This window comes from Balaenoptera borealis, assembly GCF_965194805.1.
Source record: "Balaenoptera borealis genome assembly, chromosome: 1".
Taxonomy (NCBI): Eukaryota; Metazoa; Chordata; class Mammalia; order Artiodactyla; family Balaenopteridae; genus Balaenoptera; species Balaenoptera borealis.
The window spans coordinates 70,755,609-70,827,697 of NC_138860.1; the positions used below are offsets into that span (position 1 = coordinate 70,755,609).

Here is a 72,089-nt window from a genome sequence, read left to right on the forward strand (position 1 = left end):
TTAAGAGATTTCATTCATTGAGCATCTGCTGAGAATCAATCACTGTGCTCAGGGCTTCGCATCCACTTCCTGCTGGATCCTCACTACGGCCTTATGAAGCAGGTACCATTTGTATCCCCACTTTTATAGCTAAGAATATGAAACAACGACCAGTGTGGGGTGTAGCCGACAGGCCTGCCAATTGCCCGCCACCCCAGCGAAGCCTCAGAGGCCAAGGAAATGAAAGATTTCTACATTTTTTGGTTTCACAAAGCAGTCTGACAAGTCGCCTGCAGCCCGCGTTGGAGGGCGATCCCCCAAACCATGCGCCAACCGCAGCACAGGGGATGCTGGAAGGTTCGGAAGGAGACAAAAGGCGGAGACAGGTAGAGGGTGAAAGAGAAACAGAGGGACCACAGAAAAGCAACAAGGTGGAAACACAGGGAGACAGTCACGGAAAGGGGCGGAGGGAAGAGATGGGGAGACAGTGGGGAAGAGGGATGTGCTTGAAGGGGGATGTCACAGACCTAGAGTCAGACAAAGCTACTGCAACCTTGGTCCACCTTCCACTCTGCCCCACCCCTCACACCAACCAGAAAACGGGAACGCCTCGGAGCAAAGGAGGGACCAGACACGTTCAGTATAGAGCTCTGTCCACGTGTAGTTACAGATCCGTGTCAGGCACGGTTACCTTGTCCTCTCTCCCCATCCCCCAGCCCCCATCCCGTGACCTTCTCCCCAGACAGCTCACCAGCTCCAAGCTCAGAGCCAGGAGGAAGGGAAGGAGGAGTTATTTATTTATCTAAACCATGTTTCAGTTTTTTAACGGCCTAACTGAGATAAAAGTCACAGACCCTCAGTGCCCAGCAAAGCTGTTCTCAGCGGGGAAAGTCTGTGAGGCTGAAGTTAATAGCACGAGGGCCACGTTAATGCCACTAGGGGGTTCAGATCAGAGGCTCCTGGAGGCGGCTTCAGGTGACGGTTTAATCACAACGGAAAAAACGGGTCTGGGGTTTGCAACGTGTGACTGGGGGGGTGGGGGGAGTGGGGATGGCAGAAAGGGGTTACAGGAGGGAGCGTGGGGAGCAGAAAACACAAAGGAAGACAGAATCCTCAAACAGAATCCTCAATGCCTTTCAGAGACTGGAACTAGACCTGCAGAGGAGGGCAGGCCTGTCACACCGACCCCCCACCCCGCCCCGGGCATGTTAATAACACGGAACCACTTGCTCAAATTACACGTTAAAAAACACCTTCTTGGCCTTCCCTGGTGGCACAGTGGTTACGAATCCGCCTGCCAACGCAGGGGACACGGGTTCGAGCCCTGGTCCCGGAAGATCCCACATGCCGCGGAGCAACTAAGCCTGTGCGCCACAACTACTGAGACTGCGCTCTAGAGCCCGCGAGCCACAACTACTGAGCCCGCGTGCCACAACTACTGAAGCCCGCGCACCCTAGAGCCCGTGCTCCACAATAAGAGAAGCCACCACAATGAGAGGCCTGCGCACTGTAACAAAGAGTAGCCCCTGCTCACCGCAACTAGAGGAAGCCAGTGCGCAGCAATGAAGACCCAACACAGCCAAAAATAAAATAAAATAAAAAATAAAATAAATTAAATTTAAAAAAAAAACTGTAAATGACGCCTGCCCTCAAAAAATGCCCTGGGGTAGGGCATAGGCAAGGAAATTCAACACATGACAAATTTTTCAAGAACTCAATATGAAGAGGGAAGGTGTAGTCACTCTTTAAAAAAAAAAGGAAAAGAAAAAAAAGGACATGCCTAAAGTTCACTATAAGGAATTCTTAGCCATATGCAAATCCAACGTCCAAAAAGGTTTCAGCTCACACCAGTCAAATGACCATCAGCAAAAAGTCTACAAACTATAAATGCTGAAGGGCTTGTAGAGAACTGTGTACCTTCTAGCTGCTGGTGGGATGTAAAGTGGTAACAGCACTAACACAAACTGAATGGAGCTGCTTTAAAAGGTAAAAATTCAGCTACCATATGATGCGGCAGGGCACCTTTTGGGCCTATAACCTAAGGCCACCAGAATCGGAAAGACAGAGGCAGGCAAATGTGCACTGCAGCAATATTGAAATAGCCAAGATATGGAAGCAAAAAAAAGGTCCATAAACAGATGAATGGACAAAGAAGAAGTGGTATATAGACAGAATGGAATATAAGTCACGAAAAAAAGTAAAAGAATGGCATATGCAGCACCACACATGAGCCTAGAGATAATCACACAACGTGAAGTAAATCAGAATGCGAAAGACAAATGCCTTTTGATATCACTTATGTTATCTGAAAATTCATAAAAATGAACATATTTCCACAGAGAAAGGCAATCTCAGATTGAGAAGACAAACTTATGGTTAAGCCAAAGAAAAGGTGTGAGGAATGGATAAATTAGGATATTGGGGTTAACACACATATACTAATACATATAAAATATATAATCCCCAAAGACCTATGGAATACCAAGAGTGGTCTACTCAACACTCTGTAATAACCTACATGGAAAAGAACCGAAAGATCAATAGATATATGTATATGTGTAAATGAACAAGATTCTGTACACCTAGAAAAAAAGACATTTTTCAATCAAGTTTGCTCTGATAAAAACTACAACTTAAAGACACAGACAAGAATTAAGGAGGCTAAAACTTATGGGGGTTTGTCCTGGCACATTCCACTCTAATCTGCAACCTAAAAGCACAACTTGCAGCAAGGTTCTGTTTCCCTAGCAAGCAGAGTTGGCAACGTAGAAGTCTTCCCACCCTAAGGCCGTTTCCTCAAACAGCAGCTCAAATCTACTGCTAATGGTCACTAATATTCACAAGGACTGCAGGGCTGTAAATGACTCATGCCCTCAAAAAATATCCTGGGGCAGGGAATGGCCAAAAAATCCAAACGCGGCAAATTTTTCAAGAAGGCAATTAGAAGTTGTAAGTTTAGCTCAATCTTAAAAAAAAATGAAAAGGACATTGATAAACGCAAAACATCAGGAATTGTCAGACGCATGGAAACCCAATCTACACAAAGGTATCACCTCACACCAGTCAGAATGACCATCAGCAAAAAGTCAACAAACAATAGATGTTGAAGAAGTTGTGGAGAACAGCATAACCTCTCGGTCTAAGTGGGATGTAAACTGGTAACAGCCAATAATAGGAACAGAATGGCAGTGTGTTTAAAGGTAAAAAGTGAGTCACCATATGATCTGGAAGGCCCACTATTGGGCCTGTCACCTGTGAAAGCCAGAATCCAAAAGACACGGGATGGAAAATCGTGTATTGCAGCAGTATTTACAATAGGCAAGACATGGAAGCAAACAAAATGCCCATCAACAGATAAATGGACAAAGAAGAAGTGGTATACGTACCGAATGGAATAGTAGCCTCGGGAAAAAAATGAACAATGCCGTTTACAGGACTACAGATGAGCCTAGAAATAATCATATTAGGTTAAGTCAGTCAAAAAGGAATGACAAATATCCTATGATATCATTTATACATGTTATCCTAAGATTGCTACCAATGAACATATTTCCACAGAAAAAGACACTCACAGACTTATAAAACAAACTAATGGTTAACCAAAATGAAAGGTGGGAGGATGGATAATTTAGGACTAAGGGGCTAACATACATAGATTAATGTATGTTAAATGTATATAAACATATAACATATAAACTATATGAATTATATAATCACTAATACATAGAAAATATATAATGACAAAACACCTACCAAATACCAAGGGAGGTCTACTCAACATTCTGTAATAACATACATGGTAACAGGATCCGAAGATGAACAGACATATGCATGAATCATTGAGCAGATTCTGTACAGCCAAACAATCACAACACTCTAATCAAATTTACTCCGATAAGAAATAGAAATTAAATTTAAAAAACAAACATAAGTAAGGAGACATAAACTTCTGGGGGCTTGTCCCAGCACATTCCACTCTAATTTACAACCTTGGAACGCTACCTCCAGGAAGACTCTGTTGCCCTAGTAACAAGAGTTGAGAACGAAATAATGCTGCCACCTTGTGGCTCTTTCCCACAACAGCAGCTTTAAACCCAGTGCTAATGGTAGCTTAATAGTCACAAGGACTGCTGGGCTGTAAATGACGCCTGCCCTCAAAAAATGCCCTGGGGTAGGGAATAGGCAAGGAAATTCAACACATGACAAATTTTTCAAGACGTCAATATGAAGAGGGAAGTTGTAGTCACTCTTTAAAAAAAAGGAAAAGAAAAAAAAGGACATGCCTGAAGCTCAGTATAAGGAATTATTAGCCACATGCAAATTCAACGTCAAAAAGGTTTCAGCTCACACCAGTCAAATGACCATCAGCAAACACTGCAGGATTCCACTCCCTGTGCTTTGTGGCTGCTTCCCAATAGCTATCTAGTTTACATTTGGTAGTGTATATATGTCCATGCCACTCTCTCACTTCATCCCAGATTACCCTTCCCCCTCCCTGTGTCCTCAAGTCCATTCTCTATGGCTGAGTCTTTATTCCTGTCCTGCCCCTAGGTTCTTCATAACCATTTTTTTCTTTTTTTTTAGATTCCATATATATGTGTTAGCATACGGTATTTGTTTTTCTCTTTCTGACTTACTTCACTCTGTATGACAGTCTCTAGGTCAATCCACCTCACTACAAATAACTCAATTTCATTTCTTTTTATGGCTGAGTAATAGTCCATTGTATATATGTGCCACAGCTTTATCCATTCATCTGTCGATCCTGCCAACACTTTTACTTTACTCAACTGAGACCAATGTCAGACTTGTAAGGTAATAAATTTACGATGTTTTGAGTCACTCAATTTGCGGTAATTCGTATGAAAGCAATAAAAAACAAATACAGACGTCCTACAAGAGCCAGGCTATATATTTATATTTAAGTATTTCTAAAATGAATTTAACCCTGTGATTCACAGCAGCAGCAGCTTCCAAGGGATCCCACCACACACCTGAGGCGAAAGCAGCCTAATAAAGAAGCAGTGACAGCAGCAGGTCACTGCCCCACACTTGGGGTAGAGGGGGATTTGATCTACTGTAGCAGCAGCATAGCCTGAATGGGAATGCATCCTCCTGTGGCACTAGTCCCATCAGCATTAGTCTAATCTGCTAGCATCTGCTGTGCCAACAGGCCCAACATATACAAACCCTCCAACTCAGTAGCATTAAGTGAGCCAGGCTCAGTGTTTCCTGAAACTCATATCCAATGGCACTGGAAAGCCCAGATATCACCTACTGTTATGAAAACATAAAAAACAATAACAGAAGACTGGCAACTTCAGAAAGAAAAGGCGAACAATGGAATGGGTGAAAACAAGTGGGATAAATATAAGAGACTATCATTAGTCTCATGAGTTTCTTAAATTCCCTATGATGGTCAAACAAAAATTATGACACCATCTGATGTGGTTCTCAATGTATATAAAGGAAATACTACAGAAAATCATACTTTAAAACTGGGGACTATTAAGAGACCTAAATGGAAGTAAAATTTTGAAACTTCACTTGAAGTAATAAAAGACAGATTCCAGTAGGCTATGATAAGTTACATATGTATAGTGTAAGGCCAAAAGCAACCACTAAGAAAACTATACAAACAGTATACACAAATGATTATAAATAAATTAGATTAAAATGGACTTACCAAAAAATGTTTAAGTAACCCACAAGAAGGCAAAATAAGAGAAACACAGGATTGAGAAACTAAGGTAAAAGACAAAACAAAAAATAAAATGGTAGACCTAATCTTTAACATAGCAATAATTACATTAACTGTAAATGATCTAAATAACCAAGTCAAAGACAGAGATTGGAAGAGTAGATGAAAAAATCACAAGCATGATCCAACTCTATACTGTCTATAAGAAGCTTACTTTAAACATCATGATATAGGTAGTTCAAAGTAAAAGGATGAAAAAGGTATATCATGTGAACATTCATCAGAAAAAGCAGGAATGGCTATATTAATATCAGATAAAGTAGATTTCAGAGCAAAGGAAATTATTAGGGGCAAAGAGGGTCATTACATAAAGATAACAGGAATAATCCACCTAGATGACCTAGTGATACTAAATGTGTGTGCACCAAACAACAGAACTTCAAAACACATGAAGCAAACACTGAAAAAGGTAAAAGGAGAGAATTTCAAATCCACAATTATTATTTGAGACTTCAACACAGCAATTTATAGAACTCCCAGAGAGAAAAATCAGCAAGGGTATGGAAGAACTGAAAACATCATCAATCAACAGGATATAACTGACATTTAAAGAACACACTCAATAAAAGCAGAATACATATTCAAGTGTCCATGGAACATTCACTCATATACCATACACTGGGTGATAAAAAAAAACATTAGCAGATTTAAAAGAATTAAAATCATAGAGAGTATATTCTCTAGCCATAATGGAACCAGACTAGAAATCAATAACAGAAAGACAACAGGAAAATCTTCAATCACATGAAAACTAAACATCACAATTCCAAATAACTCATGGGTAAAAAGTCAAGGAAAAATTTTTAAATGCATAGAATAAAAGAAAATGGAGATATAACAGATCAACATTTGTGGAATGAAGTGAAAGCAATGCTGAAAGGGAAGTCTATAGCACTAAATTGGGAAAGAAAATATTTCAAAGAAATAGTCTAATTTTCTATATTAAAATAGTAAAAACGGAAGAGGAAAAAACACTAAACAAGCAGAAAGAAGGAAATAATAAAGATGAAACAAAAATCCATGAAACTGAAAACAGGAAAATGGGGGGGGGGAGGAAATCAATGAAACAAAAGGCTGGTTCTTCAAAATAAACAATCTCATCAAGAAAGATGTAGCAAGACTGATCAAGATAAAAAGAGAGATGGCACAAATCACAGATATCAGAAATGCAACCAAGGATACCATGACATATCCTGCAGGTTAATAAGGGACAAGTTATTATGAACAAGTCTACACTATAAATTCAAAAATGTGGATGAAATGGACCAATGCGTCTACACCCAAAACTACCAAAACTCAGCCAAGATGAAAGAGACAATCTCAATTTTCCTGTAACTATGAGAAACACTGATTTTTCATTTAAAAACTCCCAAAAGAAATATTCAGGCTTAGATGTTTCACTTTTACCCAAGACTTAAAGAATTAACACCAATTTTACATGACTTGATAAGAAACAGAAGTAGAGGGAACAGTTCCTAATTAATTTTATGAAGCCAGTATTACCTTGATACCAAAACCAGACTGGGATAGTATAGAAAGAAGAAAACTACAGGCCAGTATTTTTTATGAAATTGGCTGTAAAAATCTTCAGCCAAATATTAGCAAATTAACTCCAGAAATATATAAAAAGAATAATATACCATGACCAAGTGGTATTTATTCCAGTTATGCAAAGTTGGTTAAATATTTGAAAATCAAACAATGTAATCTACCATATCCAATAGATTAAGGGGGAAAAGTCATGTGATCCTAATCATTAATGCAGAGAAAGCATTTGACAAAATCCAATCCCATTCATGATTTAAAAAAAAAAGAAGAAAAGAAACTCCAAGCAAACTAGGAATAGAAAAGGAACATACAGAAACTCATAAAGATGATCTACAAACAACCTATACCGACATTATATTTAACTGTGAAAGACTGAACGCTTTCTCTGTAAGATCAGAAACAAGGCACCGATATCTGCTCTCACCACTTTTATTAAATATATTACTGGGGGTTCTAGTAAGAAAATAAAGCAAAAATAAATAAATAGATAAATTTAAAAGTTAAATTTTTAAAAAGTTTATTTAAAAGATGAAAGAACTATTCCTACTATGTTGAATAGGAAGGAATATATCCTCCTGAATGTTGAATAGTAATATATCCTATTATATTGAATAAGGAAAACTAAAACTGTCTATATCTGAAGATGAGATGATAATCTAAATGGAGAAAATACCAAGGAATCCACATAAAGCTTGAGAAATAATATTAGTTTGTAAATGTTTTAGAGTACAAGATCCACACAATTTTATCAAATTATATATTAATAACAAATGTGTAGAAGCTTAAATAAAAATATGTGATGCCATTTACAACTGACCTAAATAAATACTTAAATAGAAGCCCAATAAGACATTTATAGGACCTCTATACTGAAAATTACAAAATGCTGATGAAGAAAATTTTAAAAGTCCCAAACAAAGAGGGAGACATACCTTGTTCACGGATTAGAAAACACAACATAATAAAGCTGTCAATTCTCCCCAAGTTAAGAGGCTTAACACAATTACTCTTAAAATGCCCTCAAGGTTTTTGTGGATATAGACAAGCTTATTCTAAGATTTATATGGTAGGAAGAGGCTGAAGAATAGCTAAAACAATTTGTAAAGGAAGATTAAAATGGGAGGAATTAATCTACCCAATTTCAAGATTTCGCAGTAGTGATGGAGGGTAGATACATAGATCAATGGAATGGAACAGAGAACCCAGCAATAGACTGACACAAATACATTTAACTTGGTTTTGACAGCAGTGCAAAAGCTATCAAGGAAGAATAGACTTTTCAAAAAATGGTACTGAAACAGTTGGACATCCCTCGACAAAAACAAACAAACAAACAATGAACCTTAACCTAAACCTTACACATCTTACACAAAAATTAAATCAAAGTGGATCATAATCTTAAATGTAAAAGCAGGACATTTTTAGAAAAAAAAAATAGGAGAAAATCTTTGGCATCTACAACTAGGTGAATAATTCTTAGACTTGACACCGAAAGTATGATCAATAAAAGCAAAAACTGATCAATTGGATCTCATCAAAATGAGTTAAAGATGCTTCATAGAAGATCCTTTTAAGTGGATGAAAACTCAAATTACACAGTGGGAAAACATATTTGAAAATCCCATAGGAGACAAATGACTTGTATCTATAATATACAAAGAACTCTCCAAACAACTTAAAAAAATCCAACTAGAGAATAGGCAGAAGACAGGAACAGACATTTCATGGAAGAGAATATACACATGGCAAAGAAGCACATGAAAAGATGTTCAACATCGTTAGCCATCAGGGAAATGCAAATTAAGACCATAATGAGATATCAGAGAATAACTAAAATTAAAGTATAGTGACAACATCAAATGCTAGCGAGTACGTAGAAAAATTATATCACATCACTGGTGGGAAAATAAAATGGTTTAGCCACTCTGAGAAACAGCTTGACAGTCTCTTTTAATCCTAAAAGTAGATTCACCCTACAATGCAGTAATTGTACTCTTGAGCATTTATCCAAAAGAAACAAAAACTTAATGAAGTTCCCACAGAAACTTACACATAAATGTTCATAGCAGTTTTATTTCTAATAGCCACAAACTGGCAACTCCCCAAATGTCTTTCAATGGGTGAATGTTGAAACAGATTGTGATAAAATCTTATGATAGAATACTACCGAGCAACAACAAGGAACAAATTATTAATATATGCAAAAATTGAAATGAACTTCAAGGGAATGATGCCGAGGGAAAAGTTTTTAAAAGCCAATCTCCGAAGATTAAGTAATTCATGATTATGTTTACATATTATTCTTAAAATAACAAAACTGTGGAGATGGAGAACAGATTAGAAGTTGCCAAGGGTTAGAGATGGGGGTAGAAGGTACAGCGGGGGAACTCTGTGAGGTTTTTGTGGTCCCAGTACAAATAATACAACAATCTTGGTTTTAATCCCTAAAGATTTTTAAAAGCAATTCCTAATAAGAGGTGTCCAGATATTTAGCAATGGCAGCAGATTAGAGGTATAGCTCCCCAACATGACAACTTCGAAAGAGATCTATACTATCAATACTAATTTAATGCATATGTTAATTTTTAAAAGGCCAGTCACAATACTTAAATGGTACATATCTTAACGATATTACTCCGGGTATCCAGCTATACCAAATGGACTAGCAGGATTTTCTGTCCATTCAATCTTATTTAAGACAGTAAATCTTATAATAAGACAGTTAAAAAAAGAAAAAGAAAAACAACAAACCTCAACTACAGTTGGATATTCTCACAGCAAGATGAGGTGAAAATACATAGCAGCGGTTCAAAAGCTTAAGCAGTGGCACCTAAATTTGGCTGCACATTAGAATCCTCTGAAGCACTTTTTAAAAACCCTCACACCGACGGTTGGTCATGCTAGACCAATACAATCATTTTAACTCTCCTCAGACGATGCCAATGTCTAGCCAGAACGGAGAACCAGCGGACTAAGCAGAAGGGGATGTTTCTACAAAGATCTCTTAACAATAAGTCCTCTCACCCAATCAAGATTTACCTCCCCGCAAAGGGGTAAAGAAGGCTAGATGTTGTCCATACTTGCTTAGCTTTAATTAGCACTTGTGACTTGCCCAAAACCTAGATCATGTTTCCCCTAAATTTCATGTTATTCCCTAAGTTTATCAAACCCAAGGCTAAGGGGTTTGCCAGGATGAGATTTTAAGTGCTCACACAGGGGAAGTCCCTGGCAAACCAGGACAGCGGTCACTCTACACTGCAATGTAAAGCATCCTAAATAACCCTGCCACTGCTCCCAGATACTAGTCTGTGCCAACCAGTGGAGAAAAGGCATTCTCCATTACTACCATGGCAAATGCTACTGTACTTACCTTGGCTAGTCCCTATCTTTTCCAGGCGCCACTCCCCTTCACCTGCTGGTGGACGCTTCGGCCAGCTGACAATGCAGATATTTTCAAACTTTAAGGTGAATAAAAATCATCTGGAGGGCCTGTTGTAACAGAGATCACTGAGCCCCACCAGAGTTGCTGATTCCATAGGGCTGGGACCGGGCCCTAAAACTTGAATATCTAACACATTATCAGGGGATGCTGGGAAAGCTGGTCAGGTAATGGTAAAGCTGGCCAGGAAAAAGAAACCCGACGTGTCAAGATCATAAAGTACGGAAGGGCAAGCCCGCCGGCAGTCCAGGCCGGGGTGGGGGGGACCTGGGTCCCCAGCCCTACAGGGCCAACGGCAGACCGGCTCGGGCGCCCCTCGGAAGCGCGGGGTCCCCGCTGCCGAGTCTGTGGCCCCGGCCGGCCCCGGCTCCCCTCTGCCCACCCTGCGCGCGGGGGCTGGAAACGGCCGTGGAGAACCAGGCAGGGCGGGAAGGGGGGCTCCAAAGAGGGTCTGGCGACTCGAGTCGCTCCGTTACTCGGTGGGCTCAGCGCGCGCCGTGGGGGAAGAGAGGTGGAGGTCCGGGAAGAGGGGACGGGCGGCACTCACGTAGACCAGCAGCAGCCATGGGTAGACGGCGGGCTCGGCCACCACGGGCGACTCCAGCCTCAGCTTCTCCCCCACGTTTTCGCGCGCGGCCCCCGCACCAGGCTAGTCTGGCGGTTGGGGGAGGGGCGGGGCGCCGCCGGCGGGGGCGGGACAGGCGGGCGGGCGGGCGGGAGGCTGAGGGGAGGGAGCCTGGCCTGGGCCTCAGCCGGCGCCGCCGCCGCCGCCGCCGCCGCCGGCCTGCTCCCGTCCGGCCCCCGGCTCCCTCTTTGTGGTCACAGGCCCGGGGCCTCCAGCGCTGCTGCCAACTGGGGCCGGCGTGAGCAAGCACAATGAGCCGGGGCCCGGCTGAACCACTCACTCGCGGCGAGCACCTCCCGCCCCGTGGACCCGCCCCCACGCACGCACGTACGCACGTACGAACGCACGCACGTACGCACGCAAGCACGCACGCACGTCTTCAGCTGCCCCCGGCCACACCCACCGGCCCGAAGTGGAGACCCGGGGAGACCCCTCGGGGCCTGGGGTGGCGGGTTCGACTCCCGCCCTTGACGTACCGTGACACCTCCCCCCCAATATGTTTCTAGGTATTATATGTATATATGAATATACTATTATATACACACTTGCGTATGAATTTATATGTGTATGTACATGCGCATATTTACATATAGGTGTGTGTGTGTACACATTGTATATATGTATGTGTATATATCTTATATATATGATATATGTATGTATATATACGATGAATTTCTATATACAGTACATATATATTTTTATGCTATATGCTTTTATATGTAGGTGTATATGTGTGTCTATATGTATGTACGTGTATGTATTGCATATATTATATGTGTATGTATGTATACTGTCTATATGCACACCTAAATATCTTTGTATGTGTGTATATACGTATGCTATATATGTACCTAGGTGTGTATATTGCATATGTTATACGTATGTGTACATACTGTATACAAACTATGCATTTTATATGTGTGTATGTATAGTGTATATGTATGTGTGTATTGTCTATATTGTGTGTATATGTGTGTATACATACTGTATATATACAAACTGCATTTTATATGTGTGTATATATGTATGTGTGTATTGTATATACTATGTGTGTATATGTGTGTACGCATACTGCATATGTACACAGCTGTATATTTTTGTATGCTTGTACATATGTACGTGTGTGTGTATATACACACACACCCCATATGGATTCTGTTTGTCTGGAGAACCCTCACTGATACGGACACTTATGACAATTGAGTACCTGCTCTTTGCCAGCCAGGGAGCCAAAGGCTTGTCTTTCGGTGTCTCCCTTAAGTATCACGAGTCCCAGGAGGGAAGGTGATGCTGCTCCTACCAGTTGAGGTGCCTCAGGGTCAGTTAGGTGGACAGGGCGGGGGGCTGGAGCCTGGTGGAGCCCAGGTGGAGTTCTAGCAGCAGTACAGCCTAGCAGTCCCACTTCCCCGGGTGCTTCTCACAAAGACGCCGAGGGAGAGTCGGGACCTGAAGGAGGGAATGAGGAAGCTTCCGTGGGTCCGCAAGCCCAGACCAAGGCTGACTCGTCAAGAGTGTTAGAGGTCAGGACTGTGGTTACCCTGGGGGTGGGCTTACACAGAGCCATTCATATCCTGAAAAAGTATCCATTCTGCTCTTGTTTGTATGGTTACCCCCCTCCCCCAAATCTTTTAAAAACAGATTCTCTTGGTTGCTGGGAACACACACGGGGAAGTTGTGTGTGAGGGGGTATGATCCAGGGGACAGGGAGGATAAGCCCCCCACTCGTAGGGCAAGGAGTGGCTCAGCTTTGTGAGCTGAGGATGGCCCACGAGGTTCCAGAGAGAAGGGTCCCTGCTCCGTTCCTGCTCTGTGCACCCCATTCCCAGCCTGAGAAGCCCAGAGCCACCCACCCCCCCGCAACACACACACACCAGGGAGGAGAGCCAGTCACCCTGGCTCCCAGCCTCCGGCTCCAAGGCTCCCGGCACTAGGAGCTATTTTCAGCTTTCATGCCCTAGGACACGGCCAGAGCTATTGTCTCCGGAAACTCTCTGTCTGTCTCTCGCCCGGCCTCCCTCCCTTCCTCCCTCCCTCCTCCGCTTCTTCCCCTCCAGCTCCATCTGTCCTCCCCTCCACCCTGCATTTCTACCCAGGATGGCTCACAGACAGCTGCTCCCCGTGCCCACCTGCCACCATTCCATGGATGTCAAAGCAAGCCCTGGGGACTTCCCTGGAGGTCCAGTGATTAAGACTCCGAGCTTCCACTGCAGGGGACGCGGGTTCGATCCCTGGTCAGGGACATAAGATCCCACATGCCACACAGCACGGCCAAAACAAAATGAATAAATAAAGTTATAGTGATGAAACAGCCCTAGTGGTGCAAGGATGGGACGTATAGCTCTATGGTATAGAAAAAAGGTCCAGAAACAGATATATGAGAACTTGATATGATAGAAAGTGGGGAAATTAAGGAGTTTTCAATAAATGGCATTAGGACAATTGCATATCCATGTGGGGAAAAGTAAATTAGAAAAAAAAAAAAGCAAGCCCTGGTCAGGTGTGACCTTGGGCCCAGGGCCATTGGCACAGGTTGTCATGTGGGATGTTCTTCCTTAGACTCCTCCCTCCCTCCTGTGTCACTGTCACTTCCTCCAGAACCTTCCTGGACTCCCCTCCACAAGCCCAGGGTGTGCCCTCACCCGCCCTGGATCACCAGAATTCCAATCCCGGCCCACCCTTCCCCGCCAGGTAGAGAACTGTGCATGGTCAATAAGACCGTAGAGGTCATTGGCCATTGCTATTGCAGCTGGAATTGTTACTGTGTTTAGATAGGGTGACCAACACCCGCCCCCAGTTTGCCCAGGACCGCTCAGGTTTGAGCGCTGGAACTCTGGGGAAACTCTCAGTCCCGGGGAACCCCAGAAGGCTGGTCAGCCTATTTAGGACAGATCTTTCACTTGATCTCCCAACCCCCGAGAGCCAGAAAGGGAATCTCCCCCCTCCTTCCATTGTAACCTTCATTCATTCATCCACTCATCCCTTTATTCAACTCCTTTATTCAGCAAGTATTTATGAAGCATCTACTACACAGCAGACACTCTTCTAGGTGCTGGGGACATAACAGCATCCCTGTCCTCAAAGAGCTCACGTTCTAGTGAGGGCAGCAAACAGTAAACTGAGAAGGTGTGATTTATTACATGGGGATGATGTCTCGGAGACCACTGCAGGGCAGGGGAGGTGGGAGAGGAAAGGGGCAGTTCTAAATGCAGGCGCTGACGGGATTGGGGCAGACCTTGCCCTGGGCCAGGCTGGTTGCTTCAACACAGCTGTCCTCGCCCAGAGCCATCCTGCCCCCGCCTCACCCAGTTCTTCCGTGATGTGTGGGGAAAATCTGTGGTTGTCACAACTGGGAGGGAGGGCCCCTGGAATCAAATGGGTGAGGCCAGGGATGCTGCTAAACCCCACACAGTGCCCAGGAGGGGCCCTCAGCAGAGGATGACCCGCCCCGAATAACCCCAGTGCCACGGGGGAGACCCTGCACTAATATTATTCAGACCGGCTGGTGCCCCGATTCCTGCACAGGCAGGGACTCTAACCGGCTCACCTCTGTATCCCGAGGTGACCTAGAGTGGGGCAGCCACGAGGGCTGAGATGAGTATCGGGGGTGAAATGACAAACCTCTGCACCCACTCTCCCCTCCGCACCCCAGGGGCGATGGTCTCTATCTCCTCCCCGTGCAGGTAGCTTTTCCCTGAGCCATTTCTTCTTGTCAAGGTCCCTGTCGCAGGTTGGGTTCCCCGAAGATGACGTTGAGAGCAAGGATTGGAGTGCAGGTGGTTGATGTGAGGCGTGCAGGAACAGATACAGCTGCCATAGGGTCCCACAATTCCACTCCCGGGCATAGATCCGGAGAAAACTCTAATTCAAAACTATACATACACCCCTGGCATTTCCCTGGTGGTCCAGTGGTTAAGAATCCATGCTTCCAGTGCAGGGGGCGTGGGTTCCATCTCTGGTCAGGGAACTAAGATCTCACATGCCGTGTGACAATAAAAGAAGAAAGAAAAAAGAAAGAAAGAAAGAGAGAAAGAGAGAAAGAGAGAGAAAGAAAGAAAGAAAGAGAAAGAGAGAGAGAGAAAGAAAGAAAGGAAGAAAGGAAGAAGGAAAGAAGAAAGAAAGAAAGATACATGCACCCCAACGTTCATTGCAGCACTATTTACAGTAGCCAAGACATGGAAGCTACCTAAATGTCCACTGATGGATGAATGGATAAAGAAGATGTGGTACATATATACAATGGAATATTATTCAGCCATAAAAAGAATGAAATAATGCTATTTGCAGCAACGTGGATGGACCTAGAGATTATCATACTAAGTGAAGTAAGTCAGAAGAGAAAGACAAATATCATATGATCTCACTTATATGTGAAATCTAAAATACGACACAAATGAACTCGTCTACAAAACAAAAACAGACTCACAGACATAGAGAACAGACTTGTGGTTGCCAAGGGGGAGAAACAGTGAGGGAGGGTTGGATTGGGAGTTTGGGGTTAGCAGATGCAAACTATTAAATATAGGATGGATAAACTACAACGTCCTACTGTCTAGCACAGGGAACTATATTCAGTATCCTGTGATAAGCCATAACGGAAAAGAAAAAAGTTTTATTTATAGGTTCCATCCCTAACTGAGCTGGCCCATCCCCTCCCATGTTTCTAAGTGCAGCCCGAGGCTGCAGACTTCCCACCCCACCGTGGTCTTCAGCTCCAGAGCAAGCCACCTGCGAACCACCCACATCTTCCCAGGGGCTGGCAACTCTCCTTTGCTACTGATTCCAAGACACATCCAAATAGCAAAAATGTGACCATGAAAAGAAACTCAGGCATGTTCAAATCAGGGAAATAACATTCTTAGCTCTGTTCAGTACTCGCTTAATTTTACAAGAGCTTAGAGTTACAAAAAAGTTGCAAAGATCTGTACAGAGTGTACAGAGTGCCGTGGACCCTGACCCAGTACCCCTATTTCCAACTCATTAGTACCTTAGTGTGACATGTTTATCCAACTAAGGAACCAAGATGGATACATTGTTATTAACTAAAGTCCACACTTTATTAGAATTTCCCTAGTGTTCCCCTAACATCCTTTTTCTGTCCCAGTCTCCTCTGGGCTGTGACATTTCTCAGACGTCGCTGGGTTTTGATACCTTGAAAGTTTTGAGGAGGACTGGTCAGGTGTTTTGTCCCTCAATTTGTTAGTCTGTTTGTTTTCTGATGTTTTCTTATGGTTGGTCTGGAGTTATGGGGTTTGGGGCGGAAGACCCAGACAGAGATAAAAATGCCATTCTCCTCAGGTCACATCAAGGATACACACCATCAACGGGACTTATGACAAACGATTTTACCCTTGATCACCTGGCCAGTATTGTCTTTTTTTTCTTGCTGCGTTGGGTCTTCGTTGCGTGTGGGCTTCTGTAGTTGTGGCACGGGGGCTCAGTAGTTCTGGCTCCCAGGATCTAGAGTGCAGGCTCAGTAGTTGTGGCCCACGGGCTTAGTTGATCTGCGGCACCTGGGATCTTCCCGGACCAGGGCTTGAACCTGTGTCCCCTGCATTGGCAGGCGGATTCTTTTCTTTTCTTTTTTTCTTTTGCAACCAAAACGTTAATCCCAAGGATTCTCACAAAACATATTACAAATGACAGCATGAAAAAAAAAATTGCACAGTAACTCAAAGTTCAGCTCTACAATATACTCTTAATCTGGCAGGACATTGGTATCTTGATAATCTCAAATTTCCAAAAAATATTACAAAGAGCTATGTATTCATGTACAGCAATCACAGAGGGGACGTATGACCTAACTCAAAGGTGAACTAACTTCCTTGAAACTTCTTAGATTTTAAACTCCCTGGACAATCTCTTGTCCGGTGTGAAGACTAGTGGAATTTTTAAACCTCTAATCTAGGGTAAGGGTGCGGCTTTCATTTTTACCTGCTGGCTTGGGTTCACAGCACCTTTTAAAGACTGCTTGCTTAACTACAGCTGCATACCACATCCCAGCTACAGAAAGTCTTTTCAATGTTTGCCAGTGTTGTTTCCATAATAGTAAACATCACACTTTAGGTGGGCAGGAGTTAGAGTTTTATTATCAGTCTAGGCAAGACCAAAAATTCAAAGCAAGTTCAATTTTGCTTAAGGGAACATTGTAAGGTAACAATTCTTCATATTACATGCCTCACAGGACCCATTTCAAACCATAGAGAATGACACCTTTATGTGTCACTGTCCCAAGAGACAAACAAATGTGAACAACTAAAACATTTAAAAAGTGCACCAAGCTTCGGAAGTCTCAAACAAAACTTGAATTTTCTGTACATACTCCTGCCAAATGAAGTTATTGCCTGTACACCACTCCTCTTGCAAAGTGGTCTTCTATTTCCTTTCATCTGACCTAGATCGGCTAGGAGACCTAGAGAAAGATCGGGACGGCTTGTGATTTCTCTCTTGGGACAGGGATCTCTCTCTTCTCCTATATCTAGAAAGGGACCTGCTCTGGCTGACGGAGAAGGCTCTCCATCTTGGAGATGTGCGGGAGGTGGAGGACTCCTCCTCCCATAATCATCTCGAGGGCGACGACCCCAAGAAGGAGGCGGTCACGATTTCGACTTCTCTTTTCCCCATTCGACAGGTCCACTCTTACTCGGCAGCCACATAGTGTTCTCCCATCTAGTTCTCGGACAGCATCGGCTGCATCTTGGGGATCTTCACATTCAACGAGAGCGAAGCCGGGAGGGTTTTTAGCACCCCACACACTTCAGAGTGGTCCATAATAGCCTAAAGCTCGTTCCAATTCAGCCTTGTTACCACTGTTTCCAAGATTCCCTACATAAACTTTACAGTCCAACGGACAGGAATCACGTTGCAAGACCCTCGTGGCTCCTGGGTTTCACGGGCCACAGGGTGGTCCCGGGCCTCTAGAATCTGGTAGCTGAATCTGCTCGCACAAGCTGTCCTGTGGGGATGCGTTTTCCCCTATGTGTCCAGCCCGGGGCCCTGCTCTCTTGGCCTGGCCTCCCGGGTGAGAGGGTGAACCCCAGCTCCCTGGAGCAGACACTCAGAGCCCTGGTGACCGGACTCACGGCTGACGGGGCTGGAGCGGCGGCTGGACACGTGTGGCCAGCCTGGTGGTGTTTGGCCCCGTCTGCAGTTCCAGTTCCAGCTGAGAAAGAGCCTCCCTGTGTTACTTTCTCCTGGTTGTGTAAGGATCCCCGGTGTCATTTGACAGAAATGTAGACGGTGTGTTCTTTCTCTCTTTTCTCCCTGCTTCCTCTCCTCCCTCTCTGCCTCCCTCTCTCCCTGTACCTCTTTCCCTGTTCCGCTCTCCCTCTACCTCTTTCCCACTCCCTCTCTCGCTCTCCCTCTGTCTCTTCTTCTCTCCCTCCCTCTCTCCCTCTCCCTCCCTCTCCCTCTCTCTTTCCTCTCCCTATCTCCCTCTCTCCTCTCTCCCTCTTCCCTCTTCCTCTCCCTCTTCCCTCTGCCTCTTTCCTCTGCCTCTTTCCTCTCCCTCTTCCCTCTCCTCTTTCCCTCTCCTTCTCTCCCTCCCCCTCTCTCCCTCTCCCTCTCTCCCCCCTCTCTCTCCCTCTTCCTCTCTCCCTCTCCCCTGTCTCTGCCTCTCCCTCCGTCTCTCCCTCTGGGAGGGAGTGAGGGAGATGGAGAGATGGAGGGAGCGGGAGAGTTGGAGGGAGAGGGAGAGGGAGAGGGAGAAGAGGGAGGAGAGGGAGGGAGAAGACGTCTCTCCCTCCCTCCCTCCCTCTGCCTCCCTCCCTCTCCTCCCTTTCCCTCTCCCTCCGTCTCTCCGTCTCCCTCACTCCCTCTCAGAGAGGGAGAGACGGAGGGAGAGGCAAAGACAAGGGAGAGGGGGAGAGGGGGAGAGGGAGAGAGGGAGGGGGAGAGAGAGGGGGGAGAGAGGGAGAGCTCTCTTCCTCCCTCCTTCTCCCTCTCTCCTCCTTCTCTCCCTCTCTCCCTCACCCTCTCTCCCTCTCCCTCCCTCCATCACTTTCCCTCCTTCTCCCTCTCTCCCTCCCAGAGAGGGAGAGACAGAGGGAGAGGGAGAGGGGGGAGACAGGGACACGGAGAGGGAGGGAGGGAGGGAGGGAGACAGAGAGGGAAGCAGGCACCCTCTCGCCTTCTCCCTCTCCCTACCTCCTTCTCCGACTCCCCCTCTCCTCTCCCTCTGTCTCTCCCTCTCCCTCCCTCCCTCCCTCTAGGAGAGGGAGAGGGAGAGGAAGGGAGGGAGAGAGAGAGAGGGAGGGGAAGGGAGACGGAGAGGGAGAGACGTCTCGCCCTCCTTCCCTCTCCCTCCCTCGCCCTTTCCCTTCCTCTCTCCCTCTCCCTCCCTCTGTCTCACCCTCTCCCTCCCTCTGTCTCTCCCTCTCCCTCCCTCTGTCTCTCCCTCTCCCTCACTCCCTCCCAGAGAGGGAGAGATGGAGGGAGAGGGAGAGACGAGGGAGAGGGGGAGAGGGAGAGAGGGAGGGGGGAGAGAGGGAGAGGGAAGAGGGAGAGTGGGAGAGAGGGAGAGAAGGAGGAGAGAGGGAAAGGGAGGAAGAGACCTCTCTCTTTCTCCCTCTCTCCGTCTCTCCCTCTCTCCCCCTCTCTCTCCCTCTCCCTCTCTCCCTCTTCCCTCTCTGCCTCTTCCCTCTGCTTCTTTCCTCTGCCTCTTTCCTCTCCCTCTTCCCTCTCCTTCTCTCCCTCCCCTCTCCCTCTGGGAGGGAGTGAGGGAGATGGAGAGATGGAGGGAGCGGGAGAGTTAGACGGAGAGGGAGAAGGAGAGGGAGAAGAGGGAGGAAAGGGAGGGAGGAAACGTCTCTCCCTCCCTCCCTCCCTCTCCTCCCTTTCCCTCTCCCTCCGTCTCTCCGTCTCCCTCACTCCCTCTCAGAGAGGGAGAGACGGAGGGAGAGGCAAAGACAAGGGAGAGGGGGAGAGGGAGAGAGGGAGGGGGAGAGAGAGGGGGGAGAGAGGGAGAGCTCTCTTCCTCCCTCCCTCTCCCTCTCCCCTCCTTCTCTCCCTCTCCCTCCCTCCATCACTTTCCCTCCTTCTCCCTCTCCCTCTCTCCCTCCCAGAGAGGGAGAGACAGAGGGAGAGGGAGAGGGGGGAGACAGGGACACGGAGAGGGAGGGAGGGAGGGAGGGAGACAGAGAGGGAAGCAGGCACCCTCTCGCCTTCTCCCTCTCCCTACCTCCTTCTCTGACTCCCCCTCTCCTCTCCCTCTGTCTCTCCCTCTCCCTCCCTCCCTCTAGGAGAGGGAGAGGGAGAGGAAGGGAGGGAGAGGGAGAGAGGGAGGGGGAGGGAGACGGAGAGGGAGAGACGGAGAGACGTCTCGTCCTCCTTCCCTCTCCCTCCCTCGCCCTTTCCCTTCCTCTCTCCCTCTCCCTCCCTCTGTCTCACCCTCTCCCTCCCTCTGTCTCTCCCTCTCCCTCACTCCCTCCCAGAGAGGGAGAGATGGAGGGAGAGGGAGAGACGAGGGAGAGGGGGAGAGGGAGAGAGGGAGGGGGGAGGGAGGGAGAGGGAAGAGGGAGAGTGGGAGAGAGGGAGAGAAGGAGGAGAGAGGGAAAGGGAGGAAGAGACCTCTCTCTCTCTCCCTCTCTCCGTCTCTCCCTCTCTCCCCCTCTCTCTCCCTCTCCCTCTCTCCCTCTCCCTTGTCTCTGCCTCTTCGTCTCTCTGTCTCTGGGAGGGAGTGAGGGAGATGGAGAGACGGAGGGAGAGGGAGGAGAGGGAGCGAGGAAGAGGGAGAGAGGGAGGGAGAGAGGGAGAGAGGGATAGAGGGAGGGAGGGAGAGATGTCTTTGTCTTTCCCTCCCTCCATCACTCTCTCCCTCTTCCCCCTCCCTCTCCTGCTCCCTGTCCCTCTCCCTCCCTCTATCCCTCTCTCCCTCTCCCCCCTCCCTCTCCTGCTCCCTGTCCCTCTCCCTCCACCTCCTTCCCTCTCTGGAGAGGGAAGGAGGTGGAGGGAGAGGGTGAGGGAGAGGGAGCACGAGAGGGAGAGAGGGAGAGGGAAAGAGGTATAGGAAGAGCGGAACAGGGAAACAGGGACAGGGAAAGGGGGACAGGGAGAGAGGGAGAGGGAAAGAGGGAGAGGGAGAGGGAGAGCAGAGCAGGGAAACAGGGACAGGGAAAGAGGGAGGCAGAGAGGGAGATGGAAACGGGGAAAGGGAGGGGGGACGGATAGAGGGAGAGGGAGAGAGGGACAGGGAAAGAGAGACAGGGATGGAGGGAGGGAGAGAGGGACAGGACAGGGCAAGAGGGACAGGGAGAGAGGGAGGGAGAGAGGGAGGGAGAGAGGCAGAGGGAGAGATGGAGGGAGAGTGAGAGGCAGGGAGGTAGAGGGAGGGAGGGAGGGAGGGAGACAGAGAGGGAGACAGGGAGAAGGGCTGATGGGGGCTCCCTCCCCCTCCCATCCTCTGCCCACTGCTTTCTCTTTTTTCTGCTTCAACAAACACCAGGCGCCTTTCAGATCAGCCCTGAAGTCAACGTTGATGCTTGGGACGGCCTGACCTCCCCGCTGCCTTCCAGCCCAGGACCACAGCTGGGAGATGAAGTCTGCGGGGCCCTGGGGGGGGGCAGCGGCGGCGGAGGTGGTGGAGGCAGGCACCTCCTCTGACGCCCAATCTCTCCTCCTTTACGAGGCAGCCGCCAGCTCCCCTCCCTGACTCCCCAAGATTTGGGGCCATTTTAATATGTGTCGATAATGCCATGAGCTACTATTTAACTTTTCCACGAGGACCCATCTCCCGAAATGCAGTGGTTTTCAGGCTTGGCTGCACTAGAGAACCCCCAGGGAAAGGAGAGACGTCTGTACCTCCCTCTCTCTCCCTCTCCCTCCGTATCTCCTTCTGGCTCTCTCCCTCTCCTTCTGGGGTGATGCCCGATGAGCTCAGATTCGCAGATGTTCCCCCCATCCCCTCTCTGTGCCTTGCGTGGGGCCTGGGCCTTCTCACTGTGGCCCGGGAACAGCCTCGACATTCAGACATCGGTTCCTGCAAGGACACTTGCGTTTGGTCCATACCGCATGTGGCTGCAGTCTGTGCTTCTCCCGTTTAGCATCTTCAGTAGATGGGGGCTGTGCATGAGCCCTTCATCTTCCCCGCAGACACCACTGGTGCTTGCTCGGCCTCGCGGGTGATGTCCACGGGGGACAGACCTGTGTCCCCACCTTCTTGGGCTGCAGACAGGCCACGTTGGTCCTGTGGTGACTGGGGGCTCCCAGGAGAACCCCACCGCAGACCCAGAGAGGTGGCCCCAGAGAAGGTGGCGTACGCCTGGGGCCAGGCCTCACCAGCCAACCACGGGCCACCTGCAGCAACAGGTCTCTCGCCGTCCAGGGGCTGGGTGTTCGGGCGCCGTGGGGATGAGCTGCTGTCTGCACGGCAGCCAAGTTTGTATTGTTGAGCCCGGGGAGGCCCCTGGGTGGCTCCTGGAGAGCCTGGTCACATTTCTTCCTGCCCTTGGCCTTAGAGCTCATCATGGTTCACGCCGTTTCTGGTTCCAAAAGGACCTGTGTTCATAAAGACCACATGTTAGGACAGCACCAAAGTGTCTAGAAATCCAGGCCAGGAGGAGGAGGGAGGGGGTTTGGCTGTGCCTGCCAGTGGCCTGAGAGCCCTCCCACCCACAGAGACCTGGCCCGGGGCCTGTGGGGAGGGCGTGGCCCACGGTCCCCAGCGCTGGCTGTCTCTGGGTTCCAGGAGAACTGCGCGATCCTCGGGGAGCTGGTAAGGCTGCAGGCTCAGAAGTCCCGCCTGCTGGGATTCAGCACGCGTGCCGACTCTGTGCTGGAGATGAACATGGCCAAGACCAGCCAGGTGGTGGCCACTTTCCTAGGTAACCCCGCCTCCCCGAGTCCCAGTGGGGACGGGGGTCAGGTGGACCTTGACTGGACGTGGTGCTGCCTGAGACCCCACTGTGTCAGCCCTTGGGGGTCGCCTTCCCCAACCCTTCATTCTGCCTCGAGGGGCGTGGGGTGGGGGGCGGCTGGGCGGCTGCCACAGGGACATAGCTGAGCCTCTCCCCTCCGCCCGCAGATGAGCTGGCCCAGAAGCTGAAGCCCCTCGGGGAGCAGGAGCGGCCCTGATCCTGGAGCTAAAGAAGGCTGAGTGCCAGAGGCGGGGCCTGCACTTTGACGGGCCCATCAACGTCTAGGACCTGCGCTACTACATGAACCAGGGGGAGGAGACGCGCTACCACGTGGACCAGTACCTGCTCAATGAGTCCTTCCCCATGCAGGTGGTCACGCGCGGGTGGCTGGGCATCTCCCAGGAGCTGCTGGGGCTGACCTTCGACCTGGAGGAAGGCGCCAACATGCGTCACGAAGATGAAGATGTGAGGCTCTACACGGTCCGGGACGCGGCCTCGGGCAAGGTCATCCATCAGCAAGTTCTACCTGGACCTCTACCCTCGGTGCATGCGTGGGGGAACCTGTCGGCCGTGGGCCGGGGCTCCTCTGTGGTAGCGGGGCCTCACCCGCGTCCCTCCCCAGGGAAGGGAAGTCCGGGCACATGGCCTGCTTTGGCCTGCAGCCGGGCTGCCTGCAGCAGGACGGGAGGCGCCAGATTGCCATCGCGGCCATGGTGGCCAACTTCACCAAGCCTACGCCCAACCCGCCCTCCCTGTTGCAGCATGATGAGCTGGAGACCTACTTCCATGAGTTCTGGCAAGCGATGCACCAGCTCCGCTCCCAGGAGGGTGCGGGCGAGGGGCTGAAGGCAGGGGGCGGGGAGGGCCCGGGCTCTCCCGTGGTCCTCAGGCAGGCCCTCGCCACGGGATTCTTCCGCTGATGTCACCCCGCACGAGGAGACGCCCTCGGTGTCAGTTTCCATCATCAAACCCCACGCACTGGGCGCGTAAACAACGGAAGTGGATGTCCTCGAGACTCTGGAGGCTGGAAGTCCCAGACCAAGGAGTCAGGACTGGTTCCCTGCATGTTAAATACAGGTATTCAAGAGTTGCCTTTAAAAAAGACAAAATAGAAGAAAGGAACGTTGCATGCAAGGCTGGTGAGTGATGAGTGATGAGAACCAGAGGTTAGGCTCTGGGGCCGGGAGCACCACGCCCTGTGAGGCCCTGGGGCTGCTGCCAGTCTCGGTGGAGGCTCAGCAAGTCCCAGTGACTTCCCAATGTGGGGGGGGTCCCCAGATGAGCGTCTGGGCCCAGGACCCAGTGCTCGTTCAGTCTTCCTGCAGTCAGCCCTTCGTCCTGAGAGCGATGCTCTCACAGACTGCAACCGGAGCGCGTGGGGACACTTTACTGAGCTGTGCAGCCGTCACTACTGCCCTGTTCTGGAACATTTCCCTCACCCCAAAAAGGTCCCTCACGCCCTTAGTTATCATTCCCTCCCCTCCCCTGTCCCTGACAACCAGGAACCCACTCTGACTCTGTGGATCTACCTGTTCTGGACGTTTCCCCTCAGTGGGGTCACACCCTGTGTGTCCTTCTGTGTCTGACTTCTCTCGCTGAGCACCGTGTTCTCACGGTGCATCCACGTGGCAGCGAGTGGCAGGGCTTCACACCTTTGCGTGGTCGAGGGCCGGAAAAAAGACAAACGAAAAGAAGGGCACGTTGCCTGTGACTCTGGTGACAGCCGGGGATGAGAACCAGAGGGTAGGCTCTGGGGCCGGGAGCGCCGCGCCCTGTGAAGCCCTGGCGCTGCTGCCAGTCTCGGCGGGGCACGAGCAGCGCCGTCCCCCAGGAGCTGCTGGACAAGCTCATCAAGTCCCGGCTGGCCAACCCCCGTGCGGCCGGGCCGAGGGAAAGGAAAGGGGCTCCCGGACCGCCCGGCTGGAAAGCGCGGCCTGGACACAGTGCCAGCGCCCCCGTCTCCTTCCTCCCGCCCTCCAGGCCTCTTCAACCTGCGCCAGATCGTCCTGGCCAAGGTGGACCAGGCCCTGCACACGCAGACGCCCTCGGACCCGGCCTAGGACAATGCCCGCCTCTGCCAGGAGATCCTCGGGGTCCCAGCCACGCCAGGTAGCCAAGCGCACGCCGGGCCCACCTTAGCGGTCGGTTGGCGGCTACTGCCCAGGTCAAGAGGATCCTCTGGTGGTGTGTGAAGGGGGACCGACTGACGGGCTCTGGTCGAGGCTCGCTGACCTCTGGCCTCTTCCTGCCTGGGTTCCTGGGCTGGTCCCTCCAGCTGTGGCCCGCGGAGTCCGAGGGTGGGCTGGGCGTATCTGCACGTGCTTTCTGGAGAGCCTGGAAGAGGCAGGAGAGGGCTTCATACCCCGGACGGAACGCGTCGACGAGGTTTGCCCGTGCGTGTCGGTGCGGAGACGCAGTTCACTCCCTCGTGAGCGCTTTAACCCGCGCTCTCCCCGTGCTGGAGGGCGAGCCCTGACTCATCCCTCGGAGCCTCGGGCAGCTGTCCCTGTAAGAGGCTTAGGGGTGAACCCTCGTGAGCTTCAGCAGAAAGTCGGCAAAGATTGATTTGTGTCCCTCCACTGAGTTGCCCGCAAGGTCCCCGTTTTCTAGAAGTGTTGGGCCAATACTCCCTCTAGTGGCAGGGGACTCAGACAGGGCTGCTTTGAGGCCCCAAGCTCTGGGCTCTGGGGAAGGGGCACGGAGCGGCCAGGGGGCCGGGCAGGAGCCTCTCCGCGTGTGTCCCAGGGACCCACCTGCCTGCGACCTTCGGCCACCTGGCAGGAAGCTACGACGCCCAGTCCTATGGCTACCTGTGCAGCGAGGTGTACTCCGCGGACACGGTCCACACACTCGTTTCAAGCAGGAGGGCGTCCTGAGTGGCAAGGTGAGAGGCCGGCCTGCCGTGCAGACCAACACGGAGGTCCTTGGCCTGGGCCTAGATGCTTGTGCCGCCCGCCTGGGCCTGCCAGGCTCTGAGGGCCCTGCCCAGAACCCCCTGCTCCCCTGCCCTTTGTTGAGTCACAGCAGAGGTGGCCACACCCACACCCTCCGTGAAGGGGGTGCTCCACCCTCCTGCAGCCCCGCCCCCTCTCCTCAGGTTGCCATGGACTACAGAAGCTGCATTCTGAGGCCAGGGGGCTCCGAGGATGCCAAGGGCATGGTGAAGCTCTTCCTGGGTTGTGACCCCATGCAGGACGCCTTCCTCCTGAGCAAAGGGCTGCAGGTTGAGGGCTGCAAGCCGCCGGCCTGCTGATGGCACGGGGTTTTGCCCCCCCGGGCGGGCCGGGTGCCTTAGCGCCCCGTCGGGGCGGGGGAGGGGCCGTGTGTCCTCCCAGCCCCCGAGTCCCCGGCGGCCGGCCTAGGCCAAAAGTCTCCACCTGGAAGTGTCTGGAAAGCCTGGCATCAAGGCTCCCCCTTGTTGCACTAATGCAATCCCTTCCTGGGGAGCTTTCCTGGTAACAAAACGGTTCTTTGAAAACGCAGCCATTAATAAAAAAGACTCTACTCCTGGTCTCTGCCTGCCGTCCCTTCCACCACAGGAGTGGCATGGGGGCCGTCACACTGGGGGGAGTTCTGACCTTGGTCGGGGATCAGCCCTGGGGCCGTGGTGACGCGTCTGGGTCACTGGGAGACGGCTGAGCTGTGGGGTGAGTTCAGACGGGGATGGTGCCCCGCACCCCGACCGGGCAGGCTCTCCAGTGAGGGGGTGTCAGTTTCCTGCCGGCCTCTCGCCCGTCACTGTTTGGCATCTCGGGGGCTGTGACTGGCTGGAGCTGGTTCTGGCGGTGGGCACAGCTGCGGGAAGCCCGGCTGTGGCTGTCCCTGTCCCCGTGTCCTGTCCTCCTGCTCACGGCCGGCCGGCTGGCTCCCTCTGGTCATCGGCAGCTGCTGAAGTCTGGACCACAGCAAGGGGCCGCCTTCCTGGGTCCTAGCAATTCTTCCCAAAGGCCTTAGGGATGTGTTTTGGTGGCAGTAGGAATTCAGAGAGGGTGCTGCACCACTGGAGCGGTAGGGTGGCTCTGGACCGTCCCGTGTGTCCTTCCCTGGCCTTTGAGCTCCTTGGGAGCCCTGCCCCCACAAAGGACGCCAGGCAGCGGAACGAGGGCGCGGGCGGCGCCCCGACCTTCTCCCCGTGGCCCAGGCGGGCAGGCCGTGCCACGCTCTGTCCTCCCCTCAGCCTGCCCGCCCGTTCTGTTGTTATTTTACCGAAGAGGACACAGACATTCAGAGAGGCTAGGGTCCATGCCTGAGGTCTCATATCCAGTAAGTGTCAGAGCCGGGGTTTGAACCCAGACAGCCTGTCCCGGAGACCGCGCCCTTACCTCTACACAAACCACCTCCTGGTTCCCTTTATTAGCACAAGACTCATTTCCCTGACAAGCCCAGGCCCCATAAAGGCAACCCTGCCTCCCCCACGTGACCAGCCCTTGCCAACTACTTACCCCAGTGGCAGAGGGACGAGCCACACAGGGGACCCGCCCATCTTGGCCATGGGGACACAGACACCCACTCACACCCAGAAGGACCTCCTCTTTACCTTAGGCCACACGCCCATGCCGAAGGAGCTGCTGTCTGCCAGCTGGTGCAGGTACAGTTCTGTCCTGGAAACAGAGAAGGGACCAGAAGTAAGGGAGGACCCACCCACACCAGTGGCCTGGCAGGGCAGGTGGGCATCATGGCACGGGGCTCCACAGAGTGCCCCAGGTGGCCCCGGGGTCTGCCTCAGGCCCTGGCCCTGCCTCCCGAATATTCCTCACTTGCTGCCCTCAATGGGCCCTTCTTAAGTGAAGGCCTTCCAGAAGCTTCCTTACTCCTCAGTTACCCTGCTCTGAAAACTGGGAGTTTCCTCCCTAATCTGCCCTCTCTCCAAAGGGTAAGGTGCCCCTCTGGCCTTAGCCAAGAGGCTCAGGACAGGTTGGGCCTGCCCTTCAGACGGGGGTGGAAGGCAGGAGACAAATGATGGGGGACGCAGAGGCAAATTGAAAATTATCACCCCTCGCCTGGGGTGAGCACTCCCTGGAGCTTCACTAGATAGAACCTTACTCATTCGTTCAACAGATGAGGAAACCAAGGCTCAGAGACAGGGAGCCACATGTCCAAGAATTCCCAGGAGTCAGCGAGGGGCAGAGATGACTCCCTGGGCCACCTCCCCCAGAAGGCCCTCCCAGATGAGTCTTGTGGCTTCTCTGCTGTTCCACCTGGTGCCTCCTCGCCCTGAGCTACCTCAGGTGCACCCAAGGCTCTCACAGAGTTTAGGAGCTTCTGGAAGATTTGGGGTCTGCTGTTCCTTGCCCACCTCCCACGCTGCTGTCAGAACCTGTACCAAAATGTCACCGTCACAGCAGACACCCACCACCACCCCCCAGCGTGTATAAAGAGCCATATGTGAATTATCTCACTTAATCCTGTAAGGTCAGCAGTCAAGGTACTATTTCCACTTTACAGAGGAAGAAACGGAGGTTCAGAGCAGGTGACACCTGGCCAGGTTCACCCAGCCCAGGAGCAGTACCAGGCAGCAAGAATCAGAGGCCAGATTCCTAACCACTGGGCTCCACTGCCTCTCACCTCTGGGCAGAGGCAGGGCTGGGGCCCTGGAGAGCGGAGGCCCTTTGTCTCACTGCCCTCGGCTGTCCCTGCTCAGCCCAGTCGCTCACCTGAGAGCCAGGTCCAATCCGGATAGCATCTGGGAGAAAACCTCGAAATTGCCTTCCCCTTCCAGCTGCCGGGCCACGTGGCTCTTCTCCAACAGCATCGTCTGCCAGGGGAGAGGACAGGCGCCGGTCAGCACGAGGCCCCGCTAGGCTGCCCGCACACCCCCACCAACCCCCAGGCCCACTCTTCGAGGCAGCACCTCAGGCCCCAACTTGGCTGGACGCCTCCAAATCAAAACGTGCCAGGCCTTTGTCTCACTGATTCAGAGTCCACGCAGGCAATCAACGAATGCAACGGGCTCATTCCGATGAAGGAATCCAAGGGTACTAACAATTAACCCAGAGCCGCCCTCCAACACACTCTTATGCAACCGAAGCCCTTAATAACTTGACCCACATGGTGATGCACGGTAGACTTTCAGGGCCGGGACAGAAAGGGATTTATCGTGCACCAGCGAGTCTGGGTATTCTCCTAGCTCCACATACAAACAACCCTTCTAATAACCTAATCCTGTTTTCTGTTCAAACAGAATGTTGGTGGGGGCGGGGGGGGGGGGAAGGGGAGGAGCCAGGTGATTTCAGAGAGAGGAACAAACAGGCCATGTGCCTGTCACACACGGGCTGCCGCAGAAGGCCAGCGAGCGCCTGTTTAATTTCAGCTTACGCTTTTAAGACCCAGCTAATGAGCGGCTGAATTATGTATCTACTCATGAATATTTCATCCCTGTGATACTCCGAGGCACAGACGAGCTGGCCTGCTCCAGGAGGAGATGTCTGGGCACTGAGTGAGGTGGGGAGGAGCTGGCCTTGGCCTGGGGAGCGATGACCATTTAGACACATTCCAGGGTCCCAGCTGGAGGCGTGGGCCCTGCTGAGTGGGGCTGAGGCTACTGCAGCCCTAAAGAGCCCCCTCTCCCTCCCACCCAGAGGCCTCACCTGGAGCTGGGCGGCCGTGACTCGGCCTGTGGCGTTCAAGTCCAGTGACATCACCATGGAGCACCGGGTGGCATGGCGGCTGTGGCCGGTGAACACGGAGCCAAAGGCCCGGAGGACAGTGAAGGTGGCTCGAATCTTCTCCACTGGTGGGGCACAGACAGGGCATCACCCGTGGCCCAGGTGCTGCCACCCCCACCTCTCACAGGACCCCATTCTGGCCCCAGGCCCCAGCAGGGGCCCCTCCACTCCCCCAACTCAGCTCTAAGCCACACCTCTTCCGCTGCTGGGCTGGCCCTGTGCTGCAAGCAGGGGTGCGGGGTGAGCAAGAGTGAGCCCAGAAGGGGAGATACACACACCTAGGATTGGTACGATCTGAGTGACAAGGGCTGCCCTAGGGCCTCCTGGGCCTGGTGGAGTCTAGGAGGAGGGCAGAGCATTAACATTCTTGGACCTGCTCTCGGGGAACGCCCATCACAGCCAGCTCAAAAAGCCCAGCAGTCCCAAGCTTTTTAACATAACTATTTAACAAGCACCCACTATGTGCTAGGCACCTGGATACAGCCTAGCCTGACTCCCACTCCCCCAACACACACTTTCAGCAGATCTACATTCTGGGAGGGCCTCTCCTTGCTGTATCCCCAGCTCCTCACAGGGCTCTAACCTGGGCCAGGTGCAGAACAGGTGATCAATAAAGCATTGGAATAAGCCCAGTGGAGAAGCAGGATAGTACAATGGTTAAACAAGCTTGAATATGGCCTCTCCCCGTTGTTAGTCACCTGATTTGGAGCGAATAAATTAACCCCCCTGTGCCTCAGATACCCCATCTATAAGATGGGGGTAATAATAGTACTTACTTACCTCATGTGGTTGCCACAAAGACTAAAAGCTTTAATAATGTAAAGTGCTCAGAACATGCTCCAAATGTGGTGGTGTTAGTATTGTTTGTTATTATTAGAAAAGCAATACTGCCTGGGCCATATATTCTCAGCAGGGGGAATACTGCCCCCAAGAGGGCAGAAACTGATTCTTGAGGATGGGGGCAGTTTTCCTTTCTTATGTATAGAATAGAGCACAGATACACACACACACACACACGTCTGTGTGTGTCTGTATATATATACACACATACACACACACTGCATAAACAAATATATGGTGAATCAATGGCATTAACTTTTCATGGTGGGAGACGATTAGGAGAAAGAACAACTAAAAAGGCTCCTCAGAGGGGCAACAATACATTGAGAACACTGGCCCAGGGGTAACAGCTCTGGAGCCAAACTGTCTGTGTTTGAATCTCGGTGCTAGGATGTATGAGCTGTGTGGCCTTGGGCAAGCTGGTTAACCTCCCTGCGTTTTAATGGCCTCATCTATAAAATTCAAATAATAATAATGTCTACCTTATAGGGATGTTTTAAATAATAAATAAGTTAACCTGCTTGGAATAGAGCCTGGCGCGTAAGTCCTCAGCAAGCATTTACCACGATCCCCATCAATATTGTAATTATTATCACCAACTGACACTATTTTTTATTGAAGTATAGTTGATTTACAATGTTGAAACTCTTTCTTTAATGCCCAGCTCAAACATCATTTCCTCAAGGAAGCCCCCCGGCCCCTTCTCTGTGCTCCCTCCGCCTCTCCCCTCCCCAGCTCGGCCAGCAAGCGGTGCAGAGCACTGGAGTCTGGCACAGATGTGCAGCTGAGTCTCCCTTCCGGCTGTCAGTGCCTCCTTGTCTTTGTTTTTACTTATCGGGTCCTCTGCACAGTCCAGTGGGCTGTGCGCTGCACAAGGACACCACACCTAAGGGCACAGCATTTATATCAGATAGCCATAGGCCTGTATACTTATTAGGATGATGGCCCAGAACGTGGTGGTCAAGTGTTTGGTTCTAACAATGTCAATGCGTGACGACGGTTCCACATGTGGCAGTGAGTGTCTTAGGCAAGGAGTACCTGTTTCTAATTCACACAAAAGTACCCAACAGACTAGGGGTGGCCCTGCCCAGAAGCCAGCACAGGGTCTGCACACAGGTGCTCAGTGAACGCTAGCTGAGCAGATATAAGAAAGAGCCGCCCAGCACCCCCTCTGACTCTCCCTTCCCTTCCCCCACGCCACCGCCCCCACCACGTCCCAGCTGCACGTCACCTGGAGACCACTGTACCTGAGACCCTGCCATCCACACTGCCTGCCATCCCCACCAGGTGCTCCAGGACCTGCTTGCAGCAGGTGGTCTTGCCAGCACCGCTCTGGCCCAGGGCCACGATGCTCTGGTCCCTCTGCTGGCTCAGCAGAGCCCAGTACGCCCGCTGGGCCAGGGAGCCAACGTGGGCGGGTAGGCCATCCCAGCAGCTCCTGGGCACCTGCAGGAAGAGCGCCGGCATCAGCCTTCCCACCCAGCCGGGGCCCAGGGAGCACTCCACAATGCTCCAACCCGGCCTCAGGCCCAGATCCACGTCCATGCCTCCCATCCTACTCCAGCCTTGTCAGAGACGTCGTGCATTTTTCTGGGGAGAGCCCAGCCTGGAGATCTAGTCCTGCCACTGGCTTGCTGTGAGTCCTTGGGCAGCCTTGGACCCTGCTCTGAGCCTGGCCTCTTCTTCAGCCAATGAGAGGCTTGAACTAAAGCTGCATTAGCTCATGGGGCTCATCTCACTTGCTACACAAAGGACTGGATCGTACCTGTCTGAAATGAAGCAGGTGGATAAAATGGCTCAATTGATGAGTGACGTCTGCCATGGAAACAGAATGGGGCATGGGGGAATTGGCGGTACGTGTGCTATGTATTTGCTATAACAGATTTAGATACCGGAAGCCCCTTTGACTTCATTCATTCATCCATCCATACATCCATTCACTCAGTAAAAAAAAAAAAAATTCATTGAGTGTCTACTACATAGCAGGCACTAACCCAGGCACTGGGGGCACAACACTACTCAAGGCGAATAAAGGAAATCTCTGCCAACCGTGAGGAGATATCATTATACACCTATTAAGATGGCTAAAAAACCGGTTTTTAATTTTTTTTGACACACTACCAAGTTCTGGTTAAGATGCAGAGCAAGTGGAATTCTCCCACAATGCTACACAATACAGCCACTCTGGAGAACAGCTTGGCAGCCTCTTTTACAGTGATACGTACACTCGTCATCCAACTGAGCAACCCCACTCCTAGGTATTTACCCAAGAGAAATGGACATTTGTGTTCACCAAAAAACCCTCTGTCACTGGTTATATTGAGTAGGTATTCAAAATCATCAACAACCTAGAAACAACCCAAATGTCCCTCAACTAAAGAACTAAGATAACCAACCACCCTGGTTTTAGCACTGAAAGTCCCATGTCCCAGAAAAACCATTCCCTCCCACGGAAACCAGGACAACTGGTCCCCCTCCGAACAGATAAACAAAGCTGTGCAATAAAATACAATAGAATAAAAGAACTAACGGCTCACAGCTGCAACAATATGGGTGAATCTCAAATGCGCTGTGCATTGTGATAAGTGGAAGAAGCCGATTCCAAAGGTTACACGCAGTACAATCCCATTTATATGACTTTTCAGAAAAGGCACAACTAGGGAAAAGGGACAAAAGAACAGATTAGTGGCTGCCCAGGGCGGGACATGGGGGAGGGGATGACCACAAGGGTATGGAGAACTTTTGGGGGTGATGGGAACTGTCCTGTAATTGACGGCAGAGACAGTTTCACAACTATACGTGTTTGTCAAAAACTTACAGAAGTGAACACTAAAAAGGGTGACATTAACTGTATGTAAATTATACCTTAATAAACCTGACTTAAGACAAAAAAAGCCCTGCCTGTAGAGCTTGCTTTCCTTTGGGAGAAGACAGATGATAAAAAACCAACTAATTAAATTATACTGAACGGGAGTCATTTGAAAGCCATGAGCTTGGATGAGATCACCAAGGAAGTGGGCGTTTAAAGAGGGAGACAGAAGAGGTGTAGGGATGGGGCACCCAGACTTGGAGAGATCAGGGACCAGCAAAGGAGGCTGAGAGGGAGGGCCAGCGGGACAGAAGGAAAACCAGGAGAGCGGAATTCCTGAGCTGCGGAAGGGAGTGATGGCAGGAGGAGGGAAGGACCAGCCCCTGAAGTGCTGCTGAGGGTCAAGTCAGAGGAGGCCGGAGAATTGTCCACTGGGCTTGGCAGCATGGAGGTCACTGTGACCTTGACAAATGTCTGCTTAGCGTGGTTTTCAGGGAGAACGGAAGAGGGCGGTGGAGGTAGTGAGGGCAGTAGAAAGGCACCAAAGGGAGCAGGGAAACGGGCCTGGCTGGAGGAGGACCTTGGAAGCCCAGGATGCTAAGCGGGTGACAAGTGGGCTAGCATCCACCCTCCCAGTGGCTTGGCAGGACCAGGGGCACAAACTCCGGTGTGGCGGCCCTCCCCCTCCCCGAACCCCCAGCCTGGGGCTAAGGAGCACCCCCAGTGCACTGTTGGCCTTTCCTACCCCGAGGCCCCCAGGAACAGCAATGAGTCCCCATCCTGACACAAATCAAAAGGCTCACAGACCTACTAGAGAATGGACCTGAGGATATGGGGAGGGGGAAGGGTAAGATGTGACAAAGTGAGAGAGTGGCATGGACATATATACACTATCAAACGTCAAATAGAGAGCTAGTGGGAAGCAGCCGCAGAGCACAGGGAGATCAGCTTGGTGCTTTGTGACCACCTAGAGGGGTGGGATAGGGAGGGTGGGAGGGAGGGAGATGCAAGAGGGAAGAGATATGGGAACATACGTATATGTATAACTGATTCACTTTGTTACACAGCAGAAACTAACACACCATTGTAAAGCAAGTATACTCCAATAAAGATGTTAAAATAAATAAATAAATAAAAAAGGCTCAGCAGGACCCCAAACCTGGCAAAGTAGGACAAGCCGCCACACTGGCTGGACACAGCCTAAGGGAACGCAGCGGGCAGGGGGTCCTGAGGTCCGAGCCTCGGAGCCACCTGCCGCTTTGGAAACATAAAGTTCAAGGGCCAGGCTATCCCAATCGTCAGCCTTCTCAGGCCTGCAGGGGAACAGGGAGGATTCTGCAGACCCAGGCCCCACAGTCACACACAGGTACCCCCTGCATGCTTGCACACGGGCATGCTCAAGGGCACACGCACCCAACAGCTGCAGAGGCCTCTGCACACAGGTGTGCCCATCTACACCCCACGCAGTCACAGCACACTCACCCCAAAAGAGGCCTGCACCCCCAGGCACGCACCCAGCTCCCAGCCACCCGGCAAGCCCAGACCCCCAGTGAGAGAGGCCCCCAGCCCTGCCTGGAGCCCTCCTAGCCCATCTTCAAGGAGGCCTCAGTCCCAGCCTCACCGCAGGTCTCTGCTCCCACCTGGTGGCCATTTGAGGAACCAGAGGGGACTCAGCCAAAGACAGAAGGAAGCTGTGGGTGTGGGAGGCAGCGTGACTTGAGGGGGACCCACGCCCACCGCAGGGTTACAGGGGCTTAGGGGGATCACGGGACTCAAGTTCCTCCTACCAGGTTGGGTCCCAATCCCCGCACTTTTAGGCTCTTTGACCCAGGCCGTGTAGCAGACGCCGCAATCGAGGACAGTCACGGTCGAGAGAACTGGGCTTGCGGAGAGACCTGTGACAAACACCCCTCCCAGGGGCCCCTAAGGAACCAGAGCAGGCTCTCGGGGCCTTGGGCTGCAGTAACAGAAGCACAGCCTGCCTGGCAACGGAGGGGAGAGTGCAGCGTCGCCCTTCCAGGCTAATGAGAACCTACTGTATAGCACAGGGAACTCTACTCAATGCTCTGTGGTGACCTAAATGGGAAGGAAATCCAAAAAAGAGGGGATATATGTATATGTATAGCTGATTCACTTTGCTGTACAGCAGAACTACGCTCAAATAAAATTAATTTTTTAAAAAAGGTGCCTTTTGTTATGTTAATGAGGTGACTTTTGGAAAGCCAAATATATATGAGATGACCAAATATATATATATATATATAATATTTTTTTTTCCTTTCTAGATTACCAGTTTATTATAAAAAGATCTAACTCAGGAACAGCCATATGGAAGAGACGCACAGGGCAAGGTATGGGGAAAGGGGTGCAAAGCTTCCATGCTGTCCCACCTGGCACCTCCCTGGGTACACCAATCCAGAAGCTCTCCAAACTCCATTCTTTTTTTTTTTTTTTTTAATAATTTTGAAGAACTTTTTTTAAAAATTATTTATTTATTTATTTATTTTAGTTGTGTTGGGTCTTCGTTTCTGTGCAAGGGCTTTCTCTAGTTGTGGCAAGCAGGGGCCACTCTTCATCGCGATGCGCGGGTCTCTCACCATCGCGGCCTCTCTTGTTGCGGAGCACAGGCTCCAGACGCGCAGGCTCAGCAGTTGTGGCTCACGGGCCCACTTGCTCCGTGTCATGTGGCATCTTCCCAGACCAGGGCTCGAGCCCGCGTCCCCTGCATTGGCAGGCAGACTCTCAACCACTGCGCCACCAGGGAAGCCCCAAACTCCATTCTTTTAATTTCACTGAAGCTTCGTTATGTAGACAGGATTAACTGATTCAACCTCAAGCCCCTCTCCCCTTCAAGGGGGTGGGGGGGAGGGTGGAAGAGACTGAAAGTTCCAATCCTCTAATTCTGGTTGGTTCCCCTGGCAACCAGCCCCTTCCTTAGGGGCTTTCCAAAAGTCACCTCATTAACACAAACTCAGGTGTGGTTGAAAGGGTTTTGTTATGAATATCAAAAGACACTCCTATCTGGAAATTCCACGGGGTTTAGAAGTTTTGTGCCAGGAATGAGGGACAAAGACCAAATATATATTTTATTATACCTACTGCCTAATACTAAATCTTACTGCTAATAAGGTAAGTACAATTAAAACGATAGTGAAATACCATTTTCACCTATCCAATTGGCCACATGGAAAAGTTTGATATTACTCTGTGTTGGTGAGGATACTGGGGAACAGGCAATCTCATACACTGCTAGCTAGTGCAAGTATGAAGGGCAGCATCTGCTGAAATTTTCAATGCATATTTCCTTTAATCCAGCAAGTCCACTTTTGTGGGCAATTCAGAACCCTCTCTAGAATAAGGGTCAGCAAATTTTTTTTTTCCAAAAAGGGCGAAAATATAAATATTTTAAGGTTTGGGCCACGTGGGAGATGGCCAAATATATATTTTTGGTCTGAATGACCAAATATGTATTTTTCTTCATAAATCACAATATTGCACCCAGCTCAATAAAAATCTCCAAATGCTTTGCACATCAGCTGGCTTTGACAAGTCTTCACCTCTCCCCCCACCCCCTTCCTCTCTCCCTAAATCATGCTCTGAGTGTTTCTTGAAGAAATAGAAAAATCTTGGCTCCTCCAGCACATTGCCTCTCCACTCTCCATATTTGTGGTTGCCTCACTGACCCAGGTTGGCCACACGTCCCTTGCCAGCCACCTTACAGCCTGGTGAGATCCTGGACCTCCCAGATGGGCCTCCTGGCCTAGGGATGACCAGTAATATTTCTCTCAAATGCTAGCATCTACTGATCTGTAGTTGGGGACTGCCTGGAGTGTTGTATTGAAAAGGATCCTGAGCTATGGCTGAACTAGCAAGAAAGTGTGTGGTGATTGACTAGCAATGTCTGCCATGGGCGCAGGAATGGTTCGGAGTGGTGCCTGTGCCAAGTATTTGCCATTTCCAGCCTGGGGCTTCCCCTGCCACAGTGAGGCAAGAGGCTGGTCAGTCTTTTGCTGGGAGGCTCCCCTGACTGCTCCATCACAGGGCTGTCTTTCTACCCCTGCTCCCTTGCTACCTGGAGTTTTGCTGTCTAATATGGCAGCCACTAGCCACATGGGGCTATTTCAATTTAAATGAATTAAAATTAAATTAAAACCTCAGGGGCTTCCCTGGTGGCACAGTGGTTAAGAATCCGCCTGTCAATGCAGGGGACACGGGTTTAAGCCCTGGTCCGGGAAGATCCCACATGCCTCGGAGCAACTAAGCCCGTGCACTACAACTACTGAGCCTGCGCTCTAGAGCCGGTGAGCCACAACTACTGAAGCCCACGCACCACAACTACTGAAGCCCGCGTGCTACAGCCCGTGCTCTGCAACAAGAGAAGCTACCACAGTGAGAAGCCCTCACACCACAACGAAGAGCAGCCCCCGCTCGCCGCAACTAGAGAAAACCCGTGCACAGCAACGAAGACTCAACGCAGCCAAAAATAAATAAATAAATAAATAAATAATTTAAAAAACACACACGTAAGATGATTTTTTTAAAAAAGATCTGTATGTAGAACACTGAGCACCTAAGGGCTCGATTATGGGCTGTTATCATTCAAACGGGACTGATACAGAACTTTTCAAAGCTTCTGCTTCTGAGGTTTACACGTGCTGCTATGCGTAAGCCGGAAACTGATCATCACCATCTTTACATCACTTTGTGAAGTCATAACAATGGTGTTATGCATCTAGGGTTTTACAGGCAGTCCCAATTTCACATATTTAACACATTCTCCTGCCAAGAACCAAATACTTTATTTCAAAAATAAAATTACACTTCAGAACATAATATGGTAACCAGAGCCGAACCTAAGCTCCCACAATAACAACCAGAAAACTGGACAAAATATATGAAGTAACTGTTTTCAGACACAGAAGGGGCTAGAGTCCCTGAAAGAAGGGAAGCAAACTAGGAGGACCCCAGGCTGCGTCAGCTCTTCGCCTGGAGGCACTTTCTGAAATGTGGTGCTGGGAGGGGGACCCAAGCAGACCATGGTGGTCCTGCCGAGGCAAAGGCACCAGGAGTTCACGGAAGACGAGGTGCCTGGAAACACCAGAAAAATAAATGAAATGAAGAGCTATATAGCTATTATAAGCCAGTGGTGATGACAACTTACTAGGATATACTCAATCCAAAAGAAGACTGGAGAAGAAAAAAGCAACAAGGAAACAAATAATACATACGAGATTTAAATCCAACTAAATTGGTAATTATTCAAGTGTAAATGGTCTAAATAGTCTAATTACAAGGCAGAGGTCAGAGAATAGACATACCATGCAAACACTAATATCAAGAAAGCTCGAGTGATTATAACAATATTAGACAAAGTAGACGTCAGAACAAATATATTATTACCAGGACAGACTTCTCATCATGATAAAAGTGGTAGATTCATCAAGATGACATAACAATCATAATGTGTGTGTACTGGGAATTCCCTGGCGGTAAGTGGTTAGGGGTCCATGCTTCCACTGCAGGGGGCACAGGTTCAATCTCTGGTCGGGGGACTAAGATCCCGCAAGCTGCATGGTACGACCAAAAAACAAAAAAATACCGTGTGTACCTATCACAGGAGATGCAACAATGCCTCTCCTAGGCACTTACCAAAGAGAAATGACAGCATTTGTTCACAACAAGACTTGATGAAAAATATCCATAGCAGCTTTACTCATAATTTCCCTGAACTGGAAACAACCCGATGTCCATGAAAAGTGAAGTGTGTTAATAAGTCCATACATTGGAATACTATTCAGCAATAAAAGAAACAAAAATCCCAACACAAGCAACATGATAATGAACCTCAAGGAAGAACATGGTGCTGAGGCAAAGGGGCCAGACCCAAAAGAGTGCATAGGATTTGATTCTATTGATAGGATGTTCTAGAAAAGGCAAATATAATCTATTGTGACTGGAAGCAGAAGCAGATCAGTGTTTGCCTGGGGCTGGGTGGGATGAGCTATTTAGAAACGGGCCCAGAGTGTACTTTTTAAAGTGATGGAAATGGTCCATATATGGATCGTGGTAACAGGTACGCGGGTGCACACTTTTGTCAAAACTCAAACTCTATACTTAAATTGGATGTATTTAATTGTGAGTGTTTTATACCTCAATAAAATTGCTTTTTAAAAGAACAAAAGCATACAGCATATTTATCAGTAAACAAAGAAAAATTAAGTAACAACTGGATCCTTAGACATGTGGTATCTCACGAGAAGGAAATCAGGCATATTCTGAAAGAGATAAGCTAAAAAGTTAACACTAGAAGAAAAGGGCCCAAATCAATGTTCCCAATAAGCTATCCTATTTCAAGTTCTCTTCCATCACCAATTCTGAACCCACTTCTTGGTTTAAAAGTAGAAGCCACAAAACAAACCTAATTTCAATCTTCTGAAATAGTCATAGATTATATGGTAAGCAAATGAATTCTGAAAGAGCAAACTTTGAAGACAATGAATTAAAAAATAAAATCAAAGCAGTGAAATATTTCCAGTAAGGAAAAAAAAAAAAGATTTCTTTGGAGAGTAAGTGCCTCTTACAAGGGAAGAAAGAATATGTGTGCTTCTTGAAGAAGCTGTCCTAGTTGCTCTCACTGTGTTCTACTGTTATAAACAGTCTCTTTGAGGGACTAAAGCAATTCTCTCTGCCCCCACCTCCATCCACACTTTGCTGGGATTTCTCTTGGAAACCACCAAATCACAAGAATCTTCTCTGTTCATCAGCGAGCAGAGTTGGGACAAAGCTCTGAACTCTAAGGCTGACCTAAAAGCATCACGCAGAACACAGAGCGGGTGTGACAATACTCTTCAGCAGACGGCCCACTGTGCAAAGCAAGCAAGTCACCTTAATTCCGAGATGCATGAACACAGTCATTGCCCTACACCCTCAGGCTCTTGCCTGAGCCTTTCTTTTACCTTCTGACCCCAGCTGAACCCAAGCACATGGTACCCTGCAAGCCCCTGTGCCTCCCACCCGCTTTTGTACCACAGCACAATTCACTGCAAATCTATCCTCCCATCTTCAGATGACTTCTCACCACCTCCACTGCTGGCCGCTGGTCCCAAAGCCGGGATCATCTCTTGCTGAGCGCTGCAGCATCTCCTGCTTCTTGCTTCCACAGCACCGAGACAATGCTGCATGAGCACTTGAGTCAGGGTGTGCCGCCCCAGTGCTCAAACTTTCCTGTGCCCCATCCCAGGACCAGTAAAAGTGGAGATCCTCGTGATTGCCTAAAAAGCCTCGCCAACCACCCCCCACCTGTCTCGCGGTCCCTCGCACTCAGCCCCTTGGCTGCAGCCACCTTGCTCTTCCTCCACCACGTGGTTCCAGTCTTAGGGTCTCTGCCCTGCTGAGCCCTCTGCCTGGACCCACTTCCCCCCAGTACACAGGGGCTCAGCCCTCACACCTCCCCAGGACGCTGTTCAACCGTCCCTTTATAAGTGGTGCCTTCTCCAAACACCCTTTTGAAACTGCCGCACATACCGGCAAGCCCTGCCCCCCTCTGGCCTCTACAATTCTCCACAACATTTACTACTGTGCGGACAGTGTGTATTCGTTGGTCTGTCTCCCGCCCCCCCCCCCAACCCCCCGGTAGAATGTTAGCTCCAGGGACTTCCCTGGTGGTCCAGTGGCTAAGTGCAGGGGGGCCCGGGTTCGATCCCTGGTCAGGGCACTAGATCCCACATGCCACAACTAAGAGTTCGCATGCTGCAACTAAAAGATCCCACGTGCCACAACTAAGACCCAGCGCAGCCAAATAAATAATTAAATAAATATATTAAACAAAGAATGTCAGCTCCATAGGGGCACCCATAGCAGTACTACTCACGGATGCATGGTACACAGTGAAAGTCACTGAACGAATGACGGAATTTTTAGTAGATTTCAAACAAAGCCCGAGAACCACCTCATAGCATATCTCTACATTTCCTGGTCTTGACTTTGACTAGAAGTAGGAATACTAAAATAAATCAAAAATAATGTATAAAACCCTCAGAAAAGGTATCTCCCAAAGAGCTAAAACCAGGGGATATTAATGACAGTGCACTGCCACCTGGAATTTCAGGCGTTTGGGGCTCCTAAAGTCCTAAACCCGCCCAATCATCCCTCTACTGTCAGTTCAAAAAGCTGACGGTCAACTTTTCCAGTAGAGGTGATGTTTCCTGGGTCCTTAGAACTCTCTAGGAATATATATTAAGACCCCAGCTTTGCTAATATTGCTAGAGCATGTAGCATTTTCCCTTAATTATGTGGACCCAGGCAACGAGACAGCTACAAAGTTGAGTCAGTTGCAGATGTTGGCTGATTGGCTAGACTTTCCTTTTGGCTAAGAGTGGTTTCCCCACACTTGCCGTGGGATCTAAACTCATGGCTCTGAAACATCACCAGTAGCCCCTTCCAAGAATTTCGGAGACTTCTGGGCAGTAGTAAACACTCCTTACAGCTGTCTGATACTGGCATGCCAGAGGTCTGTGGGTTTCACATCCATCCTTTTGCAGAGTGAGCTGGTGGCAGGTGGAAAGTCCTCTGTGGCCTGACGCTGTTCTAGTCTCCCCTATGTGCTGTTTTGTTTAATAAGACATTTCCAGTGGAGCACTTAATATATATTAGATTCTCAATGTCTCATTCAACAAAGCACATAAAGCAGAGACCTGTGCACTGCCCCCAAATTCTGGATTTTAGTATCATGATATATTAACTAGGAATTGTATAGTTTATATGCTTTTTTAAAAAACAAACTCCAGCACTACTTACAATAGCCAAGACATGGAAGCAGCCTAAATGTCCGTCCACAGATGAATGGATAAAGATGATGTGGTATATATCAATATATACACAATGGTATATTATGCAGCCATAAAAAAGAATGAAATAATGCCATTTGCAGCAACATGGACGGACCTAGAGATGATCATACTAAGTGAAGTGAGTCAGACAGAGAAAGACAAATATTACATGGTATCACTTATACATGGAATCTAAAAAAATGATACAAATGAACTGATTTACAAAACAGAAATAGACTCACAGACATAGAAAACAAACTTATGGCTACCGAAGGAGAAACGTGGGGAGGGATAAATTAGGAGTTTGGGATTAACAGATACACACCATTATATATAAAATAGATAAACACAAGGACCTACTGTATGGCACAGGGAACTACATTCAGTATCTTGTAATAACCTATAATGGAAAAGAATCTGAAAAACAATACATATATGTATAGCTGAATCACTTTGCTGTACACCTGAAACTAACACAACATTCTATCAACTATACTTCAATTAAAAAAAAACCCAGGGCTTCCCTGGTGGCGCAGTGGTTGAGAATCTGCCTGCCAATGCAGGGGACACGGGTTCGAGCCCTGGTCTGGGAAGATCCCACATGCCGCGGAGCAACTAGGCCCGTGAGCCACAACTACTGAGCCTGCGCGTCTGGAGCCTGTGCTCCGCAACAAGAGAGGCCGCGAGAGTGAGAGGCCGGCGCACCGCGATGAAGAGTGGCCCCCGCTTGCCGCAACTGGAGAAAAGCCCTCGCGTAGAAACAAAGACCCAACACAGCCAAAAATAAATATAAATAAATAAATTTAAAGAAAAAAATAAAATAAAAAAAAAAACCCCGAGGCGTGCTCATTTCCCCACTAACTTTTCCTGGTGACAGACGGAAAATAGCAGTTGTGAAGTGCCTACCTCCTATTCAGGCTCTGCTTTTTGGGGGATGGGCAAACTTGGTCACATTATTTTAACTAGCATAGAAAATACTAGTGCTGTGTTTAGTACACAGGTGGCCATCACTGTCTTAAACCAACAGTAATTCCCATCAACCACGGGCTCAGAAGAGCTCAGGGAAAATTAAATAGCAACCACCTACAAGATCAGAGAGAGAGTTGCCAGCCTGCAGATCAGGGGTCTGGTGGTCACATGCCAGGGTTCCTATAGTTCTAGTGATTAGCAGATGTTAAAGGATTGTGCCATTCCAGCAGAAGTGTAGCTCTTCTGAATTTTTCTGGGAAGAGATAATCATGGCTGATCTTAGAACCTGAATGATGTCTTGTAAGAGGAAAACCGGCCCAAATAAACTGGTTTAAAATAAACGAACAAAAAAGACAACGAAATTTCTCATAGGACTGGTTTAAGCCTTTTTACTCTCTTTGAAAGCTGCCACAATTTTCTCAGATGTCCCCAGTTTTCAGAGCCGCAGAGGCTGCGTGGCAGGGCAGGTGGCGTCTCCAACCCGGGGCGCCAATACCCAGGCTTGTGGGAGCCAACACAGATAAGGAGTCAGCCCAAAGGACTGCCTACCAGTGGGGTTTGGACTCACAGCCTTTCCCTCTTCTTCAGTGTCTTTCCTCTCTAGGCGGCATTTCTGTCTAGAGATGCAAGTTGAAAGTGCAGAATCTGTGTCCATCATTTCTGTGGGTTCCTCACCACCCGTTGCCTGTGGCTGCCTGGCCTCTTCAATTGAAAATCCAATCAGCTGTGCTTAGCCAAGTGTTTACCTCTGCTGTTTGAAAGTTTAAATGGATCTTTAACTCTTTCCCTCACTAGAAGTCTCCACAAAGCCATGGATAATTGATGCAGGGTTGAATGGGGCCTCAGGTTTTCTTCCCTTTTGGGGCTGGTGGCTCTCAGCTGGAGGAAGTTTTACACGTCAGACAGGGTGGGACGGCGGCCATCTGTGACTGTCAATCAGGGAGGCTGTTTGTCTGGGGAAGGCCCTGCACAGGGACACAAACAAACTCTTCCAAACAAAGGTGGAAACAAAAGAGAAAACAAAGCCTGAAGGGGGGTTCCCAGGTTAAGATTTCCCTCTCTACGACCACAAGCAAAAGGGCTCGATGTTCTATCATTTAACTCTGCTCTTCAAGTCAGAAGTTGCACAGAGGTTAAGTATTTGCAGATTTTAGCCACCTACCATGTTTTGAAGCACAAAGCACTTCGAGCAATAATTTTATAATCATAAAATAGGCTGGTAACTTTGTTCCTTGAAACTGACAAAAAAGTAAACCTAAAATGTTTTCCTCTGTGTCGCTTATTTTTTTTTCAGTACTTCTGTGGTCCTGTATTTTGCATATAATTACCAAATTAAAAAAAGAGGTCTCTATGTCATGTCTGTGTCCATCTTTCTTTCTACAGGCCTGCTTAGAAAATCCTTTTAAAAAGAACTTTGGGGCTTCCCTGGTGGCACAGTGGTTGAGACTCTGCCTGCCAATGCAGGGGACACGGGTTCGAGCCCTGGTCTGGGAAGATCCCGCATGCCGCGGAGCAACTAGGCCCGTGAGCCACAACTACTGAGCCTGCGCGTCTGGAGCCCGTGCTCCGCAACGAAAGGCCACGATAGTGAGGCCCACGCACCGCGATGAAGAGTGGCCCCCACTTGCCGCAGCTAGAGGAAGCCCTCGCACAGAAACGAAGACCCAACACAGCCAAAAATAAATAAATAAATAAATAATAATTTAAAAAAAAGAACTTTGTAAGGTAGCAATTTCTGTCTTTCCAATGTATCCTTTTTATAATGAAACATACATTTTTTTTTCAAAGTCCATGGCAAGTATATTTCTTATGCCTTAGCCCCAAACGCCAAATATAATTTATGCATTCTTTCAACCCGAATGTTCTTTGAAAGCATGCTAAATATGTTTGAGACCAACGTTAATAAATATTTAAGAAATTAAAGTGAAAAGGAAAAATCGAAAAGAAAAGGCACCAGACTGGAAAGAAAGGAGTACATTTGTTTTTATTCAGAGACAGGATCTTACATGTAGAAAATCCTGAAGAACTCACACACATACACACATACACAAATCTACTAGAACTAATAAATTAGTTCAGCAAGATTGTAGGATACAAGATCACCATACAAAATCCAATTCTATTTCCATGTACTAGCAATGAACAACCAAAAATGAAATTAAAGAAACAATTTCATCCATAATAGCATCAAAAACATTAAAATATTTGTGAATAAATTTAAGAAGACACATAAGACTGAAAACTACAAAGCACTGCTGAGAGAAATTAGGGACGACGTAAACAACTGTAGAGACATTTCATTCATGGATTGGAAGACTTAATGTTGTTAAAATGACAGTTGTCTCCAAATCTATACATTCAACAAAATCCCTACCAAAATCTGAGTAGGCTTTTTTTTGAGGGGGGGCAGAAATTGAAAAACTGATGCTAAAATTCATATGGAAATGCAAAGGATCCAGAAGAGCCAAAAACAAGTTTGAAAAAAAAAAAGAAAGAAAAGAATAAAGTGAGAAGATTTTTATTTCCTGATTTCAAAACTTACTATAAAGCTACAGTAATCAAGACACTGTGGGACCAGCATAAGGACAGACATATACATCCACAGAACAAAACTAAGAGTCCAGAAATAAGTCCTTAAGTTTATGGTCAATCAATTTTCAACAAAGGTGCCAAGACAATCCAACGGGGGAAGAAAACGTTTTTATCTTCAAACAAAAAAACAAACATTTTTCAGACAACTAGATAGCCACATGCAAAAAAAGATGAATTTAGACCCTTACCTCACGTTATACATGACAACTCAAAAATCAAACAAAGACCTAAGAGCTAAAATGCTAAAACACTTCTAGAAGAAAAAGAGAAAAAAATCTTTGGGGAATTCAGTTAGGCAAAAAGTTCTTAGATAAGACACTAAAATTCATTCCAAAAAGTTGTAAACTGGACTTCAAAATTAAAACCTTCTGTACTTCAAAAGTCACTATGAAGAAAATGAAAAAGAAGCCACTGACTGGGAGGAAGTATTTGTGAATTATACACATGATAAATAACATAAATAAAGACAATCAATTTTTTAAATGGGCATAAGATTTAAATAGATATTTCACCAAAGAAGATATAAGAATGGCTAATCACCACAAACATGTCCAATATCACTAACTGTTAGGGAAATGCAAATCAAGACCCCAATGAAGCACCACTTCACACCCACTAGGAAGGCTAGAATCAAAGACAACAGCAAGTGTTGATGAGGCTATGGCAAACCCGGAACTCTCATAAAATGATGGTGAGAATGTAAATGTAGTATAATTTAGAAAGCAACTAGTGATTCCTTAGAAAGTTAAACATGAATTCACCATACAGCCCAGCAATTCCACTCCTAGTTACATACCCAGGAGAAATGAAAACATACATCCACACTTGTACGTGAATGTGAACACAGCAGCATCGTTTGTAATAGACCAAAAGTGGGAATAATTCAAATGTCCATCAACTGGCGAAGGGATAAACAAAATGTGGTCTATCCACGTAATGGAATATTATTCAGCAACAAAAGGGAACGAGAGACCGGAACACACAACGTGGATCAACCTCCAAAACCTGGTGTTAAATGAAAGAAGCCATGTGCAAAAGACAAACAGTCTACAACCTGTAAGATTCCACTCATATGAAATGTTCAGAAAAGGAAAATTACTATAGAGACAGAAAGCAGATTATTGGTTGCCTGGGGATGGGAGCAGGAAGTGACTACAAGTGGGCACAGGGGGTCTCTTTGACACATGGAAATGTTTTAAAATTAGACTGTGGTGCTGGCTGCACAACTCAGAGTTTACTAAAACTCATCAAATTTACACTCATAGTGAGTGAATTTTATAACATGTAATAGCATGCCTCGATAAAGCTGTTTTTCAAAGAGTAAAAGTTGCAAAATTTTGTTTTGACCAAAACCATGTTTCAAAGACACCAATTCTCACACGAATTCAAAAAGATCAATATTCAGACTCTGGATTAAGCTCTGAAGTCAGTGTGAGAAAATGAAATGTCTTCCATGGCAATAATGATGTGACATCATAGTACTTTAACCATGATGTTCTTTATATATGAGAGTAACATTTGCATACTTTATGAATTAAGCATCTATTTTGGAGTCTCCTTATAATCGGAAACATCCTTCTCTAACAGGAGAGGGTATGCAGTCAGAGAAGTGAGTAGATTGTCAACAGACAGATGGAATTTATCAAATGTTATGTGCCCCACTTGCATATGATGAAATTATTTCAGTATATCACAGAAGAAAATGGTAGCAAAACATCTTAACCATACAAATTGATTTTAACCGACAAATTGATTTTACTGTCTATTTGATAACCAGTATCCCTTTAAAACCATTCTTTCAATGAGCCAAACCCAGGACACTTGTCAATCTCTAAATGAGTAAGTTTTACTGACAGCAAATTAGGAATCCACTTCATTGATGTCCGTTAAGACGTATGGTTTCTATGTAAGGATGAGGAAGATAAAGGCAGCTGTCATTTACTTAACCTTTTTTATTCTGGAAACCGGCAATTAAAAACAAAGAAGTTAAGCATTGATCCTGCTCTATTAGTCTTCTATTGCTGTGTAACAAACATCCACAAACTCAGTGACTTAAAAACACCGCTAATAAATACCTCCCAGTTCTGGAGGTCAGAAGTCCTGGCTGGCTCTGCTGGGTTTTCTGCCTAGGGGCTCACAAAGCCAGAATCAAGGTGCTGGCAACCTGGGTTCTTATCTAGAGGCTCCAGGGAGGAATCTGCTCCCAAACTCATTCATGCTGTTGGCAGAATGCAGTTCCGAGGGCTGTAGGACTGAGGTCCCCGTTCCCTTGCTGCCTGCCAAGGAGGAGGGGTCACCCTCAGCTCCTCGACACACTCACAATCCTTCTCATGGGGCCCCCTCCACCTGCAAAGTTGCCAAGGGTGCGTCCCACCTTTCTCCTGCTTCAATCTCTCTGACTTCTGCTGCCGGCCTGAGGACATTCTCTGCTTTTAAAGGGCTGGTGTGAGCAAATTCAACCCACCCAGAACACAACCTTAATTATATCTGCAAAATCTCTTTCAGCGGGTTACCCCTGGGAGTAACCCCTGGAGGCTTTTAAAAGTCACGGGAGACGTCGCAGAAATCTGCCAACCGCACCTGACTGTCTTTACAGGCAAATATATAGCGCAAGTGGATGAGTAAAAAGCAGTCAACGTGGAAGGAATGGCATGATTAGCAAACTCACCGCTTCCTAACTTCCTAATAAAATAATCGATTTATGCAGAGATCGTCAGTGAAAATGAAACGAATGGCAGATGACAGCTGAGTGAGGAGCCGGAGAACTGAGCGCACCTGAGCCCACTTTAGAGAAGTGACGGACGGCAGAGCGGCCCCTACGTGTCATGTGCCTCTTGCTACAAAGTCCGAACCTAACACGCTAATCCAGCTGTTGGAGCTGGCTTTCAGCTCATAGGAAATTTAGGAAGCAGAAGTGCAATTTAAATGACACCACGAAAAAGCAAACAGAGAAATCCAGAATGTGGAACACTCTACAGCCGGCCCAGTTTCTTCAATACGTCAATTACCTGGGGGTGGGGGTGGGGGTGGGGTGGGGGGCTGTTCTGGATTAATGGGATGTTATTACCAATTACAATACAAGAACAATATTTGGATCCTGATTCAAAAAACACAAGAGTAAAAGGACATTTTAAAGTTAATCAGAAAAACCTGAATATGGACTCAGTATTAAAGTAAGAATCATCATTTTCATTGGTTGGCATAAAGGTCTTAAGGTTGTATGAGAAAACATTCAGATTTTTTAGAGACGCACATAGGGCTGAAATGCTACGAGGGGTTTGCTAATTGCTTTAAAATATTCCGGCAACCACAAGAAGAGGGGATGGACAAAGCAGGTACACAAAATGTTGAAACATACCGAATCTGGCTGATGTATATGCATGGGGGCTCATTGTTCTGGTCCACTTTTACCCCGGACTAAACATTTTTATAATAAACGATTTCATTTAAGAGATTTCATTCATTGAGCATCTGCTGAGAATCAATCACTGTGCTCAGGGCTTCGCATCCACTTCCTGCTGGATCCTCACTACGGCCTTATGAAGCAGGTACCATTTGTATCCCCACTTTTATAGCTAAGAATATGAAACAACGACCAGTGTGGGGTGTAGCCGACAGGCCTGCCAATTGCCCGCCACCCCAGCGAAGCCTCAGAGGCCAAGGAAATGAAAGATTTCTACATTTTTTGGTTTCACAAAGCAGTCTGACAAGTCGCCTGCAGCCCGCGTTGGAGGGCGATCCCCCAAACCATGCGCCAACCGCAGCACAGGGGATGCTGGAAGGTTCGGAAGGAGACAAAAGGCGGAGACAGGTAGAGGGTGAAAGAGAAACAGAGGGACCACAGAAAAGCAACAAGGTGGAAACACAGGGAGACAGTCACGGAAAGGGGCGGAGGGAAGAGATGGGGAGACAGTGGGGAAGAGGGATGTGCTTGAAGGGGGATGTCACAGACCTAGAGTCAGACAAAGCTACTGCAACCTTGGTCCACCTTCCACTCTGCCCCACCCCTCACACCAACCAGAAAACGGGAACGCCTCGGAGCAAAGGAGGGACCAGACACGTTCAGTATAGAGCTCTGTCCACGTGTAGTTACAGATCCGTGTCAGGCACGGTTACCTTGTCCTCTCTCCCCATCCCCCAGCCCCCATCCCGTGACCTTCTCCCCAGACAGCTCACCAGCTCCAAGCTCAGAGCCAGGAGGAAGGGAAGGAGGAGTTATTTATTTATCTAAACCATGTTTCAGTTTTTTAACGGCCTAACTGAGATAAAAGTCACAGACCCTCAGTGCCCAGCAAAGCTGTTCTCAGCGGGGAAAGTCTGTGAGGCTGAAGTTAATAGCACGAGGGCCACGTTAATGCCACTAGGGGGTTCAGATCAGAGGCTCCTGGAGGCGGCTTCAGGTGACGGTTTAATCACAACGGAAAAAACGGGTCTGGGGTTTGCAACGTGTGACTGGGGGGGTGGGGGGAGTGGGGATGGCAGAAAGGGGTTACAGGAGGGAGCGTGGGGAGCAGAAAACACAAAGGAAGACAGAATCCTCAAACAGAATCCTCAATGCCTTTCAGAGACTGGAACTAGACCTGCAGAGGAGGGCAGGCCTGTCACACCGACCCCCCACCCCGCCCCGGGCATGTTAATAACACGGAACCACTTGCTCAAATTACACGTTAAAAAACACCTTCTTGGCCTTCCCTGGTGGCACAGTGGTTACGAATCCGCCTGCCAACGCAGGGGACACGGGTTCGAGCCCTGGTCCCGGAAGATCCCACATGCCGCGGAGCAACTAAGCCTGTGCGCCACAACTACTGAGACTGCGCTCTAGAGCCCGCGAGCCACAACTACTGAGCCCGCGTGCCACAACTACTGAAGCCCGCGCACCCTAGAGCCCGTGCTCCACAATAAGAGAAGCCACCACAATGAGAGGCCTGCGCACTGTAACAAAGAGTAGCCCCCGCTCACCGCAACTAGAGGAAGCCAGTGCGCAGCAATGAAGACCCAACACAGCCAAAAATAAAATAAAATAAAAAATAAAATAAATTAAATTTAAAAAAAAACTGTAAATGACGCCTGCCCTCAAAAAATGCCCTGGGGTAGGGCATAGGCAAGGAAATTCAACACATGACAAATTTTTCAAGAACTCAATATGAAGAGGGAAGGTGTAGTCACTCTTTAAAAAAAAAAGGAAAAGAAAAAAAAGGACATGCCTAAAGTTCACTATAAGGAATTCTTAGCCATATGCAAATCCAACGTCCAAAAAGGTTTCAGCTCACACCAGTCAAATGACCATCAGCAAAAAGTCTACAAACTATAAATGCTGAAGGGCTTGTAGAGAACTGTGTACCTTCTAGCTGCTGGTGGGATGTAAAGTGGTAACAGCACTAACACAAACTGAATGGAGCTGCTTTAAAAGGTAAAAATTCAGCTACCATATGATGCGGCAGGGCACCTTTTGGGCCTATAACCTAAGGCCACCAGAATCGGAAAGACAGAGGCAGGCAAATGTGCACTGCAGCAATATTGAAATAGCCAAGATATGGAAGCAAAAAAAAGGTCCATAAACAGATGAATGGACAAAGAAGAAGTGGTATATAGACAGAATGGAATATAAGTCACGAAAAAAAATAAAAGAATGGCATATGCAGCACCACACATGAGCCTAGAGATAATCACACAACGTGAAGTAAATCAGAATGCGAAAGACAAATGCCTTTTGATATCACTTATGTTATCTGAAAATTCATAAAAATGAACATATTTCCACAGAGAAAGGCAATCTCAGATTGAGAAGACAAACTTATGGTTAAGCCAAAGAAAAGGTGTGAGGAATGGATAAATTAGGATATTGGGGTTAACACACATATACTAATACGTATAAAATATATAACCCCCAAAGACCTATGGAATACCAAGAGTGGTCTACTCAACACTCTGTAATAACCTACATGGAAAAGAACCCAAAGATCAATAGATATATGTATATGTGTAAATGAACAAGATTCTGTACACCTAGAAAAAAAGACATTTTTCAATCAAGTTTGCTCTGATAAAAACTACAACTTAAAGACACAGACAAGAATTAAGGAGGCTAAAACTTATGGGGGTTTGTCCTGGCACATTCCACTCTAATCTGCAACCTAAAAGCACAACTTGCAGCAAGGTTCTGTTTCCCTAGCAAGCAGAGTTGGCAACGTAGAAGTCTTCCCACCCTAAGGCCGTTTCCTCAAACAGCAGCTCAAATCTACTGCTAATGGTCACTAATATTCACAAGGACTGCAGGGCTGTAAATGACTCATGCCCTCAAAAAATATCCTGGGGCAGGGAATGGCCAAAAAATCCAAACGCGGCAAATTTTTCAAGAAGGCAATTAGAAGTTGTAAGTTTAGCTCAATCTTTAAAAAAAAATGAAAAGGACATTGATAAACGCAAAACATCAGGAATTGTCAGACGCATGGAAACCCAATCTACACAAAGGTATCACCTCACACCAGTCAGAATGACCATCAGCAAAAAGTCAACAAACAATAGATGTTGAAGAAGTTGTGGAGAACAGCATAACCTCTCGGTCTAAGTGGGATGTAAACTGGTAACAGCCAATAATAGGAACAGAATGGCAGTGTGTTTAAAGGTAAAAAGTGAGTCACCATATGATCTGGAAGGCCCACTATTGGGCCTGTCACCTGTGAAAGCCAGAATCCAAAAGACACGGGATGGAAAATCGTGTATTGCAGCAGTATTTACAATAGGCAAGACATGGAAGCAAACAAAATGCCCATCAACAGATAAATGGACAAAGAAGAAGTGGTATACGTACCGAATGGAATAGTAGCCTCGGGAAAAAAATGAACAATGCCGTTTACAGGACTACAGATGAGCCTAGAAATAATCATATTAGGTTAAGTCAGTCAAAAGGGAATGACAAATATCCTATGATATCATTTATACATGTTATCCTAAGATTGTTACCAATGAACATATTTCCACAGAAAAAGACACTCACAGACTTATAAAACAAACTAATGGTTAACCAAAATGAAAGGTGGGAGGATGGATAATTTAGGACTAAGGGGCTAACATACAGAGATTAATGTATGTTAAATGTATATAAACATATAACATATAAACTATATGAATTATATAATCACTAATACATAGAAAATATATAATGACAAAACACCTACCAAATACCAAGGGAGGTCTACTCAACATTCTGTAATAACATACATGGTAACAGGATCCGAAGATGAACAGACATATGCATGAATCATTGAGCAGATTCTGTACAGCCAAACAATCACAACACTCTAATCAAATTTACTCCGATAAGAAATAGAAATTAAATTTAAAAAGCAAACATAAGTAAGGAGACATAAACTTCTGGGGGCTTGTCCCAGCACATTCCACTCTAATTTACAACCTTGGAACGCTACCTCCAGGAAGACTCTGTTGCCCTAGTAACAAGAGTTGAGAACGAAATAATGCTGCCACCTTGTGGCTCTTTCCCACAACAGCAGCTTTAAACCCAGTGCTAATGGTAGCTTAATAGTCACAAGGACTGCTGGGCTGTAAATGACGCCTGCCCTCAAAAATGCCCTGGGGTAGGGAATAGGCAAGGAAATTCAACACATGACAAATTTTTCAAGACGTCAATATGAAGAGGGAAGTTGTAGTCACTCTTTAAAAAAAAGGAAAAGAAAAAAAAGGACATGCCTAAAGCTCAGTATAAGGAATTATTAGCCACATGCAAATTCAACGTCAAAAAGGTTTCAGCTCACACCAGTCAAATGACCATCAGCAAACACTGCAGGATTCCACTCCCTGTGCTTTGTGGCTGCTTCCCAATAGCTATCTAGTTTACATTTGGTAGTGTATATATGTCCATGCCACTCTCTCACTTCATCCCAGATTACCCTTCCCCCTCCCTGTGTCCTCAAGTCCATTCTCTATGGCTGAGTCTTTATTCCTGTCCTGCCCCTAGGTTCTTCATAACCATTTTTTTCTTTTTTTTTAGATTCCATATATATGTGTTAGCATACGGTATTTGTTTTTCTCTTTCTGACTTACTTCACTCTGTATGACAGTCTCTAGGTCAATCCACCTCACTACAAATAACTCAATTTCATTTCTTTTTATGGCTGAGTAATAGTCCATTGTATATATGTGCCACAGCTTTATCCATTCATCTGTCGATCCTGCCAACACTTTTACTTTACTCAACTGAGACCAATGTCAGACTTGTAAGGTAATAAATTTACGATGTTTTGAGTCACTCAATTTGCGGTAATTCGTATGAAAGCAATAAAAAACAAATACAGACGTCCTACAAGAGCCAGGCTATATATTTATATTTAAGTATTTCTAAAATGAATTTAACCCTGTGATTCACAGCAGCAGCAGCTTCCAAGGGATCCCACCACACACCTGAGGCGAAAGCAGCCTAATAAAGAAGCAGTGACAGCAGCAGGTCACTGCCCCACACTTGGGGTAGAGGGGGATTTGATCTACTGTAGCAGCAGCATAGCCTGAATGGGAATGCATCCTCCTGTGGCACTAGTCCCATCAGCATTAGTCTAATCTGCTAGCATCTGCTGTGCCAACAGGCCCAACGTATACAAACCCTCCAACTCAGTAGCATTAAGTGAGCCAGGCTCAGTGTTTCCTGAAACTCATATCCAATGGCACTGGAAAGCCCAGATATCACCTACTGTTATGAAAACATAAAAAACAATAACAGAAGACTGGCAACTTCAGAAAGAAAAGGCGAACAATGGAATGGGTGAAAACAAGTGGGATAAATATAAGAGACTATCATTAGTCTCATGAGTTTCTTAAATTCCCTATGATGGTCAAACAAAAATTATGACACCATCTGATGTGGTTCTCAATGTATATAAAGGAAATACTACAGAAAATCATACTTTAAAACTGGGGACTATTAAGAGACCTAAATGGAAGTAAAATTTTGAAACTTCACTTGAAGTAATAAAAGACAGATTCCAGTAGGCTATGATAAGTTACATATGTATAGTGTAAGGCCAAAAGCAACCACTAAGAAAACTATACAAACAGTATACACAAATGATTATAAATAAATTAGATTAAAATGGACTTACCAAAAAATGTTTAAGTAACCCACAAGAAGGCAAAATAAGAGAAACACAGGATTGAGAAACTAAGGTAAAAGACAAAACAAAAAATAAAATGGTAGACCTAATCTTTAACATAGCAATAATTACATTAACTGTAAATGATCTAAATAACCAAGTCAAAGACAGAGATTGGAAGAGTAGATGAAAAAATCACAAGCATGATCCAACTCTATACTGTCTATAAGAAGCTTACTTTAAACATCATGATATAGGTAGTTCAAAGTAAAAGGATGAAAAAGGTATATCATGTGAACATTCATCAGAAAAAGCAGGAATGGCTATATTAATATCAGATAAAGTAGATTTCAGAGCAAAGGAAATTATTAGGGGCAAAGAGGGTCATTACATAAAGATAACAGGAATAATCTACCTAGATGACCTAGTGATACTAAATGTGTGTGCACCAAACAACAGAACTTCAAAACACATGAAGCAAACACTGAAAAAGGTAAAAGGAGAGAATTTCAAATCCACAATTATTATTTGAGACTTCAACACAGCAATTTATAGAACTCCCAGAGACAAAAATCAGCAAGGGTATGGAAGAACTGAAAACATCATCAATCAACAGGATATAACTGACATTTAAAGAACACACTCAATAAAAGCAGAATACATATTCAAGTGTCCATGGAACATTCACTCATATACCATACACTGGGTGATAAAAAAAAAACATTAGCAGATTTAAAAGAATTAAAATCATAGAGAGTATATTCTCTAGCCATAATGGAACCAGACTAGAAATCAATAACAGAAAGACAACAGGAAAATCTTCAATCACATGAAAACTAAACATCACAATTCCAAATAACTCATGGGTAAAAAGTCAAGGAAAAATTTTTAAATGCATAGAATAAAAGAAAATGGAGATATAACAGATCAACATTTGTGGAATGAAGTGAAAGCAATGCTGAAAGGGAAGTCTATAGCACTAAATTGGGAAAGAAAATATTTCAAAGAAATAGTCTAATTTTCTATATTAAAATAGTAAAAACGGAAGAGGAAAAAACACTAAACAAGCAGAAAGAAGGAAATAATAAAGATGAAACAAAAATCCATGAAACTGAAAACAGGAAAATGGGGGGGGGGAGGAAATCAATGAAACAAAAGGCTGGTTCTTCAAAATAAACAATCTCATCAAGAAAGATGTAGCAAGACTGATCAAGATAAAAAGAGAGATGGCACAAATCACAGATATCAGAAATGCAACCAAGGATACCATGACATATCCTGCAGGTTAATAAGGGACAAGTTATTATGAACAAGTCTACACTATAAATTCAAAAATGTGGATGAAATGGACCAATGCGTCTACACCCAAAACTACCAAAACTCAGCCAAGATGAAAGAGACAATCTCAATTTTCCTGTAACCATGAGAAACACTGATTTTTCATTTAAAAACTCCCAAAAGAAATATTCAGGCTTAGATGTTTCACTTTTACCCAAGACTTAAAGAATTAACACCAATTTTACATGACTTGATAAGAAACAGAAGTAGAGGGAACAGTTCCTAATTAATTTTATGAAGCCAGTATTACCTTGATACCAAAACCAGACTGGGATAGTATAGAAAGAAGAAAACTACAGGCCAGTATTTTTTATGAAATTGGCTGTAAAAATCTTCAGCCAAATATTAGCAAATTAACTCCAGAAATATATAAAAAGAATAATATACCATGACCAAGTGGTATTTATTCCAGTTATGCAAAGTTGGTTAAATATTTGAAAATCAAACAATGTAATCTACCATATCCAATAGATTAAGGGGGAAAAGTCATGTGATCCTAATCATTAATGCAGAGAAAGCATTTGACAAAATCCAATCCCATTCATGATTTAAAAAAAAAAGAAGAAAAGAAACTCCAAGCAAACTAGGAATAGAAAAGGAACATACAGAAACTCATAAAGATGATCTACAAACAACCTATACCGACATTATATTTAACTGTGAAAGACTGAACGCTTTCTCTGTAAGATCAGAAACAAGGCACCGATATCTGCTCTCACCACTTTTATTAAATATATTACTGGGGGTTCTAGTAAGAAAATAAAGCAAAAATAAATAAATAGATAAATTTAAAAGTTAAATTTTTAAAAAGTTTATTTAAAAGATGAAAGAACTATTCCTACTATGTTGAATAGGAAGGAATATATCCTCCTGAATGTTGAATAGTAATATATCCTATTATATTGAATAAGGAAAACTAAAACTGTCTATATCTGAAGATGAGATGATAATCTAAATGGAGAAAATACCAAGGAATCCACATAAAGCTTGAGAAATAATATTAGTTTGTAAATGTTTTAGAGTACAAGATCCACACAATTTTATCAAATTATATATTAATAACAAATGTGTAGAAGCTTAAATAAAAATATGTGATGCCATTTACAACTGACCTAAATAAATACTTAAATAGAAGCCCAATAAGACATTTATAGGACCTCTATACTGAAAATTACAAAATGCTGATGAAGAAAATTTTAAAAGTCCCAAACAAAGAGGGAGACATACCTTGTTCACGGATTAGAAAACACAACATAATAAAGCTGTCAATTCTCCCCAAGTTAAGAGGCTTAACACAATTACTCTTAAAATGCCCTCAAGGTTTTTGTGGATATAGACAAGCTTATTCTAAGATTTATATGGTAGGAAGAGGCTGAAGAATAGCTAAAACAATTTGTAAAGGAAGATTAAAATGGGAGGAATTAATCTACCCAATTTCAAGATTTCGCAGTAGTGATGGAGGGTAGATACATAGATCAATGGAATGGAACAGAGAACCCAGCAATAGACTGACACAAATACATTTAACTTGGTTTTGACAGCAGTGCAAAAGCTATCAAGGAAGAATAGACTTTTCAAAAAATGGTACTGAAACAGTTGGACATCCCTCGACAAAAACAAACAAACAAACAATGAACCTTAACCTAAACCTTACACATCTTACACAAAAATTAAATCAAAGTGGATCATAATCTTAAATGTAAAAGCAGGACATTTTTAGAAAAAAAAAATAGGAGAAAATCTTTGGCATCTACAACTAGGTGAATAATTCTTAGACTTGACACCGAAAGTATGATCAATAAAAGCAAAAACTGATCAATTGGATCTCATCAAAATGAGTTTAAAATGCTTCATAGAAGATCCTTTTAAGTGGATGAAAACTCAAATTACACAGTGGGAAAACATATTTGAAAATCCCATAGGAGACAAATGACTTGTATCTATAATATACAAAGAACTCTCCAAACAACTTAAAAAAATCCAACTAGAGAATAGGCAGAAGACAGGAACAGACATTTCATGGAAGAGAATATACACATGGCAAAGAAGCACATGAAAAGATGTTCAACATCGTTAGCCATCAGGGAAATGCAAATTAAGACCATAATGAGATATCAGAGAATAACTAAAATTAAAGTATAGTGACAACATCAAATGCTAGCGAGTACGTAGAAAAATTATATCACATCACTGGTGGGAAAATAAAATGGTTTAGCCACTCTGAGAAACAGCTTGACAGTCTCTTTTAATCCTAAAAGTAGATTCACCCTACAATGCAGTAATTGTACTCTTGAGCATTTATCCAAAAGAAACAAAAACTTAATGAAGTTCCCACAGAAACTTACACATAAATGTTCATAGCAGTTTTATTTCTAATAGCCACAAACTGGCAACTCCCCAAATGTCTTTCAATGGGTGAATGTTGAAACAGATTGTGATAAAATCTTATGATAGAATACTACCGAGCAACAACAAGGAACAAATTATTAATATATGCAAAAATTGAAATGAACTTCAAGGGAATGATGCCGAGGGAAAAGTTTTTAAAAGCCAATCTCCGAAGATTAAGTAATTCATGATTATGTTTACATATTATTCTTAAAATAACAAAACTGTGGAGATGGAGAACAGATTAGAAGTTGCCAAGGGTTAGAGATGGGGGTAGAAGGTACAGCGGGGGAACTCTGTGAGGTTTTTGTGGTCCCAGTACAAATAATACAACAATCTTGGTTTTAATCCCTAAAGATTTTTAAAAGCAATTCCTAATAAGAGGTGTCCAGATATTTAGCAATGGCAGCAGATTAGAGGTATAGCTCCCCAACATGACAACTTCGAAAGAGATCTATACTATCAATACTAATTTAATGCATATGTTAATTTTTAAAAGGCCAGTCACAATACTTAAATGGTACATATCTTAACGATATTACTCCGGGTATCCAGCTATACCAAATGGACTAGCAGGATTTTCTGTCCATTCAATCTTATTTAAGACAGTAAATCTTATAATAAGACAGTTAAAAAAAGAAAAAGAAAAACAACAAACCTCAACTACAGTTGGATATTCTCACAGCAAGATGAGGTGAAAATACATAGCAGCGGTTCAAAAGCTTAAGCAGTGGCACCTAAATTTGGCTGCACATTAGAATCCTCTGAAGCACTTTTTAAAAACCCTCACACCGACGGTTGGTCATGCTAGACCAATACAATCATTTTAACTCTCCTCAGACGATGCCAATGTCTAGCCAGAACGGAGAACCAGCGGACTAAGCAGAAGGGGATGTTTCTACAAAGATCTCTTAACAATAAGTCCTCTCACCCAATCAAGATTTACCTCCCCGCAAAGGGGTAAAGAAGGCTAGATGTTGTCCATACTTGCTTAGCTTTAATTAGCACTTGTGACTTGCCCAAAACCTAGATCATGTTTCCCCTAAATTTCACGTTATTCCCTAAGTTTATCAAACCCAAGGCTAAGGGGTTTGCCAGGATGAGATTTTAAGTGCTCACACAGGGGAAGTCCCTGGCAAACCAGGACAGCGGTCACTCTACACTGCAATGTAAAGCATCCTAAATAACCCTGCCACTGCTCCCAGATACTAGTCTGTGCCAACCAGTGGAGAAAAGGCATTCTCCATTACTACCATGGCAAATGCTACTGTACTTACCTTGGCTAGTCCCTATCTTTTCCAGGCGCCACTCCCCTTCACCTGCTGGTGGACGCTTCGGCCAGCTGACAATGCAGATATTTTCAAACTTTAAGGTGAATAAAAATCATCTGGAGGGCCTGTTGTAACAGAGATCACTGAGCCCCACCAGAGTTGCTGATTCCATAGGGCTGGGACCGGGCCCTAAAACTTGAATATCTAACACATTATCAGGGGATGCTGGGAAAGCTGGTCAGGTAATGGTAAAGCTGGCCAGGAAAAAGAAACCCGACGTGTCAAGATCATAAAGTACGGAAGGGCAAGCCCGCCGGCAGTCCAGGCCGGGGTGGGGGGGACCTGGGTCCCCAGCCCTACAGGGCCAACGGCAGACCGGCTCGGGCGCCCCTCGGAAGCGCGGGGTCCCCGCTGCCGAGTCTGTGGCCCCGGCCGGCCCCGGCTCCCCTCTGCCCACCCTGCGCGCGGGGGCTGGAAACGGCCGTGGAGAACCAGGCAGGGCGGGAAGGGGGGCTCCAAAGAGGGTCTGGCGACTCGAGTCGCTCCGTTACTCGGTGGGCTCAGCGCGCGCCGTGGGGGAAGAGAGGTGGAGGTCCGGGAAGAGGGGACGGGCGGCACTCACGTAGACCAGCAGCAGCCATGGGTAGACGGCGGGCTCGGCCACCACGGGCGACTCCAGTCTCAGCTTCTCCCCCACGTTTTCGCGCGCGGCCCCCGCACCAGGCTAGTCTGGCGGTTGGGGGAGGGGCGGGGCGCCGCCGGCGGGGGCGGGACAGGCGGGCGGGCGGGCGGGAGGCTGAGGGGAGGGAGCCTGGCCTGGGCCTCAGCCGGCGCCGCCGCCGCCGCCGCCGCCGCCGGCCTGCTCCCGTCCGGCCCCCGGCTCCCTCTTTGTGGTCACAGGCCCGGGGCCTCCAGCGCTGCTGCCAACTGGGGCCGGCCTGAGCAAGCACAATGAGCCGGGGCCCGGCTGAACCACTCACTCGCGGCGAGCACCTCCCGCCCCGTGGACCCGCCCCCACGCACGCACGTACGCACGCACGCACGTATGCACGCAAGCACGCACGCACGTCTTCAGCTGCCCCCCCCGGCCACACCCACCGGCCCGAAGTGGAGACCCGGGGAGACCCCTCGGGGCCTGGGGTGGCGGGTTCGACTCCCGCCCTTGACGTACCGTGACACCTCCCCCCCAATATGTTTCTAGGTATTATATGTATATATGAATATACTATTATATACACACTTGCGTATGAATTTATATGTGTATGTACATGCGCATATTTACATATAGGTGTGTGTGTGTACACATTGTATATATGTATGTGTATATATCTTATATATATGATATATGTATGTATATATACGATGAATTTCTATATACAGTACATATATATTTTTATGCTATATGCTTTTATATGTAGGTGTATATGTGTGTCTATATGTATGTACGTGTATGTATTGCATATATTATATGTGTATGTATGTATACTGTCTATATGCACACCTAAATATCTTTGTATGTGTGTATATACGTATGCTATATATGTACCTAGGTGTGTATATTGCATATGTTATACGTATGTGTACATACTGTATACATACCAACTATGCATTTTATATGTGTGTATGTATAGTGTATATGTATGTGTGTATTGTCTATATTGTGTGTATATGTGTGTATACATACTGTATATATACGAACTGCATTTTATATGTGTGTATATATGTATGTGTGTATTGTATATACTATGTGTGTATATGTGTGTACGCATACTGCATATGTACACAGCTGTATATTTTTGTATGCTTGTACATATGTACGTGTGTGTGTATATACACACACACCCCATATGGATTCTGTTTGTCTGGAGAACCCTCACTGATACGGACACTTATGACAATTGAGTACCTGCTCTTTGCCAGCCAGGGAGCCAAAGGCTTGTCTTTCGGTGTCTCCCTTAAGTATCACGAGTCCCAGGAGGGAAGGTGATGCTGCTCCTACCAGTTGAGGTGCCTCAGGGTCAGTTAGGTGGACAGGGCGGGGGGCTGGAGCCTGGTGGAGCCCAGGTGGAGTTCTAGCAGCAGTACAGCCTAGCAGTCCCACTTCCCCGGGTGCTTCTCACAAAGACGCCGAGGGAGAGTCGGGACCTGAAGGAGGGAATGAGGAAGCTTCCGTGGGTCCGCAAGCCCAGACCAAGGCTGACTCGTCAAGAGTGTTAGAGGTCAGGACTGTGGTTACCCTGGGGGTGGGCTTACACAGAGCCATTCATATCCTGAAAAAGTATCCATTCTGCTCTTGTTTGTATGGTTACCCCCCTCCCCCAAATCTTTTAAAAACAGATTCTCTTGGTTGCTGGGAACACACACGGGGAAGTTGTGTGTGAGGGGGTATGATCCAGGGGACAGGGAGGATAAGCCCCCCACTCGTAGGGCAAGGAGTGGCTCAGCTTTGTGAGCTGAGGATGGCCCACGAGGTTCCAGAGAGAAGGGTCCCTGCTCCGTTCCTGCTCTGTGCACCCCATTCCCAGCCTGAGAAGCCCAGAGCCACCCACCCCCCCGCAACACACACACACCAGGGAGGAGAGCCAGTCACCCTGGCTCCCAGCCTCCGGCTCCAAGGCTCCCGGCACTAGGAGCTATTTTCAGCTTTCATGCCCTAGGACACGGCCAGAGCTATTGTCTCCGGAAACTCTCTGTCTGTCTCTCGCCCGGCCTCCCTCCCTTCCTCCCTCCCTCCTCCGCTTCTTCCCCTCCAGCTCCATCTGTCCTCCCCTCCACCCTGCATTTCTACCCAGGATGGCTCACAGACAGCTGCTCCCCGTGCCCACCTGCCACCATTCCATGGATGTCAAAGCAAGCCCTGGGGACTTCCCTGGAGGTCCAGTGATTAAGACTCCGAGCTTCCACTGCAGGGGACGCGGGTTCGATCCCTGGTCAGGGACATAAGATCCCACATGCCACACAGCACGGCCAAAACAAAATGAATAAATAAAGTTATAGTGATGAAACAGCCCTAGTGGTGCAAGGATGGGACGTATAGCTCTATGGTATAGAAAAAAGGTCCAGAAACAGATATATGAGAACTTGATATGATAGAAAGTGGGGAAATTAAGGAGTTTTCAATAAATGGCATTAGGACAATTGCATATCCATGTGGGGAAAAGTAAATTAGAAAAAAAAAAAAGCAAGCCCTGGTCAGGTGTGACCTTGGGCCCAGGGCCATTGGCACAGGTTGTCATGTGGGATGTTCTTCCTTAGACTCCTCCCTCCCTCCTGTGTCACTGTCACTTCCTCCAGAACCTTCCTGGACTCCCCTCCACAAGCCCAGGGTGTGCCCTCACCCGCCCTGGATCACCAGAATTCCAATCCCGGCCCACCCTTCCCCGCCAGGTAGAGAACTGTGCATGGTCAATAAGACCGTAGAGGTCATTGGCCATTGCTATTGCAGCTGGAATTGTTACTGTGTTTAGATAGGGTGACCAACACCCGCCCCCAGTTTGCCCAGGACCGCTCAGGTTTGAGCGCTGGAACTCTGGGGAAACTCTCAGTCCCGGGGAACCCCAGAAGGCTGGTCAGCCTATTTAGGACAGATCTTTCACTTGATCTCCCAACCCCCGAGAGCCAGAAAGGGAATCTCCCCCCTCCTTCCATTGTAACCTTCATTCATTCATCCACTCATCCCTTTATTCAACTCCTTTATTCAGCAAGTATTTATGAAGCATCTACTACACAGCAGACACTCTTCTAGGTGCTGGGGACATAACAGCATCCCTGTCCTCAAAGAGCTCACGTTCTAGTGAGGGCAGCAAACAGTAAACTGAGAAGGTGTGATTTATTACATGGGGATGATGTCTCGGAGACCACTGCAGGGCAGGGGAGGTGGGAGAGGAAAGGGGCAGTTCTAAATGCAGGCGCTGACGGGATTGGGGCAGACCTTGCCCTGGGCCAGGCTGGTTGCTTCAACACAGCTGTCCTCGCCCAGAGCCATCCTGCCCCCGCCTCACCCAGTTCTTCCGTGATGTGTGGGGAAAATCTGTGGTTGTCACAACTGGGAGGGAGGGCCCCTGGAATCAAATGGGTGAGGCCAGGGATGCTGCTAAACCCCACACAGTGCCCAGGAGGGGCCCTCAGCAGAGGATGACCCGCCCCGAATAACCCCAGTGCCACGGGGGAGACCCTGCACTAATATTATTCAGACCCGCTGGTGCCCCGATTCCTGCACAGGCAGGGACTCTAACCGGCTCACCTCTGTATCCCGAGGTGACCTAGAGTGGGGCAGCCACGAGGGCTGAGATGAGTATCGGGGGTGAAATGACAAACCTCTGCACCCACTCTCCCCTCCGCACCCCAGGGGCGATGGTCTCTATCTCCTCCCCGTGCAGGTAGCTTTTCCCTGAGCCATTTCTTCTTGTCAAGGTCCCTGTCGCAGGTTGGGTTCCCCGAAGATGACGTTGAGAGCAAGGATTGGAGTGCAGGTGGTTGATGTGAGGCGTGCAGGAACAGATACAGCTGCCATAGGGTCCCACAATTCCACTCCCGGGCATAGATCCGGAGAAAACTCTAATTCAAAACTATACATACACCCCTGGCATTTCCCTGGTGGTCCAGTGGTTAAGAATCCATGCTTCCAGTGCAGGGGGCGTGGGTTCCATCTCTGGTCAGGGAACTAAGATCTCACATGCCGTGTGACAATAAAAGAAGAAAGAAAAAAGAAAGAAAGAAAGAGAGAAAGAGAGAAAGAGAGAGAAAGAAAGAAAGAAAGAGAAAGAGAGAGAGAGAAAGAAAGAAAGGAAGAAAGGAAGAAGGAAAGAAGAAAGAAAGAAAGATACATGCACCCCAACGTTCATTGCAGCACTATTTACAGTAGCCAAGACATGGAAGCTACCTAAATGTCCACTGATGGATGAATGGATAAAGAAGATGTGGTACATATATACAATGGAATATTATTCAGCCATAAAAAGAATGAAATAATGCTATTTGCAGCAACGTGGATGGACCTAGAGATTATCATACTAAGTGAAGTAAGTCAGAAGAGAAAGACAAATATCATATGATCTCACTTATATGTGAAATCTAAAATACGACACAAATGAACTCGTCTACAAAACAAAAACAGACTCACAGACATAGAGAACAGACTTGTGGTTGCCAAGGGGGGGAAACAGTGAGGGAGGGTTGGATTGGGAGTTTGGGGTTAGCAGATGCAAACTATTAAATATAGGATGGATAAACTACAACGTCCTACTGTCTAGCACAGGGAACTATATTCAGTATCCTGTGATAAGCCATAACGGAAAAGAAAAAAGTTTTATTTATAGGTTCCATCCCTAACTGAGCTGGCCCATCCCCTCCCATGTTTCTAAGTGCAGCCCGAGGCTGCAGACTTCCCACCCCACCGTGGTCTTCAGCTCCAGAGCAAGCCACCTGCGAACCACCCACATCTTCCCAGGGGCTGGCAACTCTCCTTTGCTACTGATTCCAAGACACATCCAAATAGCAAAAATGTGACCATGAAAAGAAACTCAGGCATGTTCAAATCAGGGAAATAACATTCTTAGCTCTGTTCAGTACTCGCTTAATTTTACAAGAGCTTAGAGTTACAAAAAAGTTGCAAAGATCTGTACAGAGTGTACAGAGTGCCGTGGACCCTGACCCAGTACCCCTATTTCCAACTCATTAGTACCTTAGTGTGACATGTTTATCCAACTAAGGAACCAAGATGGATACATTGTTATTAACTAAAGTCCACACTTTATTAGAATTTCCCTAGTGTTCCCCTAACATCCTTTTTCTGTCCCAGTCTCCTCTGGGCTGTGACATTTCTCAGACGTCGCTGGGTTTTGATACCTTGAAAGTTTTGAGGAGGACTGGTCAGGTGTTTTGTCCCTCAATTTGTTAGTCTGTTTGTTTTCTGATGTTTTCTTATGGTTGGTCTGGAGTTATGGGGTTTGGGGCGGAAGACCCAGACAGAGATAAAAATGCCATTCTCCTCAGGTCACATCAAGGATACACACCATCAACGGGACTTATGACAAACGATTTTACCCTTGATCACCTGGCCAGTATTGTCTTTTTTTTCTTGCTGCGTTGGGTCTTCGTTGCGTGTGGGCTTCTGTAGTTGTGGCACGGGGGCTCAGTAGTTCTGGCTCCCAGGATCTAGAGTGCAGGCTCAGTAGTTGTGGCCCACGGGCTTAGTTGATCTGCGGCACCTGGGATCTTCCCGGACCAGGGCTTGAACCTGTGTCCCCTGCATTGGCAGGCGGATTCTTTTCTTTTCTTTTTTTCTTTTGCAACCAAAACGTTAATCCCAAGGATTCTCACAAAACATATTACAAATGACAGCATGAAAAAAAAAATTGCACAGTAACTCAAAGTTCAGCTCTACAATATACTCTTAATCTGGCAGGACATTGGTATCTTGATAATCTCAAATTTCCAAAAAATATTACAAAGAGCTATGTATTCATGTACAGCAATCACAGAGGGGACGTATGACCTAACTCAAAGGTGAACTAACTTCCTTGAAACTTCTTAGATTTTAAACTCCCTGGACAATCTCTTGTCCGGTGTGAAGACTAGTGGAATTTTTAAACCTCTAATCTAGGGTAAGGGTGCGGCTTTCATTTTTACCTGCTGGCTTGGGTTCACAGCACCTTTTAAAGACTGCTTGCTTAACTACAGCTGCATACCACATCCCAGCTACAGAAAGTCTTTTCAATGTTTGCCAGTGTTGTTTCCATAATAGTAAACATCACACTTTAGGTGGGCAGGAGTTAGAGTTTTATTATCAGTCTAGGCAAGACCAAAAATTCAAAGCAAGTTCAATTTTGCTTAAGGGAACATTGTAAGGTAACAATTCTTCATATTACATGCCTCACAGGACCCATTTCAAACCATAGAGAATGACACCTTTATGTGTCACTGTCCCAAGAGACAAACAAATGTGAACAACTAAAACATTTAAAAAGTGCACCAAGCTTCGGAAGTCTCAAACAAAACTTGAATTTTCTGTACATACTCCTGCCAAATGAAGTTATTGCCTGTACACCACTCCTCTTGCAAAGTGGTCTTCTATTTCCTTTCATCTGACCTAGATCGGCTAGGAGACCTAGAGAAAGATCGGGACGGCTTGTGATTTCTCTCTTGGGACAGGGATCTCTCTCTTCTCCTATATCTAGAAAGGGACCTGCTCTGGCTGACGGAGAAGGCTCTCCATCTTGGAGATGTGCGGGAGGTGGAGGACTCCTCCTCCCATAATCATCTCGAGGGCGACGACCCCAAGAAGGAGGCGGTCACGATTTCGACTTCTCTTTTCCCCATTCGACAGGTCCACTCTTACTCGGCAGCCACATAGTGTTCTCCCATCTAGTTCTCGGACAGCATCGGCTGCATCTTGGGGATCTTCACATTCAACGAGAGCGAAGCCGGGAGGGTTTTTAGCACCCCACACACTTCAGAGTGGTCCATAATAGCCTAAAGCTCGTTCCAATTCAGCCTTGTTACCACTGTTTCCAAGATTCCCTACATAAACTTTACAGTCCAACGGACAGGAATCACGTTGCAAGACCCTCGTGGCTCCTGGGTTTCACGGGCCACAGGGTGGTCCCGGGCCTCTAGAATCTGGTAGCTGAATCTGCTCGCACAAGCTGTCCTGTGGGGATGCGTTTTCCCCTATGTGTCCAGCCCGGGGCCCTGCTCTCTTGGCCTGGCCTCCCGGGTGAGAGGGTGAACCCCAGCTCCCTGGAGCAGACACTCAGAGCCCTGGTGACCGGACTCACGGCTGACGGGGCTGGAGCGGCGGCTGGACACGTGTGGCCAGCCTGGTGGTGTTTGGCCCCGTCTGCAGTTCCAGTTCCAGCTGAGAAAGAGCCTCCCTGTGTTACTTTCTCCTGGTTGTGTAAGGATCCCCGGTGTCATTTGACAGAAATGTAGACGGTGTGTTCTTTCTCTCTTTTCTCCCTGCTTCCTCTCCTCCCTCTCTGCCTCCCTCTCTCCCTGTACCTCTTTCCCTGTTCCGCTCTCCCTCTACCTCTTTCCCACTCCCTCTCTCGCTCTCCCTCTGTCTCTTCTTCTCTCCCTCCCTCTCTCCCTCTCCCTCCCTCTCCCTCTCTCTTTCCTCTCCCTATCTCCCTCTCTCCTCTCTCCCTCTTCCCTCTTCCTCTCCCTCTTCCCTCTGCCTCTTTCCTCTGCCTCTTTCCTCTCCCTCTTCCCTCTCCTCTTTCCCTCTCCTTCTCTCCCTCCCCCTCTCTCCCTCTCCCTCTCTCCCCCCTCTCTCTCCCTCTTCCTCTCTCCCTCTCCCCTGTCTCTGCCTCTCCCTCCGTCTCTCCCTCTGGGAGGGAGTGAGGGAGATGGAGAGATGGAGGGAGCGGGAGAGTTGGAGGGAGAGGGAGAGGGAGAGGGAGAGGGAGAAGAGGGAGGAGAGGGAGGGAGAAGACGTCTCTCCCTCCCTCCCTCCCTCTGCCTCCCTCCCTCTCCTCCCTTTCCCTCTCCCTCCGTCTCTCCGTCTCCCTCACTCCCTCTCAGAGAGGGAGAGACGGAGGGAGAGGCAAAGACAAGGGAGAGGGGGAGAGGGGGAGAGGGAGAGAGGGAGGGGGAGAGAGAGGGGGGAGAGAGGGAGAGCTCTCTTCCTCCCTCCTTCTCCCTCTCTCCTCCTTCTCTCCCTCTCTCCCTCACCCTCTCTCCCTCTCCCTCCCTCCATCACTTTCCCTCCTTCTCCCTCTCTCCCTCCCAGAGAGGGAGAGACAGAGGGAGAGGGAGAGGGGGGAGACAGGGACACGGAGAGGGAGGGAGGGAGGGAGGGAGACAGAGAGGGAAGCAGGCACCCTCTCGCCTTCTCCCTCTCCCTACCTCCTTCTCCGACTCCCCCTCTCCTCTCCCTCTGTCTCTCCCTCTCCCTCCCTCCCTCCCTCTAGGAGAGGGAGAGGGAGAGGAAGGGAGGGAGAGAGAGAGAGGGAGGGGAAGGGAGACGGAGAGGGAGAGACGTCTCGCCCTCCTTCCCTCTCCCTCCCTCGCCCTTTCCCTTCCTCTCTCCCTCTCCCTCCCTCTGTCTCACCCTCTCCCTCCCTCTGTCTCTCCCTCTCCCTCCCTCTGTCTCTCCCTCTCCCTCACTCCCTCCCAGAGAGGGAGAGATGGAGGGAGAGGGAGAGACGAGGGAGAGGGGGAGAGGGAGAGAGGGAGGGGGGAGAGAGGGAGAGGGAAGAGGGAGAGTGGGAGAGAGGGAGAGAAGGAGGAGAGAGGGAAAGGGAGGAAGAGACCTCTCTCTTTCTCCCTCTCTCCGTCTCTCCCTCTCTCCCCCTCTCTCTCCCTCTCCCTCTCTCCCTCTTCCCTCTCTGCCTCTTCCCTCTGCTTCTTTCCTCTGCCTCTTTCCTCTCCCTCTTCCCTCTCCTCTTTCCCTCTCCTTCTCTCCCTCCCCTCTCCCTCTGGGAGGGAGTGAGGGAGATGGAGAGATGGAGGGAGCGGGAGAGTTAGACGGAGAGGGAGAAGGAGAGGGAGAAGAGGGAGGAAAGGGAGGGAGGAAACGTCTCTCCCTCCCTCCCTCCCTCTCCTCCCTTTCCCTCTCCCTCCGTCTCTCCGTCTCCCTCACTCCCTCTCAGAGAGGGAGAGACGGAGGGAGAGGCAAAGACAAGGGAGAGGGGGAGAGGGAGAGAGGGAGGGGGAGAGAGAGGGGGGAGAGAGGGAGAGCTCTCTTCCTCCCTCCCTCTCCCTCTCCCCTCCTTCTCTCCCTCTCCCTCCCTCCATCACTTTCCCTCCTTCTCCCTCTCCCTCTCTCCCTCCCAGAGAGGGAGAGACAGAGGGAGAGGGAGAGGGGGGAGACAGGGACACGGAGAGGGAGGGAGGGAGGGAGGGAGACAGAGAGGGAAGCAGGCACCCTCTCGCCTTCTCCCTCTCCCTACCTCCTTCTCCGACTCCCCCTCTCCTCTCCCTCTGTCTCTCCCTCTCCCTCCCTCCCTCTAGGAGAGGGAGAGGGAGAGGAAGGGAGGGAGAGGGAGAGAGGGAGGGGGAGGGAGACGGAGAGGGAGAGACGGAGAGACGTCTCGTCCTCCTTCCCTCTCCCTCCCTCGCCCTTTCCCTTCCTCTCTCCCTCTCCCTCCCTCTGTCTCACCCTCTCCCTCCCTCTGTCTCTCCCTCTCCCTCACTCCCTCCCAGAGAGGGAGAGATGGAGGGAGAGGGAGAGACGAGGGAGAGGGGGAGAGGGAGAGAGGGAGGGGGGAGGGAGGGAGAGGGAAGAGGGAGAGTGGGAGAGAGGGAGAGAAGGAGGAGAGAGGGAAAGGGAGGAAGAGACCTCTCTCTCTCTCCCTCTCTCCGTCTCTCCCTCTCTCCCCCTCTCTCTCCCTCTCCCTCTCTCCCTCTCCCTTGTCTCTGCCTCTTCATCTCTCTGTCTCTGGGAGGGAGTGAGGGAGATGGAGAGACGGAGGGAGAGGGAGGAGAGGGAGCGAGGAAGAGGGAGAGAGGGAGGGAGAGAGGGAGAGAGGGATAGAGGGAGGGAGGGAGAGATGTCTTTGTCTTTCCCTCCCTCCATCACTCTCTCCCTCTTCCCCCTCCCTCTCCTGCTCCCTGTCCCTCTCCCTCCCTCTATCCCTCTCTCCCTCTCCCCCCTCCCTCTCCTGCTCCCTGTCCCTCTCCCTCCACCTCCTTCCCTCTCTGGAGAGGGAAGGAGGTGGAGGGAGAGGGTGAGGGAGAGGGAGCACGAGAGGGAGAGAGGGAGAGGGAAAGAGGTATAGGAAGAGCGGAACAGGGAAACAGGGACAGGGAAAGGGGGACAGGGAGAGAGGGAGAGGGAAAGAGGGAGAGGGAGAGGGAGAGCAGAGCAGGGAAACAGGGACAGGGAAAGAGGGAGGCAGAGAGGGAGATGGAAACGGGGAAAGGGAGGGGGGACGGATAGAGGGAGAGGGAGAGAGGGACAGGGAAAGAGAGACAGGGATGGAGGGAGGGAGAGAGGGACAGGACAGGGCAAGAGGGACAGGGAGAGAGGGAGGGAGAGAGGGAGGGAGAGAGGCAGAGGGAGAGATGGAGGGAGAGTGAGAGGCAGGGAGGTAGAGGGAGGGAGGGAGGGAGGGAGACAGAGAGGGAGACAGGGAGAAGGGCTGATGGGGGCTCCCTCCCCCTCCCATCCTCTGCCCACTGCTTTCTCTTTTTTCTGCTTCAACAAACACCAGGCGCCTTTCAGATCAGCCCTGAAGTCAACGTTGATGCTTGGGACGGCCTGACCTCCCCGCTGCCTTCCAGCCCAGGACCACAGCTGGGAGATGAAGTCTGCGGGGCCCTGGGGGGGGGCAGCGGCGGCGGAGGTGGTGGAGGCAGGCACCTCCTCTGACGCCCAATCTCTCCTCCTTTACGAGGCAGCCGCCAGCTCCCCTCCCTGACTCCCCAAGATTTGGGGCCATTTTAATATGTGTCGATAATGCCATGAGCTACTATTTAACTTTTCCACGAGGACCCATCTCCCGAAATGCAGTGGTTTTCAGGCTTGGCTGCACTAGAGAACCCCCAGGGAAAGGAGAGACGTCTGTACCTCCCTCTCTCTCCCTCTCCCTCCGTATCTCCTTCTGGCTCTCTCCCTCTCCTTCTGGGGTGATGCCCGATGAGCTCAGATTCGCAGATGTTCCCCCCATCCCCTCTCTGTGCCTTGCGTGGGGCCTGGGCCTTCTCACTGTGGCCCGGGAACAGCCTCGACATTCAGACATCGGTTCCTGCAAGGACACTTGCGTTTGGTCCATACCGCATGTGGCTGCAGTCTGTGCTTCTCCCGTTTAGCATCTTCAGTAGATGGGGGCTGTGCATGAGCCCTTCATCTTCCCCGCAGACACCACTGGTGCTTGCTCGGCCTCGCGGGTGATGTCCACGGGGGACAGACCTGTGTCCCCACCTTCTTGGGCTGCAGACAGGCCACGTTGGTCCTGTGGTGACTGGGGGCTCCCAGGAGAACCCCACCGCAGACCCAGAGAGGTGGCCCCAGAGAAGGTGGCGTACGCCTGGGGCCAGGCCTCACCAGCCAACCACGGGCCACCTGCAGCAACAGGTCTCTCGCCGTCCAGGGGCTGGGTGTTCGGGCGCCGTGGGGATGAGCTGCTGTCTGCACGGCAGCCA

General features: G+C 48.0%; 1 pseudogene across 1 annotated transcript; it reads left to right on the top strand.

Moving 5' to 3' along the window:
* The first annotated feature begins 23,026 nt into the window (after window positions 1-23,026).
* LOC309617535 (thimet oligopeptidase-like) lies at window positions 23,027-26,454 on the top strand (annotated as a pseudogene). Its single transcript has 7 exons — window positions 23,027-23,168; window positions 23,369-23,744; window positions 23,824-24,019; window positions 25,024-25,075; window positions 25,182-25,310; window positions 25,947-26,085; window positions 26,299-26,454. The product of its transcript is annotated as a thimet oligopeptidase-like (transcript).
* The last annotated feature ends 45,635 nt before the right edge of the window (window positions 26,455-72,089 follow it).